The following is a 55,882-nucleotide window of genomic DNA, read 5'->3' as shown; positions in this document are numbered from 1 at the left end:
TCGGCAGAACGGCGTTTTATAGATGAGTTTGGTGGTTGATCAGCCGATATCATTGGAAAGAGGCACATCAAACAACGGGAACACAGCATGTCATGCATTTAGAAATATCCCCAAGCTCAGTGGAGTGGTGGGGTGTGGACCCGAGGCTTATTCACAGACGTGTCAGCATCCTGTCTGCTCTGCAGGGACGTGGGCCGACCAAACGCCCACGGGTTGCAATGACAAACCAATTCAAAGGCACTTGGTCGCTTGGTGTAGATACAACCCATTTGTTTTCAGCGTGAAACAATAACATTTCCCGCCTTACCAGCGCTGAGTTGAACGATATTTTAGCGTATCAAACAAGCCGGACAGGATCGGAGGGAAGAGGCAGATAAAAAGTCGGGAGAAAAGGTGCAGTAACATTGTATTTTACTTCGTCGTGTATTGATGTCACGTGTCGTATTAACCCATCAAGTTGGTGCGTCCAAGCATTTTGATGGCTATTAGTACACCCGCCGCCATGACACGCACAGGTGGGAAGAAAGTGAATGGTAAGATGAGAGTAGAGAAAAGTTAGTAAGGCACGGGGGCTGGGTAAAGCAGAGTGAATTAAGGATAGCTCATATATGGGCGCTGCATGACCTATAGCAGTCGATGCGCCCTAAACCCCCAAATCATCATCATCATCAAGGATAGCTCATAGGCACATGTGTCAAGCTCGACTTGTTGACGGGATGCACAAGGATGCAGGTTGCACGGTTAAAAAAGTGCTACTATAAAAACAAGATGAAAGTGATAGATTGCGTGGAATTTGTTGGCCGTCTTCGTTGCGCTGGCTCGTTGGCATCGATTCGCTGCATTTGATTTTTCTTGATTTGTGCGAATGCATCAATATTTCAAGTCGGTTCGAGCGCTTATTTTTCATTGAAATTCCCGAGTTCAAAACATTTATATGCAAGACACAAGCGCTGCAAACTTCTATGCCGTCTGTGGCAGTCATACCACAAAATGACTTAAAACAAGCCACATGGATACCTTCAACGTTTGCATAAAAGCGGAAGACCTTTCAGACGTAACGGTGCGAGTTCGGGCGTTAGAAAAATCGTCATGCAGAAGGTTCCAACTTCTCGCTACTACCTGACAGTAGCGATGCTTGCAATGTTCATATTCGTGTTTTAAAACGATAAGCTGCAGAGTCGCTCAAAACCCGTCCATTGGTCGGCGCATATGCGCGTCGAATATTTGTAAATTCCTTGCTTTGCGAATGTTGCATGGTGCTTCTTAAATGGGGACATATCACAGAAAAGACACGCCAAAAAGACACGCCAAACAGGTCAAATGATGTCAAACGGAAAACCCGAACGGGTAAAGCGACTGCTCCGTCTAAATATCGGCAAAAAACGCACGTATATGTCGGAATGCACGTTCGCTCTGAGCTGATTAACGCACACCTACTTTAACCACTGGTTTTGTGTTTGCTTTTTTGGAACCGTGAAATCAAATCCGAAGACAGTATCTTCGAACCTTCATCATGCCAAGCCGCATCTGAAGTCAGGTGTTCGAACTGGGGAAACTCGCAACCAAAGCACAACCCGTCAGCTCTTGGGCAGCTGATCATCAGCTGATGTCTCATAGGGCCAAATCGAAGCCGAAGGGATTGGAATTCTGCAAGGATTCCTGTTAGCGGACCAGAGCTTAAACTAAAAACTATATCATACGTTCCGTAAACCACCTACTTTATGAGGCTTGCTGTGCAGACCACGTCCATTTCTAACTTACGGCGCCACTTGCGCATATGGAAGCACCCATCCTTGAAGGACGGCACAGCAGCATCATTACTCGTTAATAGATGTCTCCTCTTCTGAAGCACGGGCACCACACCACTCAGTCTAAAAGTTGGAGGGGCAGCTGTCCCCTTCGCACTCACCCCTCCATCTTTCTCCATTCCTACGCCTATGCACTCCGGAAGCCATATTTATTGCACTGGGGTCTTGTATTTTGGAAAGCATTTCTGGGAGGCTCACTGAAAAAACCTTTAAGTTCCAGACCCTGATGTCAAACTGTTCGGGAACCACAGGCCGACAAGGACTTTTTTTTCAGGAGCGCCAAACGCCGTAGCACGAGGGTTACCGCAGGCAGCTGGTAGCTCCAGTGACGTCAAACCGCCTGGCGCGTTTCAGCGCCACGACACTTTTTGCTACAGATAACTCCAGAACCAGACCTTCAACAGAGGTCTCCAATGACTCGCGACATACGCCTGCAGATCTAGGAAAGGAAGACAACAAGCAATCGGCCACTACTTTATCGCAAACACCAACAGCGCGGCCCGTCGGAATGGATTACTCTACTACCCCGCACGTTTACCGACCGGGACGAGGATGTTAGCACGGCACCAGGCGGCCTTGTGGCGATACGCCACTCCGTGCATTATTACGCGTAACGTTCGCGTCAGAGATTGCCGTCCGTTCGTGCTGGTAGATGTGGCGACTCTTTCACGCATTCATCACACCAATGTATCACACAGTCAGTAACAAGCATAGGCACATGCGTCATACATCTGGTACAAAACCCGACTTCAAGACTGTCAACAGACACGGTAAGCGCCCTTCGTCTCCGTCAGCCTCCAAGGCGCGGCGCGAGACTCGACCAGGCTCGCAAACGATGCGGACTGTCCACACGCTCCTGTGTCCTGTCCCGCGGTGAGGCCTTGCTGGTTACGGGAGAAGCCGGCGGCCGGGATAACCACCAATCAGGCGTTAGTGATTGCTCGGGACTGAAACACGGATTGGAGCGACGTGAGAGGTGCAGAACACGTGCAGTGTTAGTAGCTTGCTGCGAATAAAGCACGGCTTGGTCACGCTCCCTTTCATGTGCGAAACGCATGAAACGTTTGGACATCCGCATGGACGACAAAAGCGTACTGCTCTCCTCTTACAGACTTAGCGTTAGACCTGTCCACAAATTTCCAACGCAAATTATCACATGAATTGCAGGACAGCCTTAGTACTGGCGCTACACGAGCGACGTGATTAGTAATCTATCTACCGCGCTGCTTGGGTGAGAGGGCACTACAGAGCAATCACTACCCAGGCCATAACCAGCCCCACGCACACCAGTCGCGAGCTCCTAGTCATACAGACAGCGGAGCAGCAGTTGCTGCAGCTGCGTCTGGTGCGTCGCTACGTGTCGCTTCCCAGGGACCGCATGCTGGTGCTCCACCCTCCCCCAGTGACGCACGCCACCGACGGTTGGTGCGACGGGGTCGTCCCTCTCCCTCCCCCCCCCCCCCCCCACACACACGCAGAAGCTGGCGAGCTACGAGAGGCCACCAAAGCCAAGAGGAGGGCAGTGAAGAAGCATCGTCCCCTGCTGAGATGTGGTATAGCTCTGACCCCGACGCTGGTGTGTTGCCGGTAGGAGCATCTGGGGGGATGAAGAACGGGACATCGCGTGTCGCGGACAGAGCCGTACGCGGACTGGTTTCGGATGAAATCTGAATTACCTGTCTTCAGCTGGCCGCGTATATACTGGCCTTGCGTAAGACCCGATATAGTCGAGGAGCAAAACTGGTGGCATGCACTGTCAACGCACGCGCTTCCACAGCCAATCTCTGCAATGCGGTACGCTGTCTGTCGAACTCGAAGAAGCGTGTTCACTGACAGAGCATGCTGCTTACTGAAGGCGTTCAGTCCGAGCACCGCGACGGCCGCGCTGTCTACAAGCGTGCGTGCGTCAGCCGCACTCCGAAGACATGCTTGGCCCACAACTGCGACTCACCTCGGCCACGGGTGGGCGAGGCTTCCGACCCCACCACAGAGCAACAGCGCGCACACAAGCAACACACTGTCACCACACTGGACAGCGAGGGTGTATTACACCGGAAGGACAGTAGTTTGCGCAGAGTTCGCCATGGCGTCTGGTATCCACGGCACAGTTTCACTGCGATGAGCACAGCTAGTCCTAACTGCATACAACTGGTGCCAGAGGGCAACCACCGCGCGCTTGCATCGAGCAGTGGTAACACAACGGCACTGATAGCTCACCGCACACATAGAAAATCACGTGGAGCGTGACATGTGGCTACCCTGATAGATACATCACTTGACGAGTGAGACTCTCCTGACATGCTGACGTTCGTGGGACACGAAATGAAACGCCGCATCCGGCGAACATAAGACGCATTACGGCCTTGGACGAACGCTCGAAAAAGGAACTGACTTCGACTCTTCGTTGCCTCGTAACTCAGTTAATCATACACAACTCTTCACTGCATCGCTTTTAAAACACAATGACAACGAAGAAGTGATTCCGAAAACAGGAATGCACGCAAGGCCACCAAGATCGCAGTACATCGCCCGTGACCACCGTGTCCACCAGACGTGGTGACCAGGGACTATCCCGCACCTCACGTACAAAATAATTTTGATTTGTGCCTGTTCACTGATCCCGACATCCAAAAGCAGCTGCATAAGCAGCACCTTAGTACACCAGTATTACTGCGGTGGACGGCGGGTAAACTAAGCAATACCGGCCGAGACAGGGAGGGACAAACAATCGACATGGCCCGTCCCGGCGGCACAGATCCATGACAACGACTTGGTGCCGGACGCCCACCGTCACCAAGTCACGGGCGAAGCCAGACAGAGCCAGCCCAGCACTTCCTCGAGTCAGTCACGTCGCTGCCACCGCGCTGCGAGGGTCATACTACTGCCTTAGATCCCTGCCGTCGCCCGGGTGATATTACGTGTGCCCGTGACCGCAGCCGCCACGACCCCGTATGGCTACTGGAGTTTCGCTATACCCAGTTGTACTCTCTACAACTGGTATGGTGAGAGAAAATAGCATCCGCTAATCTACTGTCGTATTCCCACTTCGCTTATCAGGAACATCCACAAGTCCAATTTGATGACACGGATTGAGAATGGATGTAAAGTCTGGTTGTCCGTAAGGATGTAGAGTCTAGTTGTCCGTACGGATGGAAAGTTTGGATGCCCGTCTTTTTTGGTAATATCTTGTTTCAGGATGTCACGCACAGGATGGACGGCCGCTCCGCCGTCCACAGTAGGAGGGGGGCGGGGGGCCGCCTCAGTATGTCCGAGCCATGTTGCCGACCGGCCTTAGAGCGTGCCTAGCCGGGGCTGGGCGCCGCGGCTGGGCCGCGCGCTGCTCTCGGGCCAGCTGCAGACGCGGTCGGCCGACGCGCCGCCGCCGGCCGGGTGGCAGTAGCAGCCCGAGTGCGGCGGCGGCAGGGATGAGGGCGGGGAGCGCGCCGCCCAGCCCGTACCTCGGCGCAGGCGGGGCATCTCGCACTGCTCGCAGACGCCGATGGCCGGGTGGTTGAGGAAGGTACATGAGCCGCACTCCCACTGCGGCCCCTCGGCCGGCTCTTCTGGCGGACCTGCTGCACCGGGCAAGGACAACCAGCTTGGTCAGGGGCGCGTCTCCACACCACACGCGACAATAATTGACCTGTGGTACGCCTCGAAGACGCTAGTTGAAACAGACCACGTTCAATACTTGACTTTACACGTAACTGCCTTTGTTATCAAATTGCACAGGTCATATTGGATTATATAACACGAAACAGCATTTGGGCCTAAGACCATTACCAAGTCTCCATCCCTGATCCGTTGGTGCCGCAAGCCTAGATAAAAACAGCTTGGTCCTCCATTCCGGAGATGCAAGGACCAGCTGAGGTGCAAGCGCCAAGAAAACATCAGCCGACAAGATAAACTGACATATATGTCCAATTTCAAACTGTTCTGACATACATCGCCACACGTTATGCATGTGTATATGCATATATATATATATATATATATATATATATATATATATATATATATATATATATATATATATATATCCTGAAATTCACAACCTTCTCAAATCATCACCATTTTCTCTGCGCTAGTTATTTCAAATTGGTTACGCAAGAAATGTCAGCTAATCACGAACAAACGTAAACAAAACGTCAGCTGACAAGGTCAACTGAAACAGCTGCCACAGGTTTCAACCCAAGTGGCCGCACATTTCTTATACAGGTATTCACACCATAATTTGGATATACAGATTCTATTCATTGCAACAAACTAACTAACCATTGTCTGCAGTATGCCCAAAATATTTAATAAAATGCCAAACGGAAAGCCTCGACTTTTGCAGCCCTGGATCGCCTTTACCCCGTTGTTCTATTGCCTTGATTCCTGATGATAGATAGCCGTTGACCAAAATGTGATCCCTTTCGATGTAAAATTTTCGGTGTCCCGTGTTTCAACCAGCTGCCTCACTAATGCACCACATGCTATTATTACTAGTTACGTCCTCTGACGATTCGTGTCCGCACCCGAGAGGCCCAAAATGTGCAGTGTCATAAGCCGGGGAAAACACTTGAGAAAGCACGCCAGCGTACGCTGCACCAATAGGTCCTGTGAACTACACAAGCGACGCCAGTAGACAAATGAAGGCTTTTTCAAATCGCCACGATCCGAGACGCTGCGTCAGTGACGTGACTCTCACCTGGAGGGGAGAGGATGACCTCGGAGCTGTAGGACATCAAATGACGACGAGCTGAGAAAGAAAAACACTGAAATCAGTGCATCATCACGTGTACACCTCCCGCATAAATAATTCCACAGACATTGCACAAGCTCATGGCTGATGTCTTACTACCGTTATGTCCTTGTTCATTACTAGCCTCGCACACAGGCCATACATCAACAGAAGTTCCCAGGTACATCGCCGTGATCGTTACGGTGCTTCCTTCAAATTCCGTGGAGCGCGTGACGCAGCGACCGCGCCAGCTGTGCCCCACAGGGCCGGACAGGCCAGCGTGTCGGCCCGCCCACCAGGCGACACCCCCCCGCCCCGCCCCCCCCCCCACCCCGCTGTGCCCCACAGGGCCGGACAGGCCAGCGTGTCGGCCTGCCTAGCAGGCGACCGCACCAGCTGTGACCCACAGGGCCGGACACGCCAGCGTGTCGGCCCGCCTAGCAGGCGACCGCACCAGCTGTGACCCACACGGCCGGACACGCCAGTGTGTCGGCCCGCCTAGCAGGCGACCGCACCAGCTGTGACCCACAGGGCCGGACACGCCAGCGTGTCGGCCCGCCTAGCAGGCGACCGCACCAGCTGTGACCCACAGGGCCGGACACGCCAGCGTGTCGGCCCGCCTAGCAGGCGACCGCACCAGCTGTGACCCACAGGGCCGGACACGCCAGCGTGTCGGCCCGCCTAGCAGGCGACCGCACCAGCTGTGACCCACACGGCCGGACACGCCAGCGTGTCGGCCCGCCTAGCAGGCGACCGCACCAGCTGTGACCCACACGGCCGGACACGCCAGCGTGTCGGCCCGCCTAGCAGGCGACCGCACCAGCTGTGACCCACAGGGCCGGACACGCCAGCGTGTCGGCCCGCCTAGCAGGCGCCTTACCCTCTTCCGCTCGCAGCCGCCGTACATCCGCCGACAGGAGCTCACAGCTGCGGCGCCATCGGCTGTTGTCCTCGGCCAAGCGCACACGCTCGTCCGGCTGTAACACAGCAGCGGTCAGCGATCGGGTCGGACCGGTGGCGCCGCTCGTCCGACCCCGCACCGCCAGACGGCGGCAGCCGCGACAACGGGCACGGCGGCGCTCAGCGTGGACACCGGTGGCCATCGGTAGCGAAGCGAACGCGCCCGGGCAGTTTATGGTTGACGGATGGTCAGGTGAGTGCATCAGAAGCAGATGCATCCATGTGATTGTCGATCACTTGCCTGATCATGGAAGGCTGAGCACACATGCTATTATTACGTATAACACACCTGTTCACCAATATGCAACAATATAAGCTACTCAGTTTATTGGTGACAAAGTGACAGCGAAGGCAGGTATCGAATGGGCATGGATGTAGAAATTGTAGGAAGTAGGAACTTCGCGAGCTGTATAGACTGTGCGGAAAACGGCTGAGACGCTAAGCACAATGTTTCTCCATCTCGGTGCAGCGAACGGAGAGACGTGTGGGCTTTAGGCTGAACACCATAAGTCAACTGCCAATGCCGTCAGACGCTGCCTCTTGCCGTGCAACGCTCCAGCCCACGGGCGCAGCGTGATTGTGAGCACGAATCCGACTCACCACTGGGGCTGACGCCATCTCCAGCTGGCGCATCAGCAGGTTAGTGTCGGCCAGCAGGCTCTCGTACAAACGCGTATTGCGCTCCATCTCGCACCGCAGCCTGTTATAGGCCGCCTCCTGGCTGCGCAGCAGCGCTGCCGGTCAGGAGCAACGCGACGAGCAACGGTTAGCGGTGGTGCGGTGGCGGCGAGCGGCGCCAGTCTGGCGGAGAGCAACAGGGCTCCGCGTGGCGCCAGTGGGCTCCGCCGGGTGGATCCCAGGAGGCCCCAGTGCCATAAAAAGCTCCTTTGGTCGGGCCATGCCACAATGAGTTACACAGGGTTTCGGCCGGTCAAATCTCCGGTTGCCCGGTGATACCAGGGCACCAGAGTATGACAAGCCCGTCATGGTCTTGCATTAATTCCAGCCAGTTACAAATGGTTTAGAGGGGAAATAACGTGAAACACTGCGTGACCAGAGGCCTCCGTGAGTGGTCAGCTAATTATGAAAAAGGGTCTTCATTATTGCAATTTCACGGAGGCGACGTTTAGGACATCGCATATTTTGCATATTGGCAAAAATACAATGGAGCTTCTGTAGACTTGATGCATGCTGTTTATGTTACATTTGGTATACAGCTGAGGGTCTCGGCGCCTCCTGTTCACCCCTCACCTTCTCTTCTTCCAATACAGTCCCACATCAATGACACGAGAGTTCAAATTAACCGAGCGCGCTCTTTGTACCTCTACATGCTCTGCTACCGCGGGAGAATCATCACAGCCGAGCGAACGGGCAGTCTGGAGGGGTCGGGTCCAGAAACAACGGCAGAGGCGCGGCCAGCGTCGCGACGCCACGTACCGGGGTCGGCAGCGGCGGCGGCAGCGGGCGGGCGGACGACCGGCCGGGCCGACGGCTGAGGCTGCCAAACGGGCCGGCGGGGCGGCGTCACGAACACCGGCCGGTCGCCGATGCGCACATCCTCCATGCCGACCGCCAGGTCGGGCGGCGGCTCGTCCCGAGACATGGCCTCGCCGCCCGACGGCGGCCCGACCCGACGCTGCCGGACACCGACGCCGCTCAGCACTCCTTGCTCCCAGCACACATCCATCAATATCCAACGGTTTCAGACAGTGTGGCTACACTGGTTGTTTGTCATGTTGCATGGGAAATGTGTCTTACATTGTATCATGGCAAAGTTGACAGTTGCTGGAATAACTCAAGTTATCTGAAGCCTCAGCTCAGTTATGGAACTATAGCTACAATTATTAAAAGTATCCGTATTTCTATTGGGAGTTGTCAAACTACAGGCCACATAGCTATTCCAGGATTTGTCAATAGCACACCACAAAACTTGTGCCTTTCTGAATGAATGCTTACCAATAAATGCAACTTATTATTTCTTAGAGGTGGACCCAAAAATGGGAACTTTACCAAAACATTAACTGTGAGGTGCAGGAATATGTTCTTAGAAATGACATTTGAACATGTCAGAGACAGATTATGGTTATATCCCAAAATGCAGGCACTGTCCTGTGATGCTGCTTGGATGTATGTCTGAAGCAAATATCACCTACACCAGCACATAAGAAATTGCATGGTTAGCAAGCAAGCTTTGTCATCAGCCACTTGGCATGAATACAGGTCACTGTCAACTATTGGCTTGAATGATGCCTGAAGCCCTGAACCAGTCTGAAATGCTTGGAAGCTTAACTGGGCATGAGAAACAACAATCATGTTTTGTACCACACAAATTCAAACAACCCATGAATATGTTGATATCCAATGAACTATTCCTCCTGTGTTATATTGGGGCAATGTAGTATGATTAACAAACTACCTAAAATCATTTGGCTAATCCCCTGCCCCATGCACTGGTTTGAAGAGGATAGTGGAATGACTCGGCAAGACAATTTGATAGGTGCAGCAGTAAGAGAATATGACTGGTTGAGGAATGGTATGAGTGGAAATGTAGCCATGAAAGCTCACCCATGCTTGGAGAAATTGCAGTAATCCTCTGCCAGTATTGCGTAAGTTGCCTTCACTTGATTTTTCAGGCTAGAGAACTTAAGACAGCTGTTTTCTGAACTCTCACATAGCCAGTGAGTGAGGTCTGGCATTGCTCTGATCAGTATTTACACAGCATTTCAAATCTTACTATGAAGTGTATAAACTTCTCAACAAGTAGACAATGGTGAAAATATTTCAGTTTTACAACATAAAATATTTGCCTGTGCACTATTAATGGCATGAGCATTCACAGAAAAAAAGACCAAAGAAATAAGTGTAGTGTGTAGTGAAGAAATCTGTGCAAAAAAGCAGGTGGCATGGCAAACTTCAAAAAGGAGGATGGCTGCTGATTGAGTCTTGTAGCACATAACATTTCATACTTTTAGTGGTTATCAAATGAAATTTTCTCATTTTACATGTAAGCAGCAAAACATAATATAATAATCCAAGGCCTCAAACCTAAACCAAATGCTATCATTATCATACAATGAGGACAAAACATAACCAACATTTCTATTTTATTCACTTGGAGGCATACCAAGGCTGCTGATCAGTTCAACTTAAAAGTGATACAAAACTGTGTTTCTCTTAGGATTTAATTTGCCTTATTCCCAGCTGAGGACTTACCTTAAGGTTACAGAGTTTGGTTGTCAGAGCATTTCAGACACTTGACTCTATACAGCACCTGAAAATATGGCATTATTTAAGATAATTCACATCAAAAACTAAGTGCTCAGGAAAGGCCACCAAACCAGAAAAGAAATCCCTCACCAAAAAAATTAAAAAAAACAATGCTGGTTTCCTCAGGTCTGTTGATAAAAACATACTAAACCCATAAAATGATCAGGTGCAGTGAGACATTGAGTTACACCCCTAACGCCACAGTGACATTAACCCTTCAGGCTTGCAATATTCACATTCAGTACTCAGATGTACAATAACTGTCTTGCTGCAAATTGAAACCAATGGTGTGCTGCAAATGGAATACAAAATGGTCCAGCTTTGTTACCTGTGAGAAACATAATGAATAGCATTACTACCACACAATGATTATGGATGTGCTACAGAAACTATGTTCAGTTACCCAAAATCAAGGAGAAAATGTCACGCGAAAGGGGAGCACATGGTGGACCAATGCACAGAAATCAGCTCTAGCATTGACTGGAGGGCAGGCTGGGTGTTCAAGCAAATGATGACCCTAACCTGCCCAAGATATTTAGACATGCCCTCACCCCTTTAAAATGCACTTACCGATTTCTAGACTCAGCAACATACGTACGTGCATCGGGCAGCACTGAACTCGCAACGGCACTGAGAGCGATTGCAGAGTAGCCCTGATAGGCGTCCTACGTAATATTGTTATTCGCCAGAAATGCCTACAGTGCACAAGGCCTAAGAAAAATTAGAGCATCCGATGATGCAAAAAAGCTGCGATCAGCGTTCAGCGTGGGCTGCTAGTCGACTCCCGCATAAGAGCCGGACAATGGAAGTTCTCCTAAATTGGGGAGGAGGTGGTTGTTCGAGATAGCCATGCTCATGAAGCCAATTTTTAGCCCGGCCGACGCGCTCTGGAGACCTTCGAGGCCTGTCCGAGGACCCTTGGTTCCCTTGTCGTCCTTCCTGTGAGCGTCGATAGCGGCATCTCCATCAGTCCCGAACATACCGCCATCAAGAGCTCATAACGCCTGACGGCCTTGGGCCTGACGTACACCACGTCGGGAGGGAACAGGCTGTGTTCTGTCCCCTGCCAAGGCATGGTGCACCAACTTTCGCCATGCATAGTCGGGCACCCTGGACGGTCCCCAACTGGTCCTTGGTCATACCATGACCATACCTCTTCATGCCGTCACGCCTGGGGTCAAGTGAGAGTCCGCAAAACGAGTCAACCGTCTCTTAGTCCAAAACAGAGCTAAACCGTGTTTTTAAGTCGCGCTATCCACAAACAGACATCTGCGTAAAAGCAGGACCGCGGTCGTCTGGTTCCTCATCCCTACCATATTGGAGCCGTGCTGCTCGGGCGCCTTTCTCTGCCATCATACTCCGGCACTGGTCCCTATTGCAGTCTGCATACGGTATATACGTATATAGACCTATTTACGGTCCCTATACGGTACATACGGTCTGTATTTGGAAAGGACGACATGTTGTGTATCTGACAAAAATCTGAGAATCCGGCAGGAGCTGACCCCGTCGACTCCAGAGCAAATGCTTCGATTGTACAAGGCAATCAATCACTAAATCACAAAAACCGAAACAACAAGAGCAAAAAATAAAGAAAAACAAAACACCTACACGAATGTCATGCACAATCAGATAACAACTCGGGCCAGCCAAGCAATAAAGCAGAAGGAGAATGTAGTGCGTGTTGACGAAACCAGCACAGATGCGCTGGATGGGTTCCAGCAAGGATCCTGCCACCCCGAGTTATAATAAAAAAAGATAAGAGAAAGAGAGAAGTCAAACCGGCCAGCTAGCCAACAGACTAACCCCACAGCAAAAGGAAACTTTCATGAATATCGCGACGAGGCCTGTACGCCGCGCCTGGCTGCGACGCGGGACTGACGAAGGCCATGACAAGCCGCTGCGCTTCTACGTGACCGCCTCCAACGATAAAGATAAACATAGCCTCAGCGCAGGTTAACGAGCGAGCCGCCGCGCCGAAGCGCGCGTCATAGGCCTCGAACACTGTGCCCGCCCACACCGGGCCTGAGTGCCCTGTCACCGCCTGGCCGAATCACTTCCAGCCTCGCTTCCACGCTTAACCATTTAAAACACAGACTGCCATCTGTGTTAACATAAAAAAAATCACGTAACACGTCACGCACCCACCTCCCCCCTCTTTAGTTATGGGAGCACCCTCGAGACACATTGCCCGGCCGGGAGGGTCGCATGGTCAGTGCCCGCTCCCTCCTTTCCCTATCTACATGGGAGGTAACAGGTGGTCATGGTCCGCGCCCGCCTGATGAGGAGGGGTCAAGGGAGACGGGAGCGTCAGCCGTCCATGGCCTGGTAAACATGGGGATAACAGCCTGTGGACTCACATCACGTGCGTTGTTACCGGTTGTCGCCGCCGCCATCATGTGTCCAGCGCCTCCCCGAACCCTTCTCTCCTCTATAACCTTCCTCGGAACTTTCCTCTTAACTCCTCCTGAAAGGCCCTCTTCCTAGACCTCTTGCGCCATCCATAATTTTCCTTAATTCTTCGAGTTGGGTCGGGCCCGCCCTTGTTTTTCGCGTGTGGACCAATAGTTTTGCCGCAAAACTCCCTCCATCCAATGTGATGCCAGGTCGGCCTGCGCTGCTTCAAGGGCTCGGCTGCCACCGTTCCCCTGGGTCAGATCTCGGGTGTGGCGTCGCCGGCAATAGCGCACCTCGGGCAAGCCCCGTGCGTCCCTCTCTGGCCATGGTTTCCCCATGACGTTGCGCTTCTGATGCTAACTGGGGTGACGGCGGCGCCGACGCGGTGGGGTTCTTGGGGCGGGGCGGCACATACATTCATGTCAGGCAAACATGCTTGCGCGTATGATGTTTTGCCGGGGATCTGGCTTTTCGCGTCCATTAATCTTGATCGGCCGGCGGAGGGCAAGCGTTTCCCTTTGACGTGGTGGCCCATTTGGGTAGAACAGGCCACCGTCATGGCCGTTCCGGGGGGAGAACGGCGGCTTACGGCGGTGTCCACCTGGCCGGGGGACACACGCTGTTTTCCTCGCAGATCCAGTCAACAATGCGGGTCGATCGGCCAGGGAGTCAGGCGGGCCCGTGTTTAATTCTCAGGCCCGCTCGGCCTAATGGTCGTGTTTGGTTTGGCAGGGCGGGGCGCGGGGGGATTCCTGGCCACGGCCGGCTTGCTCACCATCCCACGCTCCACTGGAAGTCCTCAACGATGCTGGGCGGCAGACGCGCAAGGTGAAAAGTGAGAGCATGTATGCCTATAGCATCAAAATGCAGGGGTATCACAATTTCCCTGCCTCACACTCTGACGAAATCCTGGTTCGGCAACTTCGGTGAAAGAGTACCAAAAACCTTGACTCCGGGCCACATAGCATATATATTCTAGCATATATATTCTTATGAGGCGCCCAATGTCCACTGAACACCACGAACGGTCCTAATATTCATTTCAAACCGGTGTAAAACTCCAGGGGCACTTGAAATGGGCCCGAAATATTTACGTTGGAGGGAACCGAATTTAGCACTACCCCCTCGCCCCCGCCACCTTATTTCATAGGCCTCAAGGGTCCAATGGGTCTATGAGGGTCAGATTAAAGTGTCCGAAGGGCAGGCCAAAGAACGTATGGAGGGATCACAGCCCTAGGGCCGGACCCTCAAAGGTCAGAATGGGCCCTGCACAGATCAGAATGGACCCGCCACAGGCAATAACGGGCCGTTTACTGATAAGAATGGGCATCTACAGGTCAAAATGAGTCCTCTTCAGGCTCATAATTGTTCTCTTTTGGTGATGAGCGACCATACATAGCACAGAATGCGCCCTCGACAAGCTTAAATGGTCTTTGGGATGCATTCCCCCGCCCCCGTTTCGTTTTACTTAGGTATCTACAAGACCAAGGTGTACCACCCACGTCACTCCTTGCTCGACAAGCGCAATTATTTTGTGCGATTGTAAGGTGCCAGAGAACACCTATGTGCTAGCCGGTGAATGGTTGCGTAGTTTGGCGTGCGCCGCTTAGAGACGCTCGCGTTCCTCTCCTGTCCCCGGCGCCCCGTGAGAGGTATATGGCTGCGGGGGCCAGGAGAGGACAGAGTGACGAGGAAAAGACTCGGAGAGCCGCCGGCGCGGGGGCGGACGCGCCGGCGCGACGGACTGTGTGGAGTGCCTGTGATGATTGTCAAATACAGAAGTGACTTTCAACGTACCGTGTGTACCAGTACGCTGGAGGCGAGACACCGGAGCAGCAGAACTTACATATGAATCCTGTGTGGACAGCGGCAGTTCCTTGAAGTGCCGATAAAAAACCTCTGTATATTGGTAACTTTGTAGTACATTTTTGCCTGAAGTGGAATTTTAATATGTGCTGGAATAAATACGCTAGCCGGGGTCGTCGTAATATTGCACCACATTTATGGCGCAAGACAGACAGATGTTGCGGTTGGTCCTTCTTGTGTTTGTGGCTATATCATCTGGGTGAGCTCCAGTAGGTTTGATTCAATACACTGGCCTAATCTTAATTTAAACTTGTGAGCGTTGAGATCTGTGCCTGGGGGGTTTGCTCTTTTCTATAAGTTATTTCATTCTTTTTAGGTATTTGTTCTGTTCTCTGGAGAATGCCTTCAAGTCTTCTCTGTTGGATGAACCTCAATAGATCTGGCTGTGGTGTCTATGACAGTGGGCTGTTAATATTGAATGGTTGTATTATTTGTATGTAATACATTTGTATTTAGTTGTTAGCTGAGTACCCCAAATTCAGAGTACCCCACTGATTACCCCATAGGTGGAGTCAGAACCTTTGTAAAGGGGTAAGGGGCACAGGGTTCAAAAGGGCCTCCTGGTCGTGAAGGTCTCCTCCTCCCTCTGTAAAGGAAATCATGAGGCATGTCACAATTTGGGGGTGCATGATTTCATTTGTTCTGTTTGCACTTCTACCTTCTTTGGCTGAGACGGAAGCCAAAACCTAGCTGAGAGTGAAATTCTGTTTGTGTTTTGAAGTCAATAAACTGAAGGGGGCAGGCATTCAGTGACTGCATGGAAGAAACTGCTGGGGCCATTGATTTTACAATGGTTTACTGGACTCCCTGAACCAAAGAAACTCAGATGCTTTGCCAGAATTTTTGCTATGCTCGTGATAGATGTTGAGGAGCCTGTGAACATAGATTATAGATTTCAATGAGGTAAAAATTTACATTAACATGGCCGAGCCATGTCCTACTAAGAAAGTTCAACCTTCAGTCAGAATCGATGAGTAAGAACAGTTATGTAGCATTGTTTCAAGCTTGTGTACTCCCAATTTTTAGAACATCCCCCATGCCCCCCCCTCCCCCCGATGCCCGGCGTTGCAGTCTCCGGAGACCGCGCGGCATTACCTACGCAGCTAATGCTATGTGATGGCCCACCGAGGGCGAAAATAGTGACATATGTGAAAGAAGTGCCCTTAAGTGTGAATGTTTTAATGCATCAATTTGCACCTTTATAAGGCACTATGGTCATTCTTATCAGGAGTGGGTTGGACATGCCCAGAAATGGAGATGGATTGGGAACTTTGACATTGCATGTTTTTCCTAGTGTGCTGTCTGTTGCTTTGCATTCAGTTGATGCGTATTTATCAGAATTTGTTTTCAACATGACGTTCAAAAACTGGACTTCATTCCCGATGTATGCCTCTGTGACAATGAATGTAAGCATGCAATTGTTTTCCAAGCTGTAGTCCCAAGTTTGTATTTCATCCTCGTCAACCCCGGGATGTGACACAAAATTGAGGTGTTCTGTATTTGTATTTCAGGCCAGACATGGCATCTGGTATCGTGCAGTATGTGGTGGTGCGTTCAGACTTGATAACGTCGTTGAAGTGGCCGGTTGGAGCTGTCATTGCCCAGGTGAGTGACATGGGCCATGGATGTCGCCATTGGGAGGAGGCAGCAGCACCCCCAGGCAGTGTAATGTAAAGTACAGCAGTGGGATCTGAAATTTGCCTTCCATCCTCCAAAGTTGAAGGGTGGGAGAGGCTGGACTGGACTTTTGTTTGCTGGACTGCCTTTTGTGGTCAAGAGTCTATGCAGCGCGACCATTTCCATCGACGAAGTAAAGCCACTCGCCTCATAAGTGGGATCACAGCAGGGGCGTCACCCAGGAGCGTGAGGGAGGGCCTCATAGGAGGCCTCCGGGGCCTGCATGCGCGCACCCCGCAACCAGTGAGTGATCATCATTTTGGACGGATTAAGCGTGCAAAAAAATCTCCCCGTAGAATGGGCAGAGCGTGTCTGATCTTGTGAGCAGTTTTTAGCACCAACAAATCCCAGACAACTGACATACTGTCATTTTTAGCGTCATTTTTTAGGTAATCCCGTGGCGACAACGCTGGCGTAATGGAAGTACCGCCAGATCTGGTGGAGTAGTACCATCTGTGGTAGTTGCCTTCCATTGGGCCCGTGTTGAGGTCAGAACTACACAGTAGCATAAATGCATAGAGAAGCAACCAGCAACACGAAATGTACCTAGTGAAGCGGGCTAGCGCTCCCAACATCCTAAATGATTGACTGATAACTTTTGGGAAGCCTAATCTTAAACGGTTTAACACTTATAGTTCAGTATACATACACAACCGCTCCTTCCGGAGCAATTGGGAACCCCGAGACCGTCAATCGTTCCAGCGCGAAATATTGTGGCTTCTCTTGGTCTATAGCGGAACCGCTCCGGCCGTGTTCACGTAAATCCCCATTGTTACAGGCGTGCCACGCGACGACGGCCGTGATGCACCGACACGCCGACGACGCGGACGTATTGACCTACCTCTCTGACCTGGACAACATGCACAAAGTGGTTCTGGCGGCTCCCGACTTGGCCTCGCTGACCAAACTGCGCGATGCGCTGCACGAGGCAGGTGTAGCGCACTACCTGTGGGTCGAACAGCCCGAGAACATTCCAACCTGTTTGACCACCAAACCGGCGCCCAAAGCACACGTGCAAAAGTTTTTCAAGAAGCTAAAGCTCTTCAATATCAGCAGCTGACCCGCTGTGGTGGTGGAAGCTGTTCAGTGTCAGCAGCTGACCGCGCGGGCTCTGTAGCGGTGGAGGCTGCTTAGTGTCAGCAGCTGACTGCACTGGCGATGTAGAGAGCAGGCTGTTTTAACGTGTCGCGGCCTGCCGCTGTGATCATGCTGCCACGTTTATTACAATGTGTCATATTCCTCTGAAGTTCCGCTATTGTGCTCATTTCTGTTACATAAATTGCATGCCGTTCAAAGCCTTTGCATTACGTAATGCGGTGGGAGCGAGACGAAGACACCGGTACAGCTGGTAGATTTATTGCAGACGTAACAGTAAAAACCAACCGAGAGGGCGCGGTGGACGGGCCGGGCGGTGGCGGCAGGACGGAGCCTGGCGGCCCCACGCGGCCCGCCCAGCGGTGCGGACGCCGCCCCCAACCGCCAGGGGTGGAGCGGCGGCGTCCGGCGGCCGCGAGCGCCGCACTAAAACCCAACCGGAGAATCACGACGATCAGAAACTGCAACCCTACGTACAACATATAGAAAACATGAGATTGTCTTGGTTCGACGCCATCGGGCCTTGGCCACGTATTGTTGAGCGGAACGGGAGGGTTGCCGTTCAACAACTGAGCCCCAGGCGGCCACTGCCCGATGGTGTGGTTGCGTTGGCAACCACGGCCGCCCGGCGCGCGCGGCCGCCGCTGCGGAGCGCCGCCGGGCCTTCCATCACACCCCGATGCAGAAGGAGACCCTGTTCCGTATTGCGCGTCGGCGCGCGCGCACGAGCGCCTTGGTACCGGTGCCGACGCGCGGATTCGTTGTCGGGCGTGCGGTTTGAATGTCGAAGCTGGTGGCTGTCAGTCGCCGGGCGAAAGGCGTGCCTTTCAGCGCTACTCTAACACCTATACACACACGCGCGCGCGCGCGCGCGCGCGGGCGCGCACACACACACGCACACACGCACACACGCGCACAGTACATCGGAACAGTGAGCACAAGACAAGCAACAAGATTGGCACTGGAGCGTAGGCCGAGGCCGGCCCGCAGCGGGCCCCGGCCCGGCGCGCCGCTCTCTCCAAGACGCTCTCACTACCATGAAAATATTTCATACTCGGAACATGTCCCCAAATCAACCAGAAGAACCGATACCGTTCTGAGACAGTTCTGCTGCACGACAAGCGGGCGGTGCAGCGGCGACGCCCACCAGCGATGCTTGTGACCTGAAGTCGTGACCTGACCACTCGACTGGAATGTGGAGACCGGTACTCCGGTCCTACGGACTGTTGCGCAAACCGATCGTAAACGGATGTCGTTTGCTCACAACAAGGACATATAAAAATAATATGCCAAGCTCTACGAAATGTCTAGATAAATTCGAGTAAAAAGTGATATTAAGACTGTTGTAACAACAAGGCAGCTTCAGCAATAAACATCGCCGATGGACATAACAAATAAATACATGCTTCCAAAACGCCACCATTGAGATGTGGATGCGCGATAAGCTCGGTGCGCGTTCGTCTGCGCGCGGTGGCGGACGGCCAGTGCACGCCCTCACCGCGCGGCAGCCGGCCACACATACGGCCCGTGCTCATCCATCTAACACGACTTGGTGCGGACACCGCGCGCGCGACCGACGGCCGGCGGCCTGTGTCGACTAGCACCTGCACGAGACGCGGCCGTGCGACCACAATGTACGGCCACCGACGGCCGGCCTGAGCCGGAACACACACACACACACACAGAGCCACTAACCGGGTCTTGGGTGAGCTACAGGTACCAAGCTGGGCGCAGGGTATACGGGCGCTGCGCTGCCGACGGCTGCGCTGGGTACGGCGGGCGGGTGCGGACGTGCGGCGCCGGTCGGTGCGGGTGCGCGACACAGAGGGCGGGGCGGGCGGCCGGTGGGGGTCAGACGTGGTCGCTGGCCGGGGAGGAGGCGGCCGGCACAAGCGGCGACCCGGCGCCGCCCATGCTCGGCTCCGTGTTACGGCGCCGCAGCTTGGTCGACTTCAGCTTCTTCAGCATGGTGGCCTGCGACGACGGCGGAGGCGCACAGAGGCAGGCAGAGAAAGAGAGAGAAAGAGAGAGGCCGGTTACACGCATGTGACAGCTCTGGGTCTGCCAGAAGGCCAAGTGCGGTAAAGAGCGCCCGAACATGCATACACTGACACACAAGAAGAACGTGACGGTGGCGGCGGCGGCAGTCAGTCGCGGGTAGACTCTCCATCGGTGGATACCAAAGACGGCTCGGTATTGCGGCGCCTCATTTTGATTTTCTTAAGCATTGTCGCCTAAAAAGAAATGTTGAAATAGAGATCAACACAACATAAAAATATGTACAACATAATATGGCTACAGAGTTACTCCAACGGTGGGCGTAGGAACGGTGATTCTGAAGGCATGCTGCGACCACCTTTTAAAAAGCTTAACCCCCAAGAATACCCCACACAATTGATTTAAAGGTGTGGTTTTATCGCTCCACTTCTTCAGAGGTTCATACGCCCCTAAGTAAGACCGTAGGAAAATATGAGCCTTGGTGGTATACAACGAGCCCACGACTGTCAAATCTAAACTTGATAGTCTGGTTTTGGGTCACAAAAGTCTGAAAGAAGAGCAAATATGTTTCGCCGAGGGTTTCGTCACGGCTACGCGCCTGTCTAGTATGCATGGTCTGCATAATCTACTTAGACTACAATGGTCCACGTAGTCATGAAGGAACCACACGACGTAATATATAAGCTCTTCTTTCGGGCTTCTCAATCTGACTGACATAGGCTCCATAGACCCTAGACCTTAGGATTTGGCCCAGCAATTTTCTACACACTGTCATTAAGTGCAAGAGAAAATGCAAGAGTTGTTCTGCTTTCCAAAATATACAACGGTTGCACTTCGCTTGAAAAACAAACGGCGGGCGACATTGTGGAACATTTCGCGGCAAATTACTGCGAATATGCTAAACGCATGCGTTCACAAACATTGCGTACATCGCGCACGGCATAGCTGAGAGCTGATTTCAAGTTAAGCTCCCGGGGCCCCATGAACAAAACCTGAATGCAACATTGCTTGTAGGTAATGGGTCCGATAATGCAACCAATTAGGTTATGATGCTCGTAATTTTGCAGAATTTCCTAAACCCACGTTGTTTGTCTTCTGTTAGCTTCGCCACTTTGACCATGTGCAAGGATGTTGCCGTGATTTAACAAACAGATGATGTTTAAAATTGCGACGGCCAGCCCATTATTTGCATGACAAAAACGTTGGAATAATGAGCTCGCAGTGGCCATGCTCAGGGCCGCATCAGGGCCCCAGGCATGCCCCACCATTGAAGCATTAAGTTGTCCCTAGCTGCGGCCAATTCAAGGCTTCACGTCAGTTCGATAGGCAGAGGTATTCAATGATGGGTGGCATGGGGAAAATTTTAACAGCTGACAGATCACATCCAGCAAAACGTGAGGAGCATGAAACCTGCGTGTCCATGAGAATCAAGGGAAGGGCCAAGACAAATATGTGGGATGGTGGCTGACGGCGATGACAGTAAAATTTGCCACTTTTGAACGACCGCTGGTTTTCCGACAGCTAGGGAGATGCGCTTGAAACATTTTTTGCGGCGCTTTGTTATCGACATAGACTCCTTAAAAACTTTTGGATGTGCAGTCGTGACATGTTCCACGTTATGCTTGTTTGAGAGAACAATAGAACACTTGCATAAAAATACTCATGCGGTCTGTTTCATTGCCACTCTGTGAGCAAGGCCTGTGGCCGAAAATTCATTCGGAATACTTACTACTAGCATATGCTATTACTGTTGTCATTTGGATTTAGTTTGGCGACGCTGCCACGCAATGACGGGATCCTTTTTCAACGCTGGCAACCGCGGTGGCAATATTGTTATTAAGGGAAAATGGCGCATCTGGCAATCGAACCGTGGCCTTGCACGATGTAGGCCAACGTCCATCATCAGAACAGTTATGACCCGTCTGGTCCCGTCTCCTTTAACTTTGTGTCCTGTTCCGCCTGACGTCAATGAGCCCAACACTTGTTTTTTGCGCCTATGCATGGGCGCAGAAAAGGTGTGATCATAAGGGGCATCACTGTGATCTAGATTGCCGGGTTATCATCTTTACACTATGTCCTTCATCTAGCTATGTCCATCTAGCATCATCTAGCTACCCAATTACCTGTGTCGTCTTTTGTCCGGCCCGGTGACCTTCCTGATAACGTACCAACCTTACCCCAGCCATCCGAACTAGCAATGCACTCAAAAGGGCCAGCACACGCTCACAGTCATTGGTTGCGCCTCATCACCCTACCCTGTACGGCGCCAGCTCCAAGCTCGCACAGCCCGCAGTCTCGTGTTTTATTGACACGAGAGTATGACTAATGAAGGAATGCAGGACTGACTAGTCCGTGCCCCATGATTGGCTGACGAACCGTGCTTGGGCACCAGCATGCGCCCGGTCTCGCTGAGTCGCCTGTCGCGCCGGCCTGAGCGGTCGTCGCCCAGCCCGGCCCCGCTCACCTTGAGGGCCGACTTGAGGACGACCACCTCTCCGGCCGGCTGCACCCACGGCTCGCCGTCCACCTGCACCGGCATGTCGGTGTGCAAGTGGATGCGGATGTGGCCGCCCTGCGCCACGCGGATGGACGAGCGCAGGCCCGACTGGATCTGACCCAGGTGCACGACGCCTGTCACGCCCACGATCTCCAGCATGCCGTCCCAGTGGTTGGGCGTGCCGAACTGGTCGTCCTTCTCGGGTCCCCACGGGTTCGCACCGCTGCCCCAGCTGTGGACACCGCCGGCCGTCAGTGGCGCCCCGCCACGGCAGAGCACGCTCCGCAGCCGCTGGCGCCACAGCGCGGTCGCGCGCTTCACATTGTCTCCGTGGATGGGAGGACGCCTGGGGCTGACACGGACGCCTGGCAGTTTGACCAAGGTCGTAGAAGTAATGTGACATGGGGCAAGACTGGATAATATGCGGGTAATGACGCTTCATAGGCCGTGACTTTGGGGAAAGGTGTCGAGTCTCAGCTGCAGGAAGAACTTCATCGCGATACCCAGTCCTACCTGCGAAGGCCTCAGCCAGAGTCGCGCCAGCAATGCGTTCGTATCACATGCACGGCCAAATATTTACTTCATGTTGCGATAGCCAGTATAGCTGCAGTTAACATTCCAAGTCTAACATAATAAGGATGCACAAACATTTTAGGTACCTTTAGAGGCATGGTCATAGATTCACTAGGGTATGTCAACCCAGCTTCGCCTCAGTCATGGCAGGATAAAAACAGCTATGGCCTATATGAGCTGCTTGTGGGTATTTTCGCAGACAGACATCGATACCCATGCTTCTGAATGCTTCTTAATGCTTTCCATCTGTTTCAGTACCGATCCGAAAGATGTACTGAAAACGTCAACAACTTATTGATCATGGTCTCTCAAAGAAATCGATGGATGCTGTGATCGGAGATGACTGTTTAGATTGGCAATTAATTTTAGACTGCGTTCTTCTCGCAATGTTGCAGGATTATTGACGACCAAGACACAAAAAACATACTGATACAGCCCATAGGACATGCGTGCTGCAATGGTGTTCTGAATGGTTGCGTTCCAAATCATACCAGATAGCAAAAATTATTCCGTTGGCGATTGTTCAAGACCCCACCCTTTAATTGGCCTCATGACAGAGAGCGTTATACAGCCATGGACTGTTACGCCACACATGGATAGTAAACAGTGACGAGTGAATGATGAGCGTGGGCCGTGACGCGCCAAATCCGGCGTGGGCAGGGGAGCGTCTCAGAGAGCGGGGTGCCAGAACCTCCAGACGCGGCACGACGCGCCTCTCACCTCAGGATATTCAAAATGATGATGCCCTCGACGGGTGGTAGCTCTAGCGGCTTCCCATCGACCTCCACTTTCATGTGCCGGTGAAGGTCCTTGCACATCTTTCTGCTCATCATCTTGCGCAGGCCCATCTTGACGTATACGCCCTTGTTGTGCAGCCGACTGTTGAACTTGTCCGGATTCTCCTCCCTCGCGTTGTGGAAGTCCAGGCAGAGGTCGGCATCAATGCCGATCCCGAAGTAATTGTTCATCACGAATATTTGTGTGTTGTCCTCGCTCGTCGAACCTGGGTGCGTAGAGTGCCAGGGTAAATATGCTGCGAAAGAACTTCGTAAGTCTATTTGACGCGGTGATCGTACGTATGGAAATAATGAAGCTACAGGACGATTTTTATTAAGTTACATCTCACCGTACACGCGAGTTGACATGATATCAGCTCGCGTTCACTGTGTGGATTGCACCGGGTGCTGGTATTGGTAGATAGCTGGGTATTTTGGCCGGAGTAGCGCCAGCACCAGGAGGGCGCCAGGCCCCGGGTTAGAGGGCCGAGCGGTGGCGCAGCCAAGGCAGGCTCATGGATCTTTTTCGCCTCTCCCAGTCCGTCAGCTTCGAGCACAGTTTTACCCTTGACACTACTGAACATAACTCCGAAATCTAGTGATCAGAAAAACTATGTTTGTCGTAGATCTCACAGAGGCTATCATGGACAGAAACATACAGACCCCATCAGCCATAATTCCGTCACAAGACTGGCGGACAGCCGAGTGCATGAGTACGGCACACAGCTGAAACCACTTTTTCAGGCGCCATGGCAAATCGACATCAATAGTTCATTGATACGCTAAGTACTCTTCTCCTATTCGTTCTCTTATTAGCGTGTGTGGGGTCTATTCGACTGTTCGCAGTGCAATGAAACTCGCTCGTTAACAGTCATTCCTCCCCACTGCAAATCATGGTAGCCCCTCCCGTCGCAAATAATGGTAGTCCCTCCCGTCGTAGATGCTGGCAACCATCCACTTCCCACCCTCCCCCTTCCCTCTCCCCATCACAAATCCTGGCTGCGCCCCTGCAGCCGCGCGGTGCCAAAGGCGCTGCCAGCCGCCGGCGGTGTCCACGGAGCGGCACCAGCAGCCGGGCGGTGCCAAAGGCGCTGCCAGGCGCCGGCAGCGCCCACGGAGCGGCACCAGCAGCCGCGCGGTGCCAAGGGCGCTGCCAGGCGCCAGCAGCGTCTACGGAGCGGCACCAGCAGCCGGGCCGCACCTTGTGAGTTGGGCAGCGCCGACCTGGTGAAGTCCACCTCCGCGCCCTTGTCGTCCGGGTGGAACACGACCGTCCAGCGGTCGAGCCGCACCTCTTCGGCGTCGATCACGTCCCGCAGCAGGGTGTTCGGGTCCTCGCCGCCCGAGTAGCCGGGCCCCCAGCGCAGCACGCGCGCCAGGTCGTTGCCTGCCGGTCGCCGGTCGGGCACAGGTCAGATCTCGGGTCAGCCCGCGCCGCGGTCGCTCCAGTGGTAGCCCTATCACGGCACGGCAGGGTCAGACCGCGTACTGATATATCTGCGATGCTCAGAGTCACGCCGAGTCTGCCAGTGCTCAGCTGCCACTAACACATGGTGTCCAATGAGCGAAGTTACCACGACCGTGTGGCTTACGCACGTTAGGTAGTTCACATATCATGTAATCTGCATTTCACAAATATCAGTTCTGAGCCAGGTCGGACAGTGCGCTGGGTATGTGTTACGACCCCATGTTGCAGTGGTAAGCTGCAGAGGTCCTGTCGTCCGCAGGACTTGCTGCGCATCGCTAGGGCTACGGCCAATATTTTCCTACAGGGAATGGTCCACATTTGAAGACATTGGAGCAAGAATCGGATGTGCTGAAATGAGCTCACTTATAACTATTAGCATGCTTTTGAGTGGAAAATACTGCTGTAGACGACCCAATTTCTAAGTTAAGTAAATATGCTCCGAAATACGTTACTGTTTGATTACGTCATCGTACCTTGCTTAACATTGATTGAGAGCCAATAGGCCATTATGTTTGGAAATTATGTGCACAAACGCCAGATATGCACGATTTGTCAATGATATTTTGGGGGCCTCGATCGACGCGTGGCTCATGAAATCGCAGAATTTGAATGACGCTTTTATGACGTCATGGGTGCCCAGGTGGCCTCGAGAGTCTCCCCGAAATAATTTGTACATCTTCGCAGGCGTGTAGCTCAGAAACTAGACCGCTTTAGATGTTAAGAAGGGCAGGGCTGATGACTCAACTGCACCAGATAATCTTCAAAGTGGCTAGGCCAGTTGAAAACCCCGAACAAATGTGGAACACCCTCTTTATAGGGGAATGGGGGGGGGGGGGTTGATGAGTAGCCATCACAATGGCCAATCGCGACAGTGGTGTAGCCGGCTGTAGGAATTTTGAGGTCATGTCCCCCCCCCCCCTCGGAGGCGGTGAGCGCCTTAGAGCCGAATGTCCCAAGACTTTTTGCCCATTCAAGACACCCGTAGGCTTTTTAAAACACCCAAAAAACGGGCTCTCAAGGCATCAAAATGGAAACCCGAACCCATAAAGGTCCTTAATCTGAAAGCAGATCGACTTTGAATTAAATGTGTTGAATTAAGAATTGCTTTAAGACTGATGCATCTTCACAAAAGGGAATCGGGAACAGTCAAAACACGCCACGTTTTCACACAGAGACCGGGGGCCAGCGCGGGTCAGTACGAACCGGTGCCGAGTGGCACTATGGCGCAGGGCGGCGACGAGCACTCGCTGTCCTGGCCCACGTTGTCCAAGCACTGCAGCACCCAGCCGATAGGTGCCGTCGCCGCCGCACACCAGGATACGGTAGTCGGGCACCTTGCGGAACACGTACAGCCTGCCGGGCCGGCTCGTCAGTACCGCCACTGACGCACAGCAACTGGCTGGCCAGCAGCCCATTTTGCACAACGCGCACTTTGTAAGGTTCGTCAAAGCATTGGAGGGAAATGACTAGCCTTGCGTCTGGTTTGGTCCTTGTATTAACTGATTCATTATCACAGTCTTTTCTCAGGAAGGGCTACGACGCACACAAGCAGCACACCATGTGTGGGCAGCAGGCGACGCACCACTCACCTCTGTTCCCGGCGCAGACACACTTTGTGTGGGCAGCAGGCGACGCGCCACTCACCTCTGTTGCCGGCGCAGGCGCACCACGTGTGGGCAGCAGGTGAAGCACCACTCACCTCTGTTGCCGGCTCAGACACACCACGTGTGGGCAGCAGGCGAAGCACCACTCACCCTGGCAGCGGTCCGCCGTTGTCCAGGTCGAACACCTGGCTGGGGTTGACCATGCGGCGGAAGCTGGTGATCAGTTCCAGACCCTGGCAGCCGCCAGACTTGACGTTGACGAAGAAGAGCACAGGCCGCACGCCCGCCGGGATCAGCTCCGGTGACAGCGACGGCAGGATCATCACTGAAGCCGCGACACAATGCATATAGCGTTTGCTTGGCACCACGGTGGTGACTGCACATTACTTACGTATAACCAAATTGATGACTATTTGAACTTCCACACTGTAGCTGAATGGTCATGCTGTTCCACAGCCTAAGGAAAGTGTAATCTACAAAAGGGGATTTTTGTACACAAAACTGACTTGTTTTGTACCCAAAAGTTATAAATGACCCTATTACTGCCCGAAAATACAGTCGGACATTTTCGGATAACACGACAATCCTGCCACCATCGTGTCGGGAAAAAACACGTGTGAAAGATATAAATCGTTCAAAATTTGCCAAACAATTAGCATGAATACTCCGCCGTCCGACCAGTGGTGTAAATTGTGCCGCGATGACTACCACTCTAGCAGTCTGTGAATGTAGACGAACGAGACAATAACAGCAGATAGCTGTTACAAATTGAAAACAAAGCGCCAAACCGGATGTCGATGCTTCTTTGAGACTGTCATCTGTCCATGAGTCTGGTGTGCGATGAGAACATCTCAGTTTTCTGAGAAAAGTAGCTCAACCTAAGAAAGGCCACCTGACGTCAGATATTGGTCCAGCACTGCTCGTGTTTCCTAATATTTCTGATGTTCGCGCATACTCCATAGGGACTTTATCTAGCTGGTCATGCAGTGAGTGATGAGCACATGATGGGCCAGTGTAACCCTGGACCACTCTGAGCTGGGCCAGTGTAACCCTGGGCCAGCCTGAGCTGTGTCAGTGTAACCCTGGGCCAGTCTGAGCTGTGTCAGTGTAACCCTGGGCCAGTCTGAGCTGTGTCAGTGTAACCCTGGGCCAGTCTGAGCTAGGCCAGTGTAACCCTGGGCCAGCCTAAGCTGTGCCAGTGTAACCCTGGGCCAGTCTGAGCTGTGTCAGTGTGACCCTTAGCCAGTCTGAGCTGTGCCAGTGTAACCATGGGCTATTTTGAGCTGTGCCAGTGTAACCATGGGCTATTTTGAGCTGTGTCAGTGTAACCGTGGGCTATTCTGAGCTGTGCCAGTGTAACCTTGGGTCAGTCTGAGCTATGTCAGTGTAACCCTGGGCCAGTCTGAGCTGTGTCAGTGTGGCCCCACGTGGTCAAACGCGGACGAAGCTTGCAGTCTAAAGACTTGCTGTGTCCATGCACGAGCCTTTAAAATTGTGCAATGCGTACGAAGTTGCTGATCAGTCACGCCGCGTGACGTAGACCCGTTTAATTCAATACTTGGATCATCACCGGCTGCGTCATTGTGCCGATAAACACAACGCCCCTCTCCCGTGACAGAACACAGGCGTCACACAACAGGGACACATTCTGTAATGTTCAGTGAAACGGGTACATGTAACATTTCCTTTTCTTGAGGCTGCGGCAATTTGACTCCTGATCAAGGTCAACATTACAGGCTCCTATAATGCAAACGATTATGCTTGAATGCCTGCCTTAAGCTAGGTACTTAGACAGTATGTATGCCATTGGATTCCATTTCACACCTGTACCATGAACCAATATGCTTGTTTGCTCTTTGTCCCATCGTAAAAACCATTCAAGTGTTGACAAACACATGTCCAGATCATTTGATGACACCTAGCCGCATATGGCGCAGGGTAGAAGTTAACGATTAACGCTTAGCGCAGCACATATTTCTGTTTTCCTACTTACAGTCATGGTTTACGTGCTTTCCCCGCTTCATGTCATCAGCTACTCATTTTACGTGCACTTCGTGTTTCTTGTCAGTATTTACTTATTTCACGTGTATTTCCTGTTTTATGTCATTTCATAAAATTGAAATGGAATAGGTTACACCTATTCCATTTCACCACGATCCCAGCACTGCGTAGATTGTGGACGGATAAACATCTCTTAAGCTCTTTCAAAAAATTATCTGGTTCGTAAGGTAGTCAGTGAAAACACAAAAAGTGGTCAGTATCTAGGTTCCTTAACATATGACCCCCAACTGGCATTCCTCTGGTATTTGGCGAATCTTGCGCCAGAGTGACTGGTATGCTCACCCAGCAGGTGTTTGTCCTCGTAGGAGGCCTCCTGCAGCATATAGTAGGCCCGGGTGGCGTCCTCAGCTTTGTTGTACACGATCACCAACGAGCCGTACTCATAGTAAATAGGTCCGATCGATGAAAATTTGTTGGCTGGAAGAATGCACACGTTGTGAAAGTCAGAGACAACTCTCGAATCATACATCACTTTGACACTCCTATCCTACCTAACTTAATATTGCAACTCCCACGCACACCCAGAGCAGCATCCGTCCCTGACTGTGCCGTCGGTCGCAACAGCGCTTAGCTCGATGCGAGCCTGCTCACCAGCAGGTAGCCCGTGTACTGTGAGTCAAACGTGAGAAGTCCGTGTTGTAACCCCTCATTGCTGGTTCGAGAAGTCATTGCGATCTGTCCTGACGAAGTCGCCACCAGACGACGCACCTTTACCGAGGATGCCCAGCAAGATGCGCTCGTACTGGCGCTGGTTCAGGTTCAACGGCAGGTTGCCGACGAAGAGTGCGACGTTGTTGCCATGTGGGTCGCGCCGTTCGGCCAGGTGGAACCTGGCCAGCGTCATCTGCAGCACTGAGTCGCGGCTGATGCTCTTCATCAGCTCCCAGGGCCGCTCGTCCGCCGCCAGCTCGCGCACGTTCACTGGCGGCCGCAGGCGGGTGACTTCAGAGTGCGGACGAGCAGGCCGGCACACATCCAGACATGAGGCACAGCTTTGCTACCCCTTCACAACTACCCACACCTGAGGTCTTGAAAGTCACCTGATTCAAGTCACTCTAAAACGGCGTTTGCATTATCACCGTAAACAGCAAGCATTGTGTTTAAACCAAGGGTGGCAATTATATTTCAGCCCGTAACGCGGGGGCGACCGAATTTTTGACAGGGTTGAAAGAAAATGCCTATTCCTGGCGCAAACATCCCTCAGAAAGACGTCTCCGGTAGGCGTAGGCAAACTTTTGATGTACTTGTCATAAAATCTAGAAAGGCAATGTCGTTTTCTTGCCCAAAACTTGCATATCTTCAAGGTAGTAAGATCTGAATGCAGTCAGTGTGGCTCCAAATAATTTTAGAGACGCGCGTCCAAGACATTCTATGCAATTCTTCGCAGTTCACTACCAGTCCAAAATATGTATTCAATGGATAAAAAATCCCATTTTCTTTGAGCTGATTTGTGTATGTTATGCATGACAACACGCATCAGTAATATTATGATGTTATGAGCGCATACAGAAAATAAAAACCGTACCACCCACTTACGTTTATTGCATGTGACCGCTACATCACATATGGACATCGTTTGTTTTCACGTTTATATGGTATCCAGTTAACAAAAAGTGGGGCTCTGCAAATCACTGTCTTTCCTCAAACAGAAATTTACACTTTCGGAAGTGATGGAAACACTTGTTTTCAGGCCTCATATTCTTACAGGTTGTGTATACGTGTTAGTGCAGCGTTAAGCATTGCCAGACCATTATTATATATCGTATGTTGAGTCACGTTCACCATTATTAGACAGTGACACAGTTCAGTAAAAATCTGAAAGATAGGAAACCTAGATTAAAAAGGATGTAAACTCATATGATGTTGTACAACTTATCTACAACGAGAGCAAATTTGTCAACGGAAACTTGACTTGAAACTTTCTTCATCTTGAAACTTGAAACTTGAAACTCATGAAACTTTCGTCATCATGTTATCATCATCAGTTTATTTACATTTGCGGAGCTTGACCCCCCCTCGGAAAAAAAATGGTAAATGAGACACAATCGACCAAACAAAAACGCTTCCGAAGCATAGGCCTGACGAGAAACGATGGGTGCATGCCTGTGTACCCTAGTTTTCGTGTATCTCAGAATTGGTACCAAATCAGGTTCCTGTCTAATGGTGCAAGCGTGAAAAGTGATAGTGTGTAGTCACACGACTCGTAGAAAATATTTTAAGTTTTAAGAAATGGAGAGGTAGAAGAGCCATCACGAATCCAGGTTCTCGGGAGCCACAGAGGAATGTTACTAAACCTGAGTGCAATGAAGAATCCCTACGGCAATTAACGTCAGAGAGACAGCTAGCTAAATGGCTAGCCGGCTAGCTAGCTAGATTGGCGGATATGTAAAATGTGGATGTATTCAAGGTAACAGATAGGCGATGTTCCTGCAGCTGTCCTATCTGGCTGTATATGATGGGATGGGGCCGACGGCCGGAGCTCACCGTTCCGGTCGATGAGCACCTCGCTGAGCGTGTAGTCGTCGGGCCCGCTCAGGCCCAGCTGGCGCAGGCAGTGCTCGATGACCTGGTGACTCGTGGTGTTGTCCGTCACGGGCACCTCCAGCTGCTCCTCCGTCACACGCATCTGCTGCGGGTGCACCTGGATACAGCCTGTCGGCAGAAGCAGATGGGAGAGGAGATCAGATGGGCAGTGCCAGGAGAGGGGACGGCCAGATGGGCGGTGTCAAGAGAGGGGGACGGTCAGATGGGCGGTGTCAGGGGAGGGCACGGCAAGATGGGCGGTGCCAGTGGACGGTCAGATAGGCGGTGCCAGTAAACGGATGGCCATTTGCTCCAGTCGCACAAATTTAACTCATATATGTCCGATGGCATTATCTTAAGCACATGTAATAAGCATGCGCAACTATTGACTCATATATGCCAGTGATTTCAGTGAATTTCGGTATTTTCCGCGAGACACTCACGCTACGACCTGCCTTAGAATTTATCATTTTCACATTTTCACCAGAAGGCAAAGCACCATCGCGACGAAGTGGCCTAGGAATCACAGGGCAGGTAACGCGACTGTCGCAGTCACGCGACCTGACCTGGGTGTGGTACGGCACTTAAACTTGTGCCTGGTTAAGATTTAACTCGGCAATTAGTCCGCCTTGCGATGAACTCTTTTGGACCACCATGAGAAATGAACAGTGGGATGACATGGCGGCGAGAACACAGACGCTTATCTGCGAAGCAGCTCACGCAAGCTGGTTGTATGGGGTGCAACACTGATCATTGCAACGACCTGTGCCGACTTTTCTCTTGCTAGCCAAGTAGCCATTTGACAGACTGCTTACAAAAACAGATCATCTGTAAGTCATGACGTTATCAAGTTCCTCAACGCGTCAGCGGATGCAAGACGAAAATGGAGAAAGCAGCACAAGAGTTCATGCTTTGGGAAACATGATTGTGCACCGGACCATACTGTCACTTAACACGATATTGAAAACACGTTGCAAAGAACCACGGAATAGAAAAACCGATTTTCTGTGGTTTTACAACATCATCGCTGCAGTTATATAAAACCACCTATATGGGATATAGACAAAGGCGAAGAGCCACTTTTGAGTGAATGTCTAACATTATTTACCTTCGACAAAAAAAGATGATTTAACCCTCATATGTGGCCTCCTCACATCACTTCGTCTTGCAGCTATAAATGAAAGCTTGCTTCGCGGCATTGCATCGAATAACAACATTTAAAGAAAAACTGAGCTGGGTGCTTCGGTGGCATCCACTGTTAAGAGACTTCAAGAAGGAACCATAATTTATGGCCAGTTATGTCCAGCCGAGTGCTATTGTGCCTTAGCAGAGAGAGTTTGTCAGTATGTTTGGAATGCACGGGTGCACGTGATGCGTTTAATTTGCTTGTGCCGAGTTCGCTTTAGCCACGCCTGGTAACACGTACTGTAACCATCTCTCTCGCTGATGCTTGTGGGACGACTGAAACGCTGCCCGTGGGGCGTCTCGAACCCATGGCGGCGGACCGCAGCTGGCAGACGGCTAGACACCGCGGCGGACCGCAGCTGGCAGACGGCTAGACACCGCGGCGGACCGCAGCTGGCAGACGGCTAGACACCGCGACGGACCGCAGCTGGCAGACGGCTAGACACCGCGGCGGGCCGCAGCTGGCAGACGGCTAGACGCCGCGGTCGGCCGCAGCTGGCAGACCTGAGTACGCACCTGAGTGGTTGGTTTCCTGGCGCAGCCGGAGGAACACTGCCGGCCGTCGGCCGTCGCGTTTGCACAGCTGCCGAACCAGCAGACCGCTGTCTAGCTCCGACTCCTCCTCACTGTACGCGTCGCTCAGGTAATACTTGTCCGCTGAAACGCATGGATGGTGCCAGACAGCTCCGTTGAGGTCTCATTGTTGAAATATGTCATTCCTGGACGTAAATTTATCATTGTAGTCGACGCGCTCTAAAATAGCAATTGACAATAAAATAAAAGCAAAACTCATCCGCAGTTAGAGCCTCAGTGAGCATTTTTGGTGCACTAGCTCATCTATGTTATTTATTGTATTTGTGTTATTTGTCCGTATTAGTTACAGCATGTACAAATCTAACTTTGAGCATGTGAAATGTTTTCTAAATATGTTTGGACAGATAGGCGTACTATGCTGTTAGTTTATCTGCTTATTTTCCACGCCGCAGGATGTACAAGGCAAAGCGGAAATGCGACATATGTCCTGATCTCACCCCAGGATACATAAGGACAAATAATAAAGCTGGTGGGACTTTTAATTCACGGAATACCTACTAACATTGTGCAGCATGGACGGTAATATGTGCTTACCGGAACACGGAGACTTACTTAGAATTTGTTGTTTGTTGCAAAAGGTTTACGAAAATGAGGTGTAAAAGCATCGCTAAATGCACAAGAAACTTGTCGCATATTGGGGAAATGCCCTCGTTAGCAAAATGAATACAAGAATGCAGATAAAAGTGAACACAATTAGGTTTGCATGGCATGCAATAGAAAGGCAGGAAGCAAATTGAGCTGTTTTAGCTGTTTTAGCATCAAATTTTTGCGTCGAATATAATCGCTGCAGCTGGCTATAATCGCGTGATGCTGAAAAGTCACAGTATTATTCCAGCAAGACTTCTTGCATAGCGCGGGTGAAGTGCGATGATAACAGACAAGAGAGGCATCATTCATCACGGTGTTGATGGTATCGAAGCCAAACCTGATGACCCTTTGAGAGTGCGTTTGCTACTAGAGTCTCCGCACTAGTTTAAAAAACCTTGCTTAAAAACTGACTGGCAGTTGGAAACTAGCTGGCAATGAGAATATGTAATGCTCGCAGCGTCAGGCGACAAAATTGATGAAACTCCGACCCGATGCCATTTTTATGATAGGACAAGGACAATCAGAATTTGTTTGACATTTGACGAAATGATCCGTGACACGTGAGTCTTTTTGAAAAGCAATGCATCCATTAGGTATTACACCAGCACAAACAGCGTCTTAATTTTACACCGTTGAAAAATTCACAGCTTTAAGTTGAAGAAAATACATGACAGACGCTTTCCTGTCCAAGTTCAAATCTCCACAGATAAAGACAAAACGTAACGGCAGTACATATGATGAGCGATAATCCTGGGCATAGCCAACGTCGCGGTCGGTTGGATCTGAAACCCAGTTACTTCTGGGACAGACTGGAGTGCTTTTGTTTTTTGACGATGTTTAAAACAAGGCTTGAGCCGTAACATTTAGGGTTTAGTTGTGTCAATGGAATCACCTACTAATACGTATTGCGACATTCCACATGTATGAGTATGCAGGGTACAAATGGTGCCCTAACAACGAGGTGATAAGAAGAGAGGCGACCCTAACCGGTCGTGACCTGACTGACCTGACCAGTCGTCACCTGACGCTGGCCGTGGCTAGTCATGACCTGGCACTGACCTGCCCAGTCCCGAGGCCCGAGATAGACCCGAAGGGTCGGAGGCCGACACTGACCTGATTCGGGGCCGATGTGGAACGCGCCCAGCGCTGCCGACAGGATGGTGTCGGCCGCCGCCGACCGGCTGACCGCTATCGTGCGGAACATACGGCGCCGCAGCGAGCAGTTGCCGTCGAACACCTTGATCAGCTCTGGCGGCGATGGGTGGCGAGGTCAGCTGGCCAGATAACCTAGGACTCAGGGAGGGCGACGGGGTTATCAGGGCTCACATGAGGCCCAAGGGAGGGCGGCGGGGTCAACAGGGCGGACACGGGACCCAAGGGAGGGCGGTAAGGTCAGTAGGTCGAAAATGAGACCCAGGGGGAGAGGTGGCACCACGGGGTGGGGGGGGGGGGTATGACGGTAGCACGTTAGACAAGACCGTTCCGCTGCCACCGAGCCACTGGGTGCTGTGAAGCCAGGCTTCGCACAGTCTCCAAGCGATCAAGTCAGTATTACAGCACTGAAGGCCTCTCAACCCGCCTCAGCAAACTCTAGCGTCTATTTTCAAAAGACTGCTTGATACAAGCTGGTCATTCCATAGCCTACATTTTTTCACACGTTTCCGTGACATGTCACGGGGTCAGAGACACACCACGCCTTTTGTTCCCGTCTTCGTAGCGCGTTGTTGAATCAAAAACATACTGCGCTACAAGACAATGAACACCGCTCACGCTTCCCCAAAAAATTTTGGTGAATCTTAAGCTGTTCGCAGTTACTCCTCTGGATTACATCCGTGACCTCGTTTAGAAATAACTAGAGAAAATTTGCGCAAGAATAGTGCATGTACTGACCATCATCCTTCTCATCACTCTCCTTCTTCTTGCTGGACTCGCGGCTGTTTTTCTGCTCGACCCCATCCTCGTGGTTTTTCACTTCACCGCTGCTGAACTCTTCCGATATGCTTCGAGCTGTGGAAGCACGGTCAAAGGACACCCGTCACCGCAGCCTTAATGCATGTGACGGAGACAAATCAGCCATACGGTTTTTATGCTAAAATGCTTCGCATGGCTGAACAAACCTTTGGCACTGATGTTCAGGGTTAGAAAAAAGTGTAGTCAGATTTCATAACGAGGGCTACAAAACCCTCATAATGAACATCTAATCTCAAGATGAACTGCACGGAAACATGCCGCAAAGTGACGGTTGTTAAGCCAATGGTCGTCCACTGCTACCAGCCGTACCAAAACATCTGCGTCTTTTCACGGCAGTTGACCCCCCTCCCCCCCCCCCACACACACATTACTAATCTATGATCCAATGTTTGAAAAGCATTTCAGTGGTGTAAAAGACATGGCTACGATACGCATGCCATATGCTGTCATGCATCATCATTGCCGTCATTGGTCATTTACGTCATCATATTGCCAACGCAAATGGCTGATGGATGCAAGTTGAGGCATCTCTTGATCTTTGAAATCTTCGTTTCCTTTAAGGGCATTGAATTGCTACCTGGGCCGGCTATAGCAAAATGTACATGTCGCGCGGTTGAGAAATATCCGGATTTCAAAACGGTGCAAGATTTCGGGTCCCCTAAAGTCGGCATGCTGATAACGATTTTCGCACGAAAACGACTCAGTTGATCAAAAACATGCCTAATGACCTCATTTATCTTCTAAAACTAAGCGAGCGGGCTGCTATTTGCATGCAGGGCGCTTCGGGGCATATCACCACTAAGAGAGGATGGAGGTGAAGTATTTTGGTCACGGCAGGATAACAATAGGCATGTCTAGATAGAGACTGTGCCGTTAATCTACATACGAATAAACTTGAACAAAGCCGATCCCAATGAGCTTGACCAGCGCCGCGATTTTAAAGGGCACAGGTGCACGAAATAAAATAAATGAGCAGATAAAAGCACTATTGCATCGAGGCCATCCAAAACGTAACATCAGCCATTCAGTTTGGCATGGATCGAAGCCAACGATGCGCGAGGAGGGGGTGGTGACAACACCCACTACTTTTTTTACCTTTTTTGATATTGCATGGATTGACCTAGCAATTATATATCGCCCATGTCCCGGTGCACCAAGCAGCGGTTTCAGTGCGGTATGCTGTTAAACATGAAAAACGTGAGGCAATGACTGAAAAGAGGAGACAATGTATGCACGGTAAGTGGATAATTACACTTACGGGCTGAGAAATCCTTCGGAATGGCTTCTTTTCTTTTACTTATCATCCCGAGAAGAATATCTCGCGAGACTTCCGTCCTTGGGAAGCTCACTGAAAATGAACAAACACGTGTTAACATACTAAACCAAGCCACACCATGTCTTGGAGCGTCCTCTCACGGCATCTCCTTGATGTCGATCCGGTATGTCCCGTGCTATTCCATTAACTCCCCATGAACAAAAGCGTTTCACCTGTAGCGTCTCACTACCCCCCTGCACTGCCCCGCCATCTAAAGGGGCTGTCCCACAGTCCCCTGCACTGATCCTGCACCTGTTATGCAAGTCGATTATCTCCGACGTGCTGTTCCGGTATCTGCCGATACATGCCCGTATCTGCCTGCGAGGTCTCAGTACCCCTGACGCGTCTCAGCCAGTGCCGCGTCAGGGACATTACGTGCTGCCCAGGATCCGGCCGTGGCGTTCCAGTACCACCCTTCGTCTCGCCCCAGCACCCCCACGTGCCGTCCCCAGGTGTGCGCTGTGTCATCAGCTGCTCTCCGCCAGCTGCTCACTGGTGAGAGTGGCTTTGTGGGAGGGGGGAGGAGGCATCGGCGATATGGAGCACATCTGCGCGGTGGCGCCGGCTCGCCCGAGATGTGCCGACACCAGGTGACGCGCCACCGGCACCACAACGCACACCAGTACCACTGGCGCACAAGCCGCCAGCGAAAGAAGCCAAAACCGCTGGCATGCAATATACAACACATAAGCCACACCTGTAAGCTTGTAGCCAGAGATTTACAGACAATGTATAAATAAAACTACGGTGAGCGTATATAGTTAAATAAGTGGGCCTTACCCACCGCCATTGAGACTCCAGCGGTGAAGGTGAACACATCAGCAGTTCGCTATTTGACGCCGAACTGCTGATGTGGAGGCGTTACGAGCGAGACTCACCTGCACTGGGAGGCAGAACAAGGGGCTCCATTGCGCCAAATTTGCACTGAGGTGGAATGTGTTTCATACATGGTGCGTGAACCTGAGAGGAAAAGAAATGTTATGGGAGAGGAGAATCGCCAGTCTTTCATTCGCTCGTTCCTCTCAGGCTTCCGCTGCACGGCCAGAAAATGGTCTGCCTCGCCGTCCACATTGTCTTGCTTTGATCAGGAAGTAAAAAGACATGAGAAGAAATATTCTAAGAGTAAGGGCATTCTAAGTAATGGCACAAAGCTCTTAATGTCTATTCAGCGGACGAAAATGTGTTGCTGTTCATGAAATTCTTGACGACATACACATGACTGGAGATCATCAGAAGACACCGGCCGCGAGGATCACGAGAACTAGGTCACGAAAATGTCAGGGTCGGCTAGTCATGCATTCTGAATCATAAGATCATAAAAGACCCTACAGTAATCTTCAGAGAGAGAGAGAGGGAGAGAGAGACAGGGAGACAGAGGGAGAGAGAGGCGGAGAGAGAGAGGCGGCGAGAGAGAGCGGAGAAGAGAGGAGAGGAGAGGCGATAGAGAGAGAGAGGGAGAGAGGGGAGGAGCGAGGAAGAGAGAGAGGAATGAGAGAAGGGAGAGAGAGAGAGAGGGAGAGAGGAGAGAGAGAGAAGAGAGACTCTGTGAGAGAGTTGCCTGGAGGAGGGACGGGGGGTCGAGGGCGTCGACGAGAGACGGCTAGAGAGAATCTCGTCTGAGGTCTCTCGCTGACGGGGAGAGGAGAGAGAGAACGAGAGGAGAGAGACGAGAGGAGAGCGAGTCGGGAACCTTACCGTGATGGCCCACCCCTCGCGTCGCACACTTACCGTGGTGACGCACCACTCGCAGCGCATGCCCGTCAGACACTCGGACGACCAGCAGGTCTTGCGGCAGACGGCGCACTTGGAGTTACCGGGCAGGTTACCCTCGCGCCACAGGTGCCGGTGGGTTACCTCGCACGCCTTCTGGCCCGGAATGAACTCCGAACTGGTCTTGCAGTTAGGCACAGCAAACTCCTGGCAGTCCACGTGCACGTAGTACTCGCACACTGCACGGGTGACACAGAGACCCATGTTAGAAGTACCAAGTGATGTCAGGCGCTGGTGCTGCTGATTCCATTCGCGGAAAACAAACACTAGTTTGAGAGGCTTGCTTGTGATCTCGTCTGCTATGCTTTTCCAGGTAGGGCTTCTAATGTACCCACAAATAATTAATTTCGATGATGATAAATAAGCCACCTTTAAATCTATCATTTTGAGGTTTTCGGAAACAAGGCGACTACTTTAACACGCACCCGGGTGGTCGGCTGAATTCCCTCCACTCGGGGGAGGGGGGACGGGGACGGGGGGTTAATCGGACACCTCGCGAGATCTCACGAAGCTAGGGACACCAAATTCACAAACGTGTTTTTGGCCTGTGCGTGAACTCACTTGTGTCAAAATTTGAGGTTCCTAGTTCATGACCTTCGGGTACTTAAACCTAGGCGGCTGTTCTAAGCAAAAGGTCAGTGGTACTCATTTAAGGTCATTTAACTTGTGTGACCTTTCGAAAGTCATGGTGACCAAATCATTCAGGATTGCTTTTTGACTTTTTGCACTTGAATAATCATTCAAAATTACCCCAGACAAAATATTCCTAAAAACAAAGTTTTGACCCAGTTGATTGGAGGTCATTGACCTATTCTACCTATAAGAAGTCCATGAAAGCCGTACAGTGCTGCGACAGGGCCACTTCCGGCCAGACTGCCACTTTCTGGCCAGCGCAGAAAGTTTAAAAAGTTCCACTCTTCTACCCCTACGAATGTCCCATCGCAATGACGAAACTCAGCTGCATGTGTCATCAAAGCACATCTGGCCAGGTTGAGTTTACTAGCATTGTGATAGCGTTCACATCAGTTCAGGGGCGCAGTTTTTAAGTGAGGTGGGGTGGTTAATCGTAAAAAGTGATGAAAACTACTCCAAAACCCGCCAACAAACAGGGTTCTCCCCTGATCTGATCCCCTCTCAGATGGGAAGGGCGGGGGAGGACTCGAGGCCAAGTGAGGGGGGAGGAGGACAAACCTTCAACAAGCAAAGTACGGTGTTTGATTCCCGCAGTGCCCACCCTTCCTGCCAGTGTAAGAGGCAGGCAACGCCATTAAGCCTCAGCAGCACAGCGCGCGGCAAAGCCAAATGGCGACGACAGGTGGCCGGGTGGTGGGATCAGGAGCTAATAAACAAGCTTCACGCGGCATGTGGGTTCAGCATAGAACCATGCATGCAAGACATTCTATGCAATACTTGTGTAACATGGGAAGTGTGCAGCAACGTGTCGCATCTCAAGGACGCAAAGAAGAATGAGAGGAATCAAGGAACTGAATCCCAGGGGAGCAGTGGGATAAAATACAATGGCTAAAAAAGACAAGATTCTAATGAAGCCCAACATATGGTTAGGGTTTGGATACTCCACTAGCAGTAGGTCATTATGAAAAAGGGTGGTGCAAGATTTTCCACTTGGTATGTAACGATTATGATGACCTGTATTATGGCATGGAAACATAGTTGATCAAAAGCAGCTTTTCATCCCCAACCGACGTATACCAGACGAGGTGCCAATTTTGCTTCAATTTGTGGCACCATGTTGCTATGCCATAAAATAATACCATAATGCTACTACACGATAACGACACTATTGCGAAGTCGCTGCCATCATCGTGCGTTGGCCACACATGGGATCCAAGTTGAAGCCAAAGCTCCGAGGAGCATGCTGCAGCGTAAAACCAGAACTGCTGACGCAAAGAATGATACCGTATTGACCACGACCGGAGGCCACGTGCCAAACAAATACCTCAATCAAAAGTTTACGAAACATCAGTCTTTTAACACTGTTTTAGACCATCACGGTGAAAATGGCAGTCATTTTTATTTATCTCCCAAAAGGTTCCTCGACATTCTTACGCCAAACACTGTTTCATGCAAGACCGATTGTACTGATCGGGCGGGTAGCAGCGTTGAGGCGCGACAGACCACAAGGGCGCTGTGACAGACCACAGGGGCGCTTCAAAAAACCACAGGGGCGCTGCGACAGACCACAGGTGCGCTGCGAAAAACCACAGGGGCGCTGCCGCAGACCACAGGGGCGCAGCGAGGGCCACAGGGGCACTGCGGCAGACCACAGGGGCGCTGCGACAGATCACAGGGGCGCCCCGACAAACCACAGAGACGCCACGACAGACCAAAGGGGCGCCACAATAGACCACAGGGGCGCTGCGACAGACAGCAGGGGCGCTGCGACAGACCTCAGGGACGCCCCGACAGACCAAAGGGTCGCCACGTACCCTCGCAGCGCAGAGCCCACGTGTCGTCCAGCCGCTTGCGACAGATATTGCAGAAGCGCCGTTTGTAGTGGCCCGGTTCGACCCAGCAGTGCGCCACTGGGTTCTGCAAAGGAGCACGGCACGGTTATGAATCCAGTCCACTCCAACCCAGCCGCGGCGGACGTGGGCAGGCCGCAGCGGCCGCACCTGGTCCGGATCACCGCACCGCAGCGGCCGCAACTGGTCCGGATCACCGCACCGCAGCGGCTGCAACTGGTCCGGATCACCGCACCGCAGCGGCCGCAACTGGTCCGTATCACCGCACCGCAGCGGCCGCAACTGGTCTGGATGAGCGCACCGCAGCGGCCACAACTGGTCTAGATCACCGCACCGCAGCGGCCGCAACTGGTCTGGATTACCGCACCGCAGCGGCCGCAACTGGTCTGGATCACCGCACCGCAGCGGCCGCAACTGGTCCGGATCACCGCACCGCAGCGGCCGCGACTGGTCTGGATCACCGCACCGCAGCGGCCGCCACTGGTCCGGATCACCGCTTCCTACGGGCGACACCTGCTGTAGACAAACCAGGAACTGTTTACTCACCGGCTGCAGACAGACCAAAGACTGCTCAACCACAGGCTGTAGCCAGACCAGGCACTCTTTATTCCCCGGCTGTAGACAGACCAGACACTGCTCGCCCGTCGGCTGCAGACAAGGCCAAACGCTTCTCACCCATCAGCTGCAGCCGGACCAGACACTGCTTACCCACCGGCTGCAACCAGACCAGAGACTGCTCAACTACCAGCTGCAGACAGACCAAGCACTGCTCAACCACCGGCTGTAGCCAGACCAGGCACTGTTCACCCACCAGCTGCAGACAGACCAGACACGGCTTAACCACCGGCCGTAGATAGACCTGGCACTGCTTGCCCACCGGCTGTAGCCAGTTCAGGCACTGCTTACCCACCAGCTGAAGACAGACAAGTCCCCACTCACCCACCGGCTGCAATGGCCGCAAGTATCCACATAGCATATACAACATTGCAAATTAAGAACAGAAAAATGAACAGCTTAACCACAACCCGTCGGGAGCGTCGAATGCTGGGCGCGCTTTGGAAGCGGTGGGAGTCATCGGCTGTTCGTGTTGGCTCGTTTAAATGTCTAAAATAATATCATGTGCACGCGGTCGAGCATCTTTGGCTTAATCGACATCTATTACTTTGCGGGGACACTCGATACTTAAAAAGTTTAGCGTTCGTTGAACAGTTACATGACACTAAAAATTATTCCTGAGTCAACCATACCATGCCACAGCTTGATCACATTTCGTGTTTGAGTCACGCATGCCGCAAAATAAACAGATCATTTTAACTATATTTCAACACCCAAAACGGCGCTCATGGTTATGACCGGTATTACTTCAGTCCATGACAGATGCATCTGATCGAAATGATTTTATCCGTCTGATTGAAGTGATTTAAATGCGTCATTTGTGCCGAGAAAACCAATGGCATATGACATTGCCCGATAAAATAAAGTGCGGCAGCAATTCCATCACATTGTCCCGTTCACAAGTATTCTGTTGGTGAGCCGTTAAGATCAGGCTAAATCCAATTCAAAATGACTTTTTTGGCCGATGAGCGAGCAATTCATCGGATAAATTCAATACAAACGAGGAAACACGTGAAACATGAGGCATTGGCAAGGTTCTCTGACAGTGCTACCACAGTAGGAATTTACCTCACACTGTTATTCATCAGCATTGTTAGCTCCTTTTAAACAACGTTCTTCTGACAGATTTCGGAATTTATTGTCACAAGGCTGCATGAGCTCATGGTTCCAAGACGATGATGGTTAAAGCAGCTGACAGAGCATCAGCAAAGTTTCTGCAAAAATACATGTAAATGCATCACCACTTCCGAGACCGTCGTTTTTGCTTAATCGGCACTGGTTCTAACAAGATGGAGTCATTTCATATGGTGCGGCAATAGACTAGACAAATGCTTGCAAAGCCATTCCAAGGCTAGCGATCTCGCTGAAGATAACATGTCTGGGCTCTTCGTTTATCCGACTCATTCACATAGATCTGTTTTTGTGGGGCTGCGCAAATTTACAAAGGCATTGGGCTCTTTGTTTCCACGACCCCAGGTCCTCAGGCTTCTCTTTCGTGAGGCTATTGAAAAAGGAAATATTTACAACGGAATGACGCATTGCATCTAGCAGCTAAAGCTACCTAGTCTAGAGTCGTATAATTATCGAGACTTATTTCAGCGATGACAAGCAAGATGGCGACGCAGCATGCTGTCCTCAGGATCAAAGCTTGCCTTGCACGACACGGATGGCACATCGAGGACACCATCAGGGTGAACACTGGAGGCTCTCAGCTTAACAGCTTAAGGGTGCTGGCGCTTGTTACACTCTTAGATATGTGGTCTCACCACAATTTGCAAGCGCCTTGACCACAAGTGGTTGTATGCGGTACAACCTAAAGTGACTTGTGAAACATGGAGGGATTTCACCGCGCTTACACTTCTGAGACATGCTGTTCTCAGCTGGTGCTAGAGTCTGTTGTCATTTCGACTATGCCAGCTGATGTATGTCAAGGACGGTGATCTGCAGGTATCGGGGCTGGGGAATCTTCCCAGAAATGTCTCGCAAGACACGCTGGGTCGTGTATCTCCTCAATGCAGCAACGGGAGACAGCACGCGGACAGTCGTGCTGGGAGGGGGGGGGGGGGGGCGGTGGCACTGAATAGAGCTATGACCAATAAGAGGGCTATGACTAGTAGGGGGGGGGGGGGGGGAGGGGACGGGCTATGAGCAGTGCGCATCTACTTCCCGTTACCTGTTTGCTGTCATCGTACGCCGCCTACTTAACGGGCCGTTACCTGTTTGCTACTCTCGCATACCGCCTACCTTGATGAAGGCAGCGGCGATGGTGAAGCAGGGAGAGACGACAGAGACGCGACAGCGGTCGTGAATCACGAAGTTGCACACTGAAACCAGGGAAATATTTCAGTCGTCGAGTACAGTAAACTCCGAGGCGATGGTGAGGCAGGGAGAGCCGACAGAGACGCGACAGCGGTCGTGAATCACGAAGTTGCACACCGAAACCAGGGAAATACTTCAGTCGTCGAATACAGTAAGCTCCAGGGCGAAACGTAAAACGGCAAGCCGAGGTGTTTACTGAAATAGCGAAATATGACAAGATGCAAAGAATGTGTGTTGTGAAGCTACTCGCAACTAAAGTTTATTCTACATTTGTCTTTGATGAGGATAATAGAGCCATATAAGTCGCAGATAAATTACATGCCAACACAATGCTAACTCACCACTACAGCCGTGGACTCGCCATGTTTGCCGCGTCATCAGGAAAGTGCTTCACAGTATGTCGTATCATACTTACGGTGTGACTAAAATGCTGCGATTTCAAATGACATTTGGCATTACCATTCAATCTGCTGTTCAAATTTGCATATTTCTACAACGGGCAGTATGAAATACTACCGCAATTAAGAACTGGCTTAACCATCATTTAAACTGCACGATACGCACCGCCGAGAATTCAAGCCGAGCAAAACTTGATAAATGGGCCAGTATATTTAATCTTCGAAAATTTAACGACATGCAACTTGCAGACCGGAGAACATTGTTGTGCATGTGTGTGCCAAGGCCATTCTTAGTTTCGAGGTCAGAAAAATATTTGACCACATTGTCAAACACGTTGTGTGGGTTTTGTGGTTATGTAGTTAACTTCTAAGCTGTTCACAGAACTCCCATACTATATGGCATCTTACGTGTTAAAACCACAACCAAACCTGCCGACTAAATGAGCGTTACCTGGAATAACCTGCAGGTTGGGATAGCCCCCCACAACATAAGGCTTGAGATTTATCACGCAGCTGCCTTCCCAAATCGTCTTTTACGCTTATGAAACACGTTCTGCAACTGCTTTCAACGTTCGGTCTGTTGACGCCATTTCCACATGGCCCCCATGACCTGTCGTTCAAGCCCACCTTCCATGGGGTCGCTGGCTAAGCGATGCCTCATCAGCGAGATGCATGCCTAAATGCCTCATCTACAAACTTTGGTAACCCATTTTGTTACAAGAGGTGGCTTGTGACGATATTGTAGCATGATACTGGATGGCCCTTCATGCTAACTAAACCACTATGATCCCATGGCATATCCTAGAACAGGCAAGCCGGCTAAGGCCCTAAGACAATCATGTATCGAAATTGCACTGGCTCGGAAACCAAAATGTTATGCTTTCAGGCAAAGTTTATTATGCTAACTTGCCATAGGGTGACAGAAGTGATTTTTCGTCGCACAAATCGTCCTCAGCATTTGTTGAAGGATTCTAAAACAGCCGTGGTGTTTGTGTCGTTCGTTCCTAATCTGTAGCAACAAGCTGAGTGCTTCCAGGAAACCGCGGGATACGTCATCTGAAGGCTGCTTTCCAAGATACGCTTTTAGTAAAGAAGATTTTACATAGATAAATCATCAACCGTTTCTGAATAAATTTTGCCGCTGCCAACCTATACCCTAAAGGGTGCTTGTTTAGAGAGTAGCATACCACCCCGACCAATTGCAGCATTGCTCCTGTGAAATGTCACATGTATCACACTATAAGTAATCAGGCTTATGCCGATTATTGTAGCGGAGCTGTAGCTGCCGAAAGCACATGAGATCAAAAGTCGTGCAACTAACTACGCCTCGCGCAGGTCGCTGTCGCAGGAAATTTCTACTAATATCATGCCTTAGCAGCGCAGAACTCGGCTTACAGCTCAGCGAAGAAAAGACATATATATATATATATATATATATTATAAAAATATATCCTATTATAATATCCATCATAAATAAATGTATATACATATATATAGAAATATATATAATAAATATGGTATACTATAAAAATATATAATAAGAGAAAGTGTAAACCAAACAGTCTGGAAGGAAAGGTGTACCGTCGGGCGGCTGGGCTTCAAACGCTCTTCGGTGCGGATTGTCTTACACAAACACACAAATACACACAAATAAATACACAAACACACAAATACACACAAATACACAAACACACAAATACACACAAATACACAAATACACTACAGCTGCCTATTTTAATGGATAAATATCATGCTAATTGTGTGACGCTACTTTGGTGGTTTCGTGGTGCTGGTGTCATTGGTGGTGGTGGCGATGGTGTTGTCTTTATGTAATATTTTCAAACGATGTTTCCGGAGCTCAGCAAAAAAGACGGCGCGGCGGAGCGAAGCGAAATACATGCTAACGTTTTCCCCTATGAAAAATTGTTGGCGTCGCTCATGTAAGCAAGTATACCTGAAATGAAACGTAAGGTCTGTTGATGTTAGCCATGAAAACAACACAGTGAAGTGCATGAACGTGTTTGTAGGTTTTATTCAGATCTTTATTTTGCCACCAGGGAATGTGAACAGGCGCCCGGGTGACCAGGTGAACACCCTTCCCTCGGGTGTGAGTCAAGTGAACACATCGAGATCTCAAAAAGCAAGAAACTGGAGACGCCAAGTGCACAGCTTGACCTGGCGTGTATGAGAACTCACTTGTCTCAAATTTTGATATTCCTTGGCTATAAAATTGGGAGCAAATAAGGTCAAACGTGGTAAAACTCCAGATTGGTGTGCAAAGTGCCTCACATTTTTTTTCCTTTTCAGCGTCCAGCTTAATTATCCCCAACTACGCCCACAAGCAATAGTATGCAACTTCCCAACAGTCACGAACGGGTGTTTTGGCCACATTTCAACGGGAAACAGAAACGTATGTCAATGACGCCATCATAACGTCATTCGAATGCTGTCATTCCTTAAGTTATAGATATAACGACGATCAATTGGCCCTCAGTCAATGTTGTGTAAGGTCCGATGCCGCAATCGAACAATCACGTATTAAGGAGCATACTGAACTAAAAAGAGAAACATTTTCAGCACTTGCTGAAGTTGTCATAAGCTGGTTGTGTCCCCCACCTTAACCTGGAAGTTTTAAGCCAGCTAACCTGCAGTGATTACCTCTTAAACATGCTTGCACTACAATAAAGATATACTGCAGCTTTACAAACAAAATCACCCATTAGAAACATCTAAACTCACAAGAAGCTTCCACTGATGACGTCCTGTGCTACGGTCTGCTTTTTCGAGGTCGCAACTCTGGTTGTAATTGCAGAAAATGCAACGTGCAGACCGTTTCGCCCAACACCAGCAGGTAAGTCAGAATCCAGCTGGCCAAAAAGAGCATGTATTCTGCTAAAAATCCTTGTTGGAACCGATTAAGCATCCATTTATGTTTGTTAACATCTCTCATGCCGTGGTGACGAAATGCGTATAACAATTGTGCTCCTCAAACCAATTTTGCAGTCGAATTTCTTATGCCTCGTCATAGGGTTACTGCTTGACATTCTGGGAGAGTGAGGGTGCCCTCCCCCTCCCCCCCCCCCCACCCCCAAATCTCGTTCCAACATCTATGCTGTTACTGGTCAGGCATGGAACGGGTGTATACTAGCCACCTACCAATGACGTCCTAGGACTAAAACCAACCAATATGGACTCTAGCTAAAAATTTCGGTTAAAGCCATATATTGGTGCAGTGTAAAGAATGGATTCAAGGGGTGTTTCAGGACTTTAAACTTTTATTACGCTCCTGAGCTCAAGGCATTGCCTGAAAAACGGCTGGTAGCGAGCCTCAAGCTCTTGCTGTGGAACTTCTTTCTCTATGGCTGCATTTTCAAACGACCGTGCGTGTTACGAGCAGGCCTGCAGGCGGACGTGATGGCCTCAGTCGCGTGGCGGACGGAGCGTCCCGCCCAGCCGGGAAGCCTGGCGTCGCCTCTGTCTAGTCGGACGCACATATCAGCTGGCCGCGGTGGGGACGTTGGCTTCCTGTGTGCGGTTCCGTCGCCCCTCCAGTAGCATCCGGGGCTAGCTGGCCGCCCGGGCGCCAGCTGTTCGTCGGTGGAAGCCGTCGGGGCTCCCCGGCCGTCCGGCCCTCCCGGCCTGGCGCTCCTGCCATCGGACGGGCGGAGATACTGTGCCGCTGCACTTGACTGTCCGGCGGCACAGCGCTATCACACCATTTGTGTGCGATGAGACGAATGGGTTTATTGGATCCGCGATACAACCAACCTCGGACGTCAAAACAGTGTCAGGCTGTTATGCTCGTGTTTCTTAATACACGAATTGCATTGAAAGTGAGTAATAGAACAGTCGACTCTCAATCCAAGGGCGCAGGCGATGGTGCATCCGAGCAGTAACGTGAGCGCTCAAGCACCGTCAGCATCCGGAAATTCAGCACGTTCGCTCGACCGATGCAAACGCCTCTGTTGTATTAAGTCTGAATGAGGACAAGTAGAATAACACCCTCCCGGTGGAGGGGTACCGCCAATCGCAAGCATGTGTAACCCCAAGCCCATACACACAGGGACGCTCCAATACTAGTAGCGCACCAAAATCCAAACCGAGGTGTAGTTGAAACCTTAGTGTAGAGATGCGCCCAAGCGCTCGACAGACAGACGTCTCAACTAGAGACGCAACGTTCAGGCCGCCAACTAGCCAACATCCGACACCCAATAACCCGCAGGCCTTTGGCCGGGTTGTGTGCCAGGCTTGGCAGATTGTTGCGGGTCAAAAACTTCGAAATTCAAAACGAATAATTGTTTGCCATATCTTATTTTTTCAAAACATCCAAACACCAGAGTGAGGTCCTAGCACATTACAATCATCAAAAATAACATTTTGTTTTTCATTCGTGAGAAAACCTGACACAGAAACCCGTTTCAGACATGACACACCAGTAAGTCAGGCTGCATAAAGTGAACAACTTTACAAGCAAACATCTCACTGAAAAACTGAAGAATAACTACCCGAATTTGTATTGTTTGGTCTGATGTCATTGAGGAGTAGTTAGGTGAGTTATTAACATAATCGCAGCTACACGCTGCACCTGGCAATTGTTTGTGGGCGAGGCACACCTAATCTTTTTTGTTTCATACACAAATCACGCCTCGTAGCTATATGAATGACTAATGAAATCGGCGGGAGACTGTGACCTTTCATTGCTCTCGCCTCGCTCACTTGCCCATGCAGCTCGCAGTTACTGGTGTATTGCATGCGCAGTAGTTGTCAAAATTGAAAAAGCAGTGGTATAGACTTTGGATTTGTTTTGTGTGAAGACCATGTAAATTATGACCACGATAACCGGGAGCCTTACGTATTATACGTTTTATCCGCGCTGTGGTTGTTAATAGTGTTCTACACACATACCTCATCAGGACTTTTGTGCTTTTTGTTATTCTATTGATTTCCAATTGCTGTACCTATGTACAGATCAAAACTTACCGCTCACATACGACATCCATCACACACAACATATAGAGTGAAAAACGTGCAGCCAGCAAGTCATGTGAAATATGGACGGAGGTTTTAAGCATCACTTTTCCTTTTGAAATTTGGCTTCAAAATTCTACCTATGTGAATGCCGTCACTGGCATGGCAAAGATACTTGGATAAAAAGTTGTTGCTATCCTTGGTTGCGCACGGTATCACAGAAAGACAAAATATGGCTGTTGTGGAACGGAACGTGGATGTTGGTAAGAGGGAAATGTGGATCATCGAAAGCTGCCACGTGGTATTTATTCCTTGTATTATTCCTTGAATATTCCATGAGTACCCTTCTGCTCGGACCTATGAGGGCTCTTCTACCTAGAGTTGGGACTAGAGACACAACTGTTTCCAAAATGTCACCCGCAGCCGCGAGCCGGGGCCCTGGACATGAGATCAACAAAGCAATTGCTTGCTGTATTCTGTAACTTGTTTTTCATTTGAGACACACGCATAAAGGATGCTTAAAATACAATGCCGCTGTCATCTAATGCTCAACATTACTCGGCTATTACCAGGGATGTTGCTTACACTGCAGTGACTAAACCATGCAAGTTGTATTAAACCCAATCTCACTTTGAAGATTGTGATGTCAGTTTCTGGTGCACAAATTATAAGAAAAAGGGTGAAACCTAATATGGCTGACCACCGAAAAGTATCAGAATATTGCCCTTGCATCTCATTCAGTAAACGACAATGTACGTTTTCTAAAAATGCATGCGTCAACTAATGGCCTTTGGACTGATAGGGCAAAGAAATGCTGCATATTTGAAATCATGGGAAGTTTCCTCGGTCTCTTAGATTGTACACGGGAACAAACAACATTCAAAAGCGTCACTTCCACCTCAATGTCATAACCCGTATTCAAGAACCTAGCATAAGCTTTTATATGGCATCTGCTATCCGTGAGGGGTCTTCATGCAGCAACACGGAACTTGTATCACGTGGCAGCTTTAGATGATCCACACTTCCCTCTTACCAACATCAATGTTCCATTCCACAACAGCCATGTTTGTCTTTCTGTGATACCGTGCACAACCAAGGATAGCAACAACATTTTGTCAAACAATCTTTGCCACGCAGGTGGCGGCATTCACGTGTAGCAATGCTGCACAAAGCTATGGCATATCGTACAATTTTGAAGCCAAATTTCAACCGGAAGAAAATGGGAACAAGTGATTTTTAAAACTTTCATCCACGTTTTACATGGCGTGCTAGCTACAACTTCCGGGGTCTACAACTTATGTCTGATGGACGTCACATGTTAAACTGCAATTTTTGACACACCCGTGTATAAAGATACAGCAATTGGAAAGCGATAGAAAAGCAACTAGATCAAAAGCCATAAGAAGGCATATGTGTAGAACACTATTAACAACCGCAGTAGGTAAGAAATGTATAATACATAAAGTCCCCTGTTATCATAGTCATAATTTACATGGTCTTCACACAAAACATATCCAAAGTCTATACCACTGCTTTTTCAGTTTTGACAACTACTGCGCATGCAATACACCAGTAACTGCGAGCTGCATGGACAATTGAGCGAGGCGAGCGCAATGAAAGCTTACGGTCTCCCGCTGATTTCATTAGTCATGCATATAACTACGAGGCGTGGTTTGTGTATGAAACAAGAAAGATTCGGTGCGCTTCGCCCACAAAACAATAGCCAGGTGCAGCGTTTAGCTGTGTTTATATTTATGACTCACGTAACTACTCCTCAATTACATCAGGCCAAACCATGCCAATTTCGGTAGTTATTCTTCAGTTTTTCAGTGGATGTTTGCTTGTAAAGTTGTTCACTTTATGCATCCTGACTTACTGGTGTGTCATGTCTGAAATGGGTTTCTGTCTCAAGTTTTCTTACGAATGAAAACCGAAATGTTATTTTCGATGATTGTCGTGTGCTAGAATCTCACATTGGTGTTTGGATGTTTTGAAAAATTAAGACATAACAAACAATGATTCAGTTTGATTTTCAAAGCTTTTGACCCGCAACAATCCGCCAAGCCTGGCGCACAACCCGGCCAAAGACCAGCGGGTTATTGGGTGTCTTGGCTATCTGGCGGTCTGAACGTTGCGTCTCTAGTTGGGACGTCTGTCTGTCGAGCCCCTGGGCGCATCTCTACACTAAGGTTTCAACTACACCTCGGTTTGGTTTTTGGTGCGCTACTAGTATTGGAGCGTCCCTGTGTGTGTGTGTGGGCTTGGGGTTACACATGCTTGCGATTGCTGGTGCTCCTCTAACGGGAGGGTGTTATTCTACTTGTCCTCATTTAGATTTAATACAACAGAGGCGTATGCATCAGTCGAAGGGATGCGGTGAATTTCCGGATGCTGGCGGCTCGAGCCCTCATGTTACTGCTCGGATGCACCATCGCCTGCGCCCTTGGATTGAGAGTCGACTATTCTATTACTCACTTTCAATGCCATTCGTGTATTAAGAAACACGAGCATAACAGCCTGACACTGTTTTAACGTCCGAGGTTGGTTGTATCGCGGATCCAACAAACCCCTTCGTCTCATCGCACACAAATGGAGTGATAGCGCTGTGCCGCCGGACAGTCAAGTGCAGCGGCACAGTATCTCCGCCCGTCCGATGACAGGAGCGCCGGGCCGGGAGGGCCGGACGGCCGGGGAGCCCCGACGGCTTCCGCCGACGAACAGCTGGCGCCCGGGCGCCCAGTTGGCCCCCGGATGTTACTGGAGCGGCGACGGAACCGCACACAGGAAGCCAACGTCCCCACCGCGGCCAGCTGATATGTGCGTCCGACTAGACAGAGGCGACGCCAGGCTTTCCGGCTGAGCGGGACGCTCCGTCCGCCACGCGACTGAGGCCATCACGTCCGCCTGCAGGCCTGCTCGTAACACGCACGGTCGTTTGAAAATGCAGCGATAGAGAAAAAGTGTCACAGCATGAGCTTGATGCTGGCTAACAGCCGTTTTTCAGGCAATGCCTTGGGCTCAGGAGCGTAATAAAAGTTTTAAGTCTTGAAACACCCTTTGAATCCATTCGCTAAACTGCAGCAAAATACGGCTTTAACCGAAATTTTTAGCTAGAGTCCACATTAGTTGTTTTCAGCCCTAGGACGTCATTGGTAGGTGGTTAGTACATGCTTGTTACATGCCTGACCAGTAACAGTATAGACGTTGGAACGGGAATTGGGGGGGGGGGGGGGGGTTGGCGCATTAACCCTATGACGAGGCAGAAGAAAGTCGACTGCAAACTTGGTTTGGGCAGCACAATTTGCTTAAGCATTTTGTCACCACGGCATGAGGGATGCTAGCAACCATAAATAGATACTTAATCGGTTCCAACAAGGATTTTTTACCAGAATACGTACACTTCTTGGCCAGCTGCATTCTGACTTATCTACTGGTGTTGGGCGAAACAGTCTGGATGTTGCACTTTCTGCAATTACAACCAGAGTTGCGGCCTCGAAAAAGAGGCCGTAACACATGACGTCATTAGTGGAAGCTTCTTGGGAGGTCAGAAGTTTTGTAATGCGTGATTTTTGCTTGATGTGTATAAAACTGCAGTGCAACTTAACTGTAATGCAAGCACATTGAAAAAGTAATCACTGCAGGCCAGTTTGTTGAAAACTTTCAGGATAAGGTGGAGGACGCAACTAGCCTCTGTCAGTTTCAGCAAGTGGCGAAAATGTCCTGCATGGCACCGCTTAAAAAAGCCGAATCCAAGAATGCCCACAACTAGTGACATGTGCAATGGGGACATGGTACTATCAAAATTGACGTTGGACCCTTTAAGCTCTTTGTCTAATTGAATTCGAAGGACGATTGTCAGGATTTGGGTGTTATTTAAATGGAGGATTGTCAGGATCTGAGTACGATCTTGATGGACGATTGTCAGGATTTGGGTGCGCTTTAGCAAAGCAGGATTTCTAGAACAAAATAGCAAAAGTGGCTCATAATCTTGTGTATGCGACCAGGATATGTAAGTGCCTGCGTTTGCCTGTGGTACGTCATAAAAACACCACAATCACAGCAGTGCATCATGCCTCAACATCAAATACACCTTGAAGCCGAAGGCACAGTGAGTTCATTTTTAAGCATCACCGTAGGGTTGTGTGGAGTTGTCACGAAAATTAGTAACAATGCTTCCTTCCTCCTCTGCTCCCTTTTCCCGTAGTCTGCTGTCCATACCAAACCGAACCTTTTTCAATGTTACACAACGTGGCGCACTTACGCGTCGTGACAATCTTCTGCAAAGAGAACATTTCTTCGCAAAATATCCCCGATGCGTGGCTGACTGCTACAAATTATTTTGACAAGGTCATGCGTTCAACGAAAAAGCACAGCGCAGTTCTGACGATCGATCGCGGCCAGCGCAGCATGCAGGGCCGTCAATAGGGACAGCTCAGAAGCTCGGTAGGTGTGCGCGCCGTCCTGCATCGGCAACCTTCAAACATCTGTGCAGGGGGCGGCAAACCCTCTCACCTTCACAGATGTAGCCCTGGCCAATGAAGCCCCAGAGCAGGTCCGTGCAGTGGTGACAATACGTGGGCCGGTGGAAGGTTTTTTTCACGAAGAAGTGACCCTGGCTGTCTTGGCTGGGAACGGCCGCCATGTTGGCTGCCCGCCGCGGCCGACCGTCAGCCCCGGGGGCTTGCACTGGTCACCGCAGCCGTTAGGTCATGTCGCACCGAGCGTCCACCACAGCAGGCACCATTCACTGCGGCCGCCGGGCCCGGCCGCCATTCCTCCCCGAACGGCCACTCATCGGGCGGACTGCGGGCCGTTCGGCCGACGGCCACCTGGCGACAGAAAACCGAACCGCGCTGGCGTCGACGGCGCGTGCGCGCGCCGGCCGCAGCCCGGACCAGCTGAGCTCGTCGATCGAAATTAATGACGGCGCGTCGAGGCGGTCGACGGCGGGCGGCGCGCACGGCACGAGTCGTCGGCGGGCACGGGCGGCGGCGGCGACGGCGGTGCTTGGGCGGCGCACTCTCTTCTGATTCCCGTTGAAACGTGGCCAAATATCCACTTGAGGCTTTTGGGAAGTTGTGTGCTACTGCTCGGAGATTAAGCAAAATTAAAATTGGATGCTGAACAGGAAAATGGGCTTTACCTACCTTCGAAAATGCAGAAAACGGGTTTCTCTCCGCATTTGACCCACTTCCTGCTCAAAATTGACGGGGTGGAGGTTAGAACGCACCAACTAATCAGAACGCTCTACATCCCTGCTAACGCTGCTTTGTGATGCCAAATTGATCACGTCGCCTTAAAGAGAGTATCCTACCTCTTTTGTTCTTTTCACACGTCGTCATATCACACGGGTACGATCTGGTCGGTGACAACATTTTCCTCCTGTCTGAAAGTTTTACAAATTTGGCTTAAAATAGGCGCTTCGACAGCACAAAGCAAAGCAGAGCACTGGGCCCTGTCCTTATCACTAAGCGAGAAACATTATTCACATAGATACGACAGTAGTATTCCTTATTCCTCGGAGACAAAAACAGGATAATGAAGATATAACTGGGTTGATATTTCTACAACATGCCTTTATCGAAACAATAGCAGAAGTGAGTTCAAAATTGCTTGCCAATGATCCTATTCGATTTTTAGTGTTTTTTTAACAGCAAGCCACTGTTTTAACAGAGCACCAACATTGAGGGGATTAAACAAAGAGCAAGTGTTAGCCATTACCACGATACAGGTGTCTATCTAAGAATGAGAATACGCGAACATGCGCGTGCATACAAACGAATTCAAGCAAATAGGCATCTGGCATCACGCTTCATTCAAACATGCAAGCGGGTATTAAACAGGTATCACACATCGCTCCTCAAGTTATACACGCAAGCGATTTCAGTTGAACAGGCAACGCACATCACGCGTCAGGTATCACTTAAACGTGCAAACAATTTTAATAGAATAGATTCACACAGTGAATCTATTATATTCTTGTTGAATCACGCATCTCAGTGATATGCGATGCGTGTTCAATTGAAACATTAAACTAATTTTAAACACGCATCCCAGCGATGTGCGATGCATGTTCAATTGAAATTGCTTGCATATACAATTGATGCGCGATGTGTGACGTCTGTCTACTTCAACTCACTTGTATGTTTGAATGAAGCGTGATGCCTGATGTCTACTTGCTTGAACTCTTTTGTATGTTTGCATGTATGTATGTATGTATACGCGTATGTTCGCGTATTCCTAATTCTTAGATAGGCATTGTATCGTGGTAATAGCTGGCACTCGCCCTTTTTTAATCCCCTGAATGTCGGTGTACTTTAAAAACATTGACTCGCTGTTAAAAAAAATCAACTGAAAATCGAGTCGCATCATCGGCAGGC

At 50.6% G+C, this 55,882-nt stretch overlaps 3 protein-coding genes across 7 annotated transcripts; 1 reads left to right on the top strand and 2 right to left on the bottom strand.

Moving 5' to 3' along the window:
- Positions 1-2,271: 2,271 nt before the first annotated feature.
- Positions 2,272-11,429, bottom strand: LOC119103322 (TGF-beta-activated kinase 1 and MAP3K7-binding protein 2). 3 transcript variants are annotated; one of them, XM_037226813.1, is made up of 8 exons: positions 11,332-11,429; positions 10,708-10,765; positions 8,932-9,130; positions 8,095-8,228; positions 7,415-7,511; positions 6,502-6,552; positions 5,267-5,383; positions 2,272-2,755 (listed from the first exon to the last, which is right to left on the bottom strand). In XM_037226813.1, the coding sequence occupies exons 3-8, from the start codon at positions 9,095-9,097 to the stop codon at positions 2,739-2,741; spliced, it is 582 nt and encodes a 193-aa protein (XP_037082708.1). In that variant the 5' UTR covers positions 9,098-9,130; positions 10,708-10,765; positions 11,332-11,429; the 3' UTR covers positions 2,272-2,738. The 3 variants fall into 3 exon arrangements, with proteins under 3 accessions (XP_037082708.1, XP_037082706.1, XP_037082707.1); XM_037226811.1 differs by lacking the exon at positions 2,272-2,755 and having other exon boundaries at positions 3,833-5,383; XM_037226812.1 differs by lacking the exon at positions 2,272-2,755 and having other exon boundaries at positions 3,833-5,380.
- Positions 11,430-15,208: 3,779 nt separating this feature from the next.
- LOC119102587 (putative peptidyl-tRNA hydrolase PTRHD1) lies at positions 15,209-18,014 on the top strand. 3 transcript variants are annotated; one of them, XM_037226012.1, is made up of 3 exons: positions 15,209-15,223; positions 16,536-16,629; positions 17,480-18,014. In XM_037226012.1, exons 2-3 carry the CDS (start codon positions 16,543-16,545, stop codon positions 17,759-17,761), a joined length of 369 nt encoding a protein of 122 aa, XP_037081907.1. In that variant the 5' UTR covers positions 15,209-15,223; positions 16,536-16,542; the 3' UTR covers positions 17,762-18,014. The 3 variants fall into 3 exon arrangements, with proteins under 3 accessions (XP_037081907.1, XP_037081905.1, XP_037081908.1); XM_037226010.1 differs by lacking the exon at positions 15,209-15,223 and adding an exon at positions 15,234-15,340 and having other exon boundaries at positions 17,480-18,013; XM_037226013.1 differs by lacking the exon at positions 15,209-15,223 and adding an exon at positions 15,259-15,276.
- Positions 18,015-19,637: 1,623 nt separating this feature from the next.
- LOC119102586 (diacylglycerol kinase theta-like) lies at positions 19,638-54,314 on the bottom strand. Its single transcript, XM_037226009.1, is given in 20 exon segments — positions 19,638-19,770; positions 22,259-22,523; positions 23,585-23,867; positions 24,842-25,027; positions 26,312-26,399; positions 26,401-26,461; positions 26,863-27,037; positions 29,056-29,190; positions 29,482-29,694; positions 31,258-31,425; positions 32,998-33,138; positions 34,777-34,911; positions 35,554-35,670; positions 36,893-36,982; positions 37,828-37,909; positions 38,678-38,898; positions 41,167-41,269; positions 42,146-42,148; positions 44,062-44,141; positions 54,015-54,314. Coding segments are annotated over 20 exon segments (2,799 nt in total). The 5' UTR covers positions 54,145-54,314; the 3' UTR covers positions 19,638-19,647.
- Positions 54,315-55,882: the final 1,568 nt, after the last annotated feature.

The sequence above is a fragment of the Pollicipes pollicipes genome, unplaced genomic scaffold (assembly GCF_011947565.3).
Source record: "Pollicipes pollicipes isolate AB1234 unplaced genomic scaffold, Ppol_2.1 Scaffold_5724;HRSCAF=6776_pilon_pilon_pilon, whole genome shotgun sequence".
NCBI lineage: Eukaryota > Metazoa > Arthropoda > Thecostraca > Pollicipedomorpha > Pollicipedidae > Pollicipes > Pollicipes pollicipes.
The sequence above is the reverse complement of the archived record's forward strand: the minus strand, read 5'-3'. Positions and strand labels throughout refer to the sequence as shown.

Coding starts and splice junctions, on each gene's coding strand:
- LOC119103322 (XM_037226811.1), bottom strand. CDS start 9,097: ATGTCTCGGGACGAGCCGCCGCCCGACCTGGCGGTCGGCATGGAGGAT. Junction 8,229..8,931: donor CGCCGCCGCTGCCGACCCCG/GTACGTGGCGTC, acceptor CCTGACCGGCAG/CGCTGCTGCGCAGCCAGGAG. Junction 6,553..7,414: donor GCGGCTGCGAGCGGAAGAGG/GTAAGGCGCCTG, acceptor TTTCTTTCTCAG/CTCGTCGTCATTTGATGTCC.
- LOC119102587 (XM_037226012.1), top strand. CDS start 16,543: ATGGCATCTGGTATCGTGCAGTATGTGGTGGTGCGTTCAGACTTGATA. Junction 16,630..17,479: donor TTGGAGCTGTCATTGCCCAG/GTGAGTGACATG, acceptor CCATTGTTACAG/GCGTGCCACGCGACGACGGC.